This window comes from Hirsutella rhossiliensis (assembly GCF_020360975.1).
Source record: "Hirsutella rhossiliensis strain HR02 chromosome Unknown scaffold00004, whole genome shotgun sequence".
Taxonomy (NCBI): domain Eukaryota; kingdom Fungi; phylum Ascomycota; class Sordariomycetes; order Hypocreales; family Ophiocordycipitaceae; genus Hirsutella; species Hirsutella rhossiliensis.
Genome location: NW_025408670.1, coordinates 1,438,261 through 1,510,349, shown reverse-complemented (window position 1 = coordinate 1,510,349; position 72,089 = coordinate 1,438,261). Strand labels below are relative to the sequence as shown.

The following is a 72,089-nucleotide window of genomic DNA, read 5'->3' as shown; positions in this document are numbered from 1 at the left end:
CTACCTCTCTTCTTAACTAAATATATATAGTATAGTAAAAGTAATTTATATTTAAGATATAGCTAAGACGTTTATATAAAAAGGGAGATAATTATAAGAGCGCTACTAAGAGGTATAAGCTAATAAAGTACTTAGGTATATAGTACTAATATATTAATAGGGTATTAGTAGGGAATTATACTTACCTTACTTATATATTATAAATTACTTACTATTTTAATAAAAAAGAAAAAATCCCTTTTCTTATAAGCTTTAGTCTTATAATAAGGAGAATATAATATATATAGCGTAGTACCTCTAGCTATCTTTACTACCTAACTAATCGTACTATAATATATATTCCCTTATAATTAAAAGGGGCTAGGGGTAAGATAAGTAGTTTAATACCGCCTATAAAGGCGATAAGGGGGGTAGCGATATTAATAACTAAGGTAAGAATAGTAAGGAAGAATATCTATAAGAAGCTTCTCTTAAGCCTAGGAAAATTATAAGGGAATACGTATTATAGTATAATTAGTTAGGTAGTAGAGATAGCTAGAGGTACTATACTATATATATTATATTCTCCTTATCGTAAGACTAAAGCTTATAAGAAGAAGGATTTCTCCTCTTTAATCGGAGTAGCGAGTAGTCTATAATATATAAGCGGGGTAGGTATAATTCCCTACTAATACCTTATTAATATATTAGTACTATATACCTAAGTGCTTTATTAGCCCGTACTTCTTAGTAGCGCTCTTATAATTATCTCCCCTCCTATATAGATATCTTAGCTATATCTTTAATATATATTACTTTTACTACGCTATATATATTTAGTTAAGAAAAGATATAGTTTCGGTTATATATCGTGCGTATACGCCTATATAAGTATATATTAGTCTACGCTTTATAACGTTAATAGTTATTATATTAGCGGTTACCGCTAAGTAACTATTACGGTATCGCTTATATATCGGCTATATAACTATAATATAAAGAGCGTACGTATATATCTCTTACTTCTTTTATTTTCTTTTCTTCTTTAACTCTTCCGCTTATAATTACTATAGAGTTTTATACCTTTTTTTATTAATCCCTTATACCTTTTTATATTACTTTTTATCGACGATTTATTAATAATAATACCTTTTACGCTAAAGAAGATAAAGAACTATAACGCCGATTTCCTACGCTATATATAAGAGTAGGTAGTAGCGGGTTTACCCTTAAAGTATAAGCGATCGGCCTAAAAGTCTTATAGTAACGCTAGTTCCCCCTTAATAAAGAAAGCTAAGAAAGGTATAGGGGAATCTTAGTCCTAGGAGACTTTTAGTCTAAGACCTAACGTTAACGAGGGTCGTGCCCTTATTACCCCGCTAAATACCCTAGCTCTAGCTATTAATAAGCTTACCTTTATAGGCTAGGAAACTTATAAGTCTATTACCCCTATTAGCGATGCTAATACTAGCGAGGAGATCGTGCTTAGGCGCTCCTAGGTAAGTGCTAATAACCTAGCTACTCTATCTTAATAGGGCGGCTCTAGCTAATAAGAGATTATCGCCTAGGCCGCTCCTTAGAATAAGTAGGCTAATATTAACGACGAGGCCTAGCTAAATAAGGGCTAAGACTATCCTAATATCTAGCTAAACGAGGGCTAAGATAACGATAATAGTAATAATAGAAATAGCCGCGATCTAACTCCTCTTACCGATAAACCTAAGAATAGCGGCGCTAGAGATAAGGGTACCTAAGTAGCGGTATAAGGCGGTCGCGCTCCTATAAAGATACGTACTTAATCTAAGGCTAAAGCCCGCTTAGTTAAGGCCTATAAGGTTATCCCTTATAAGCTCTAGTATATATATTATTTTAAGACGGTTATTAAAGAGTATAGTATAACTAAGCCTAAGCTTATTAAGGTGCTTTTAATTAGCTATATTTTCTTAGGGGTTTTCTTAACGCGCTATAAGTAGTACTATAGATATACCGCGACCTATAACTAAGTAAGTTTCCCCTTAACTTTAAATATTACGATTAATAAGCTAATCCTTCTTAAGGCCGCTACTCTTATATTTAATAACCGGGCCGATATAGTCGCTATCGTTAAGTACTTATACGAGCTTAATAAGCTAAAGACTAGTAATAAGGATACCGAGGACGATAGCTTAGACGCGGGCGTGCTTTTTTTCGAAGAGGCTAATTAGCGCTATCTCGCTATTATAGTATAGTATTTAGCCGAGGCTTTTAACGCCGCTAAGATAGCCTATTATAAGTCTTTTAGGACTATAGGTATATAGAAGTCTACTATTATAAGTTTTATCTAACCCTTTTATTAGCGACCGCCTAACGATATACTAGGTTAAGCGTACTAACTATTATACGCTAATTAATAAGCGCCGCGAGCTTATTATTTGCCTTAACCCTATGCCCCTATTTAATATTACCTATATAAGCCTAGAGTACTAGGCCTAGGAATCCTAGTTAAAACTCTACTTTATCGACGGCGATATAGGCTATACTTCTTAGTAGTACGCCTTACTATTTACTAAGGCCGAGGTAAGCGCCGTACTAATAAAAATAGGTCTTAATATAGAGGATAAGAAAGGAGCGGAGGATAAGGTAGTTTTAGTATTTCTAAAGGTATTTAGTATAATAGAGGGGGCGCCTTAGTTAGTTCTTACTACGCCGGTAAAGAAGAGGGGTAGTTAGAAGTAATAGATAGGTCTTATCTTTCTTTTATTTAGTTATAACTATCCTTCTCTCTTTTATCGTTAAGGTCTTAATAGAGTTATAGTTTAGTTTTATTTTCCTTAATAATATTTAATAAGTAGTATAAATAGTTTTCCTTTATTTTCCTATTTTACTATTTTATATATAGTTATAGGATATTTAAGCGTACTAATACGTTAATAAGTTAATAGCGATTTAATAGGGATTCGTTACCGATTTAGTAGCGTCTCCCTACGCTAGTAGGTTTCCCTACCTTACTTAGTCTTACGCCTCTTTTTCCTAGTTAAGTAAGTAGTATATTCTTTAATAAGGTCTTAGCTATTTACTATATCTTTAGTATTAACCTATTAGTTATACTTAGCTAGCTATCCTTTCTATTTAATAAGGAAAAAGGTATCGCCCTTAGATCTCTTTTAGTCTTTAATCTCTTAGACTTCCTATTTACCTTTATTATCCTTTAAGTTTAGTATTAGTAGGGTTTCGCTATCTTTATAAGTGCTTTTACGCTCCTTCTAAGGCTCTAAGAGACTAATATAAAAAACGTTATAGAAGTATAAGTACTTCTTAGGGAGTATAAGACGATATACTTACTTTTTAATAGCTTATAAGACCTAAAACGGTCTAATATACTTAGGTAAGAGTTTTCTTTTTTCGTCCTTAAGGCGTAAGTTCTATATCGATAATACTATAAGGTCTCCTACTTTTAGTATAAGCGGTTAGTGCCTTAAATCGTAGTATTTCGCTTATACTTTAATAGCCTTTCTTTAGTATTCCTTAAGCCTCTTTCGTAGCTCTTATAGCCTAGTAACTCTTACTCTTACTTTAGGTACCCCCCTTTAAATAATATCGTCCTTAGTATTAATATAGAAGTTTAGTTAGTAACCTATTAACGCTTTATTAAGTAATAACTTAGTTATCGCGTTCTTTATATTATTATATATAAATTAAGTAATATATAGGAGTAACGCTTAGTTAGTTTATTCTAAGTTAGTAAAGTATCTTAAGTAGTGCTATATAGCTTAGTTTATTTATTCTATTTACCTATTAGTTTATAGGTAAAATACCGTCGATAGCTTATATTTTACTTATAAGATAAAATAAAGATCTAACTAAAACTTACTTATAAATAAGGACTATCTATCTAAGACAATGCCTTTTAGAGGTCTATATACTAATTTAACTTAGTAATAGAATAATTCTACTAGCTCTAGGGCTATTATTATCTTAGAAATAGGAAAGAAAAGGCAATACTTAGTATATTAGTCTACGATTACTAAGATTATATTAACGTCTTATCTATTATACTATACTTTAAGCAGACCTATAGTAAAGTCTATTAATAATTCTTCCTACGGTCGTATAGGATATAGTAACGATTATATAGTGCTATAAAGGTAATACCTTCTAGATATTATACCTTAATATACTAAGTATAACTAAATATATTTATTTATATCTTTCGTTATTCTATCTTAGTAGAAGTTCCTCGCTAGTAGTTTACTAGTACGTTAGGAGCTAAAGTATCTTACTAATAGATCGTTATAAAAGAGCTATATTAGCTCTTACCGTAAGGCTACTTTTAGAGGTACTATAATATAACCCTTTTATAGTAGTAGTCTATCTAAGCGTACTAACTAAAAACCCTTCTCTTTTAAGAAGTCTTTAGTCTCCTTTAGCCTACTAATTGCTACGTTAACTAACTAAGTACGTTTTAGTAACTCTAGTAACGGTTCTAGAACTTCTACTATATAAACCTTTATATAGTAGGCCGCTTCTTTAGCGGTCTTCCTTAAGAGTAACTATTTATAACTAGCTCTCTCTTTAGCTTAATTAGCTAATCGTTTAGGTCTCGCGCCTAAATTATTATAGTTTCGCTATAAATAAGCTTATATATTTTCCTTATATAAAGGCACTTTACTACGCTTATATTAACTTAAGGTTAAGTATCTCTTTACCTATAAAAACGCCTTATTATTTCTTTATATAGATACGGTATTAATAGTAGCTAGCTTCGCTTATAGCTCTAGTAATAGTTCTATAAATAGGGGCTTCTCGCCCTTATATCTAGGCATTCTTAATAGCGCGTCCGCTAAGTTTAATTTACCTATACGATACTTAATCGTAAAGTTAAATAGTACTAAATATATATACTATCTTACTTACTTCCTATTTAAGCAGGTCTAGTATATAAACGTTTAAAGGTTATAGTAGTCCGATAATACCTTTACTTTATACGCTACCCCTTTAATATAATATCGCTAGTATTTAAATAACTTAACGATAGTAAATAGTTCTTAGTTTAGAATACTATAATTAAGTTTAGCTCTAGTAAACTTCCTTAACTAAAATATAATCGGATAGTAACGTCCTTTATTATTAAGTTAAGAGATAATCCCTACTATCGCGAATTACGATATATCTATTTCGATACGAATATATCTTTCTAGATCGTAATATTAGAGGAGTAAGGCTCTTTAAAAAGTATCCTTAAGAGCCTAAAACGCTACCCTTTTAGTAAGGTTTAGCTCTATACTCCCTAGCTTCTTCCTATTCTTACTCCCCTTTAGTAATATAGTTAAGGGCGCTATAACTCTTAAGTACTTATATATAAATTATTAGTAAAAATTATAAAACCTAAGGAAAACCTAAATATTATAGTAGGTTATAGGTTTAGGCTATTAGGCTACTACCTTTACCCGTCGAGGGTCTATTAATACCTTATTAATAGATAATATAAACTTAAGGAACTTAACTAACTATTAATAAAAGATATACTTCGATAGTTTTATATAGAGCTCTATAGCCCTTAGCCTTTTTATTACTTATCTTAAGTATTTAGTATATTCTTCTCTTATTTTAGAGTATATAAGGATATCGTCGAGCTAGACTATATAGATTATATCTATAAGCCCCTTAAGCGCTTAATAGATATAGCTCTAAAACGTAGCTAGTACGTTAGTAAGTCTAAAGGGTATTACTAGGTATTTAAAATATCTATAACGCGTTTAAAAAGCGGTCTTCTATTTATCTCCTTCTTAAATTCGAATACGTTAATACGTATTCTATATATTAATCTTAGAAAAATACTTAGCTCCTTAATAGCGGTTAATAATCTCTAAAATAAGGGGTAAAGGGTACCGATTTTTTTATATAACTTAGTTAAGTCCTTAGTAGTCTATATATAGCTATAAGGTGCTATCCTTTTTTAAAACGAAAAAGATAGGCGCCCTAGCTAGGCTCTTTAACTCCTAGATTATTTTCCTTTTTATTGCGTCTTAGATCTAGTCGCGTAATACTTAGAGTTCCCTTTATAATAAAGGGTAAATCGGTTTATAAGGAGGTTTTATATTAAGGATTAAATTAATTAAGCAATCTATTCCCTTTCTTTGCCTTATTCCTATATTCCTAAAGGAATCTATAAGGATTTTATAGGGTTTCGCTACTTAGTTAATACTTAAACTACTACTATTATTTCTATAGGATAATATAAATACGTTTATCCTCTAAGGTAGTAACTAATAAAAGGATTAGTACCTAATTATTTAGCGTTAACTTATTAGTACTAATATAGAAATAAGTAATTATCTTTTTAGTACCTCTTATATTTATTATTTAGAGTAGCACTAACTATACTCTATACTCCCTTACCCTATTATTATTAAGCCCTAATAACTTAGGGTATAATAGCGCTACTTATAGTAATCCCTACTATTAAGTAAAGTATATATTTATAAGGTTAATAGTACTATAAGTATCTAAGTATATAGGGACTTTAGTAGGGTTTCGCCTTAATATCGTTATAGGAGTTTTAAGTAACTATCTATAGGTATTAAGTTTACTAAGGAGACGTTTACCTTAATATCTTACCTTTTCCCTATTTTATAGTATTAAGTCTAAGAGTCTTTACTAAGGTTTCTACCTTTAGAGAATTAGTATATTCTATAGATAAGTATCCTAGCTTATTATATTAGAAATATATAATTCCTAAGTAAGTAAAAGATCCTCTTCCTTAATAACGTCCCTTAGTTCGGCCCTTAGTAAGTATATTACTAGCTTACTAGTTATTAGTTAAATCGGTAGTATTTCCTTAACGATTTAGCTTAGCTTATCGGCCTCTTTAATTCCTCCCCCTATATATACTACCTTAGGGTATAGTACTATTTCTATTCCCGGTTCCTTTAAGGGTAGAAGTAGTATTAATATATTACCTCTTATTAGTAGTAGTATCCTAATATCGTTAGGCGACTTATATAAGCTCTTCTTATTAGTAGGTATAAATAGGTATCGAATAGAGGTTAATTTAGTCTCGAAGTTATAGCTCTAGCTTAGCAAAAAACGTAAGAGTACGCGCCTTTTTTAATAGGCGTTTAAAATACCTCTCTAAGGAGTTAAGGTATAAGCTAAACTCTAAGGAGGACTAGCCTTCTTATTAGCGAGCCTCTTTTAATTACGTCGCTAATAGTATCTCCTTATTTATAGTATCCTTAATTAAGACGAGTATCTATTCTTTAAAGTATACCTAATCTATACTATATTTAGTCCGGTCGATTAGCGTCTATTCTTTAAGGTATCGGCGCTATCTCGCTTTATAGTCGCTATATATATAATCTACTATATAAAGGATCTTTGTTTTATTACGACGAAAACGTTTAGGCGCTGCCCTAAAGGCGTCCTCTAGATCGTAAGTCTAGTTTAAAAGTTTCTATATATTAGTAGGTTAAGATAATTAAGCGATATTTTTAATCTTAACCTCGCTACCGCGATTGCCGTCTAATTTAAAGGAGTAGGACTATCGACGCTTCCATAAATAGATAGCGATAGCACTAGCGCGTTTAGTAATTTCCTCCTCTAATTATATAACGCGATCTTATAGGCGTTTCGTCTTCTCTAGCTCCTTAACGCGCGCTTATAAGGCTATAAGCTTTTCCTTATAAGATAGTTATCTTACGCCTATAGGTAGCGATATCTTTAATATAGTTATAACGCCGTCCGTAGTAGGGGTCTAATCTAAGTATATATCTTCTTATTCTTTATCTCCTAAGTAGATACTCGATATATATAACGAAGAGGCCTCGACTAGTTAACTACTACGTCGCGCTATAGGAGCGTTACGTAGTCTTCTCTAAGTAGCTATCTCTACTAGGTAACTAAAAAGGGAAGCTTTAGAAATTATAAGGGAATATATATTATAGTATAATTAGTTAGGTAGTAGAGATAGCTAGAGGTACTACGCTATATATATTATATTCTCCTTATCGTAAGACTAAAGCTTATAAGAAGAGGGATTTCTCCTCTTTAGTCGGAGTAGCGAGTAGTCTATAATATACGAGCGGGGTAGGCACGATTCCCTACTAATACCCTACCGATATATTAGTACTATATACCTAAGTGCTTTATTAGCCTATACCTCTTAGTAGCGCTCTTATAAAAATTTAATAGGTAATAAAGGTACTATACCTTATAGGTATAATATATATAGGAAAAGTATAAGATTAATAAAGAATTCTTTTTAAGCTTAAGGGAAATCTTTTACTTTATTTATAACTACTTAAATATTAAGCTATAATAAACGGTCGCTATATACTATAGAATAAAGGTAAAGAAGGGCTATAATTAAAAGGAATTCTTAAAGTGCCTTAACTTAATATACCTTAATATAGTTATTTAGTTATATATAGTAGCGGCGATTTAAATAATAAAATAAAGAAAGAGTTAAACGTTTATAGCGTTCCTTTTAAAGTTTAAGTAAAGACTCTTTAAGGCTAAAAGGGGGTCTTAGCTATATAATATTTAAATCGTCTTCCTAAAAAAGGCTCTAGGAATCTAGCTCTATAAGGTATTAGCTATAGTTAACCTTCCTATATTAAGCTTTACTACTTATATTAATCGGGTAGTATAATAATAGCTAATTTAAAGAGGGTCTAGTAAATAAGATAACCCCTTTTAAACTAAAGGAGACTAGTAGATATATACCCTTAAGAAAAGAAAGATAAGGATAAAGATACCTTAATAACTAGTATTAACGCCTTAGATAAATAAAAGGAAGGGTAGAGCTAGCTAGAGAGTTAAACGTACTTTAACTATAGAGTTAAAGGATATATCGCGCTCTATTATAAAAAGAGGAGGTAAGAACCTTAGAGGGCGAGCGTAATAAAGAAAGAGAGGGGCGCTAAGGATAATAACGACTTAGAAAAAAGGGAACCTTAGTATAAAGTTAAGCGCTAAAAGTAAAAGAGAAATAGTAAGAAGCTTAAAAGTTAATAAGGGACTACCTTATATTAAGCTTAGTAATACTAAGGGTAAGTATTAATAAGAAGAAGAGACTTAATATACTTATAAATACTAGCTATAAATACTATACTATAATAAGTAAGAGGGTAATAATAAAGTTATAGATACCTCTTACTAATAAAAAGAAAAGATAACTAAGGCTATTCTTAAATAATACTCTAGCCTTATAAATAAAAGGAATTATAGTATTTAAGATAGATATTAATAGCTATATAAAGTAGACTTTTATATATATAGTCCTTAAACTAAGCTACGATATATTCTTAGGGAGGCTATAAATAAAGAAAAACTAAGTAATATATAACGTAGTAAGGGATTAGATTTAGTATAGTAAGGCTAAGATCTAGATAAGCTTATAGGGATCGGAAGTAATAAGAAAGGTAAAATAGATTTAAGGGGTAAAGATCGTTAGCGTAGTAGTATTTATAGTAGAATATTAAAGGGAGAGGGCGGTAAGGGATAATAAAGGGAAATAAAAGATAGTCGATATCTAAGTAATTATAATAAAGGATATAGAGAGAGCGCTCTAGCCTAAGATAGTAGTAGACTTAGTAAACTATATCTTAAAGTAAGCGCTAGATATATACCTAGACCTCTTTATACCTAAGAAGGCTTTAGAGATACCCTTATATAAGCTAAGGGTAAACTATAAGATTAACCTAATATTAAATAAGGATAAGGTAGAGCTCTTATTACTATAGGGACCCCTTTATAATATATTAAGGGAGGAACTTATAGTACTAAAAAAGACTTTAAGCGAGCTAATAAAAGTAAACCTAATCCGCTTAAGTAGCTTTTTAGCCGCGGCCTTAGTACTCTTTACTTAAAAGTTAAATAGTTACCTATAATTTTACTATAACTACTAAGCCTTAAACGTAATTATAAAGAGAGATAGGTATACGCTACCCTTAATTATAGAGATATTATAAATACTTATAAAGGTAAAGTAGTTTATAAAGCTTAATATTATAGCGGCGTTTTATTATCGCGAAGCGTAGCTTAATTTCGTAGTTCTCGGAGATATCCTTTAATAAGAGGGACTAAGGAAGCTAAAAACACCCGGTATAGAAGAAGGAAGAAGGAGCTAAAAAGAGGTATAGAAAGGAGGGTAGGGGTATAAGGGGAAGTAGAAGTAGCGATAGCTTCCTATAAAGGTAGCGAGAGATAAGACGGATATGCCGGTAATAGCTAGAAAGGAGGGGAAAAACCGGTAAAAAGCTCGGTAGTTAAAAGGATATTAGTAGCTTCTTTAAGTAGGATCTTCTTTATTAATTAAGATGCTAAACGGGTATAAAGGGGAGCGTTATATAGAGGAAAGAAGGATAATTAAGGCAATATAATAATCACTCCTTTATCTTTATTACTGCCCCTATAAGAATTAAATCTCTCTGCCCTGCCTATCCGACCCCTTACTTCTAATTTCACCTTTATATATTTTTATGCACTTCTTATATCTCTCTTCGCGAGATTTATAAGATCTAGATAGTAAAGGGCTATAAGTTTAAGATAGCCTTTTAAATAAGGTTTAGATTATTTAAGTAGTAGGTATACTTATTTAGCTTAATAGGGACGCCGGCTACCTTTTAATAATATATTAATAAGGTACTAAGGGAATACCTATATAAGTTCGTTATAGCGTATATAAATAATATTTTAATCTACTTAATAAGGTCTCTTTAAGACTACTAAGAGAAGGTAGTAAGGGTACTTTAGAAGCTATAAGAAGCGGGCCTAATACTAAACTTAAGGAAGTATAACTTTGCGATAAAAAAGGTAAAGTACCTAGGCTTTATTATATAAGTAAGAGGTAAGGTTTAGTATAACTTAAAGAAGATCTAGGTAGTATAGATATAGTAAGTACCTTAGAATATAAAAGGAGTTTAAAGCTTCCTTAGCTTCGCGAACTACTACTAAGCCTTTATACTACTTTATATAAAGGTATTAATATACTTAGATAGCCTTTATAAAAAGAGCGCGATCTTTAAGTAAATAGATAAGTACTAAGTAGCGTTTAAGTTTATTTAGAACGCCTTTTATAACGCCCTAGTACTATAACTCTATAACCTAAAAAGAGAGATATACTTAAAAGTAGACTATTTTAGATATATAATAAGGGGGGCGCTTATATAGGTAAGGCTAAACGGTATATAATACTTAGTAGGATTCTTTTTAAAGAGACTAAACCTAGTAAAGTATAACTACTTAATCTATAATAAGGATATACTTATAATTATATAGTACTTAGACTTTTAAGGAATAGAACTCTAAAATATACCCGCCTTTATAGCACTAACCGACTATAATAACTTAAAGTACTTTATAATAAAGAAAAAGTTAAACGAGAGATAGAGCTAATAAGTAATAAAGCTTATATCCTATAACTTTATACTAAAGTTCTAGCTAAGGAGGCTAGCGGTAGTACCTAACGCGCTATCTTACTATAAGTAGGATCGGCCGGCGGGCGAAATAAATAAAAAGGAGATAGGGCGGGTAGTCTAAATAATTCTAGAGACTATATACCCGCGGGGCCGCTTAGTCCCTACTAAGGGCTAATACGCTAACTTACTAAGACGCTTAACTTAAGATAGGGCGGTAGTAGCGGCGCTATAAGTAGGTAAAGGAGGGGTAAGCGCGGTAGTATACGTCGAGGTATTACTAGGGTATTAATAAGGAATTATACCTACCTTACTTATAAGTTATAAACTACTTACTACTTTAACTAAAAAGGAAAAATCCCTTTTCTTATAAGCTTTAGTCTTATAATAAGGAGAATATAATATATATAGTATAGGAATTTTAGCTATCTTTACTACCTAACTAATCGTACTATAATATATATTTCCTTATAATTTCTAAAGCTTTTATTTTAGTTACTTAATAGAGATAGCTACTTAAAGAAGACTATATAACGCTTCTATAGCGTAATATAGTAGTTAACTAGTTAAGGCCTCTTTATTATATATATTAAGTATATACTTAAGAGATAAAGAATAAAAGGATATATCCTTAAAATAGACCCTTATTATAAATAGTATTATAACTATATTAAAGATATCGCTACCTATAAGTATAAGATAACCGTCTTATAAGGAAAATCTTATAGCTTTATAAGTATATATTAAGGAGCTAAAGGATATAAAATACCTATAAGATTACGTTATATAATTAAAGGAGAAAATTACTAAACGCGCTAGTACTATCGCTATTTATTTAGGAAAGCGTTAATAGTCCTACTTTCTTAAATTAGATAGTAGTTATAGTAGTAAGGTTAAGATTAAAAATATCGCTTAATTATCTTAACCTACTAATATATAAAAACGTTTAGACTAAACTTATAATTTAAAGGACGCTTTTAAGGCAGCGCTTAAACGTTTTTATTATAACGAAATAAAGATCCTTTACGCGGTAGATTATATATATAGCGATTATAAAAGGAGATAGTACTAATACCTTTAAGAATAAACGCCGATTAACTAAACTAAATATAGTATAGATTAAGTATACTTTAAAGAATAAATACTTATCTTAATTAAAGATACTATAAATAAGGAGATATTATTAGTAATATAATTAAAGGAGGCTTATTAATAAGAAAGCTAGTCCCCCTTAGAGTTTAGCTTATACCTTAACTCCTTAAAGAGGTATTTTAAACGCTTATTAAAAAAGGTATATACTCTTACGTTTTTCGCTAAGCTAGAGCTATAACTTTAAGACTAAATTAACCTTTATTTAATACTTATTTATACCTATTAACGAGAAGAGCTTATATAAGTCGCCTAATAATATTAGGATACTACTATTAATAAAAGGCAACGTACTAATACTACTTTTACCCTTAAAGGAACTAGGAATAGAAATAGTACTATACCTTAAGGTAGTATATATAGGGGGAGGAATTAAAGAAGCTAATAAGCTAGGCCGAATTATTAAGGAAATAATATTAATTTAACTAATAACTAATAAGCTAGCGATATACCTATTAAGGGCTAAACTAAGGGATATTATTAAAGAAAAGGATCTTTTACTTAATTAGGAATTATATATTTCTAATATAATAAGCTAGGATACCTATCTATAGAATATACTAATATTTTAAAGGTAAAGACCTTAGTAAAGACTCTTAGATTTAATACTATAAACTAAGGAAAAGGTAAGATATTAAGGTAAACGCCTCTCCTTTAGTAAACTTAATACTTATAAGATAGTTACTTAAAACTCTTATAACGATATTAAAGTAAAACCCTATTAAAGTCCCTATATACTTAGATACTTATAGTACTATTAACCTTATAGATATATACTTTACTTAATAGTAGGGATTACTATAAGTAGCGCTATTATTATCGTAAAGTATAGCTTAATTTTATAGTTCTTAAAGATATCCTTTAGTAAGAGGGACTAAGGAAGCTAAAAACACCCGGTATAAAAGAAGGAAGGAGGAGCTAAAAAGAGGTATAAAAAGGAGGGTAGGGGTATAAGGGGAAGTAAAAGTAGCGATAGCTTCTTATAGAGGTAGCGAGAGATAAGATAGATATACTAGTAACGGCTAAAAAGGAGGGGAAAACCTAGTAAAAAGCTCGGTAGTTAAAAGGATATTAGTAGCTTCTTTAAGTAGGATCTTCTTTATTAATTAAGATACTAGATAAGTATAAAGAGGGGCGTTAGATAGAGGAAAGAAGGATAATTAAGGAAATATAATAATTACTCCCTTACTATAATTACTGCCCCTATAAGAATTAAATATCTCTACCCTACCTATCTAACCCCTTACTTTTACTTTTACCTTTATATATTTTATATATACTTCTTATATCTCTCTTTATAAGAGTTATAAGTCCGGAAGGAATAGTATTCCTATACCTTCCGGCTGCTATAAAAGGCACCTTTCTTATATCCGTTATAGCTCCCTTTTACCTCTCTTACTAGAAAAGCCGATTTTTAACCGACTTTTCTGCCCCCTCTTCCGTAATAATATCGAAAAACGACTCCTTTGCCGCCCCTACGGTCCGTAGGACGATTCTTATAAAGCCCTAAGATTAGGATAAGTAGGTAAAGGAGCTACGGGCTCGTATAGATAGAACTATCTATAATTTAGTCTTCTCTAATAAGTAGGACCCTCTCGAGCCCCCTCTTCGTCCTAGGGCAACGGAATTTATAGAGGGAGCTTCCCTCTTCTCTAAGCTAACCTCTATATAGCAGAGAGCTTTTTCTACTGCCTTAGGTAACTACGAGAGTTATTAGACTCCTAGGCAGTAGCTTTTAAAGCTCGAGACCTCGATAGCTCCCTCGAGGGGCTATATAACTAACCGTATTAAGAAGACCTATACGGCACACCTAGGAGCCTTTTCTGCTAGAAACCTGCTAGCTTCTTCGTAGCTAGCTAAGTAGGAAGAAATCCTCGAGGAAGCTAACTAATACTTCCTAATAGAAGCTCTTTCCGGCTAGTAGCTACGGGATATATCTCTGCTAATAAAGCCTATTAGTGACGGTTACTCGACTATCTTTCGAGAAGCTAGCCGGGAACTAGACGAAGAGGCTGCCAGAGTACAACAGCAAGCAGTCTTATTCCTTCGTGGCCAGCACTCGACCTAGACGGTTCGACCTGCTGCCCCTGCAGCTGCTGCAGCCCCTGTTGCTGCGGCCCCCGCTGCTGCTGCTGCGGCTGTTGCTCCTCCGGCTCCTCCTCCCTCGAGAGCCTTAACCCCGTCTTCAACGGCTGCCCCAGTCCCGGCCCCGGCTCCGCCTCTTGCTCCGGGCCCGGCCCCGGTCCCGTCAGTCAGACCGGCCCGACTAGTCCCCCAATGGACCTTTCAGTCCGTTAGTCGAAAAATCAGGGAACTAGTCGAAATCGAACCTCGTTAAAATCAGCAATAAGGGGTAAAAAGGGGGGGTTTTCAAGCAGACCTTCCGGATCGGGACGAGGATTCCTCGAAGAAACAGAAGACCAGACGACGAAACGGCTGCCTAGCCTGCAAATCCCTAGGCCATCGGTTATCACAATGCTAGCAGGTCTTCGAGGAAAACCGACCCAAAGGAGTCAACCCTTTAAAGAGGCTATAAGAAACAGTACAATTCCATCAAACAAACAAGTATGCCCCCGGATTTGAATTGCTCGATTTGAGGGCAGCGCTGCTATTACTAAGATATTAAAACAACTCAATAAGCAGACTCCTTGCCTCATCTGCTCCCATCTGAGTTAACTTAGACAGCTCAAATCTCTTCATCTCCAAGTAATGTCTGATAACTTGACTCTCCATCGACCTCTCAATGGCCTTGAACTGGCCCTCACTTTCGTAGACCCGCTCAAGCTGATCCAGAGCAGCCTCAAACGTTCCAGGAATATATACATCTCCGCTCCTAATAATCTCCTCCTCGCTCAAAGACGAAGTATCCTGAAACTGCAGCACTTCGCGGTTCATGCAGCCCAACAATCCCGCGCTCAGCGTCGCAGCCAGCACAAGGCACATATTAGCCGTCGCGTCAACACAACGCAGCTCCCAATGGCATGATTTCACTTTCCTGACGGGGACCCGACGGTCTTGCGTGCCCCAGGCGACGATGTGGCTGCCACCTTGCCCGGGCCTGAGCCTTGCATATGACATATCGTATGGTAAACATAAGGCGATCAAGCTAGGGAGATGACGTAGAATTCCAGCGAGGAAAGAAACTTCCAATTCCGGGCGATTACCGATGGAGATGTGAACGTGTTGTCCAATAGATTGAGTTCGATCTGCCGCCGGACGCGGAAACATGGTGACTATCAACCCATGGCGAGTAAACACTCTCTTAAGCGTATCGTGAACAAACACCAGCTCATCCACAGCCTCCATAGGTCGTTTCGGCGCCAGGCAGAACTCATACTGCCCTTTTTGCCCTTCAGTATGCATCGCCTCCAGTCCAACCCCAGCTTCCAGGAGTATCATCATGGTTTCCTCAACGTACTCGTAGCATCCATGGCGGAGGCCAGAACACGCCGCGCCTCCCAAGCCGGTGCTGTGCAAGACCAGCTTGTCGTCCTCGTTGCGCCTCCATACCTCAAACTCGACTTCAAAACCTATCATAAATTCCAGCTGGAACCGCTGAGATGCTTTTGACAGTACGGTCTTGAGGGCGCGACGCGGACAAAAATTGTCCTGCTTTGGCTGCGGTCCGTGATCTCTCGCAATGGTGCACATAACGGAGGCGTAGAGCGGATCTAGCAACGCCCTTGTCCGCAGTGTAGTCCAGTCTGGATAGCCCGTATCACTGCCTAAATAATTCGTAGGCGCGGTCAAGACGCTATTTTCCACGGCCAAGTTGAGCGCACATGGTGCTAGCTGCATTGTCTTCTTGCCTCCCGCTATTAGTCTCGCCTGTTCTAAGGGAACTACGCGCGCGCGTAGGAGTCCGGATACGTCTTGCCACTGTAGTCGGACAAAGCGGACGGACGGATGATTCTCCAGAAATGTGTTGAGGATAGACGCCATTATTTTGTTTGGTGCAGGTACGGCAGCAAAGGCGGGGTCAATAAAGCAAACTGTTGGATCCCAGGAGTAAAGGATTTTCCGGTAATCTGCCGGATCTCGTGATTGCCTCGCCAATAGAGAAGCGTGAAAATTATCCCGCTAAAGAAGCCGGACAAAGGAGACTATACGGTGGCGAAGGCGTGGCGACCGATATCGCATCTATCGACACTTAGCAAAATACTAGAAGCGGTCGTTGCAGAGCGCATATCCTACGCAGTAGAGGCTCACGGGCTCCTGCTCGCGAACCACTTCGGGGCGAGGAAGCGATGGTCGGCCGAGCAAGCGCTCCTGCTCCTATAGGAATAAATTTATAAGGCCTAGCGGGCTCGTAAAGTGCTTAGCCTAATTAGTTTCGATATTAAAGGCGCCTACTATAGAGTTTACAAAGAGCGACTACTCGAGAGGATAAAGGCGAAGGGGATACTAGAGAGACTAGTAAGATGGATAGGTGCCTTCTATTCTAGGCGAATAGCCTCGGCTATGGTGAATGGGTATACGTCCGAATAGCGGGAGTTGCCCTAGGCTGGTCTCCCCTAAGTATCGCCGCTATCACCGGTTGCCTTCCTCTTCTTTAACGTAGACTTAGTGAGAGATAGATTAAGGTAGAGGGAGGCTTAGTTGTATTCGTGGACGATTACTCGACCTAGGTGACCGGCTTAACCGCGGAGGCGAACCGGGAAGGTATTTAGTCGATTATTGATGATGCGCTCGAGTGGGAGGCGCGCAGCGGCGCGACGTTTGAAGCGGATAAGACAACAATTATCCACTTCACGCGAGTCACCAGGCGCAACAGCGACATGCCGTTTTTGATCAAAGGGAAAGAGATTGAACCTAGGAATAGTATAAAATTCCGGGAGTGGTCATGGATGTGGGCCTGCGGTACCAGAAACACATGGCACGAATCCGCGACGGAGGTTGGGCTTCTCGAGATGGAGAAGTACAAGACCGCAGCTGGCCACAAAAACTTGGCCGATGGGCAGTCGGTGTGGTCTAGTAAGGATAGGCGCGACTTCGATGAGCTTGCTCTAGGTGACGAAATCGTAAACACAACGCAAAAATCTAGCGGCAAATAGCAGGGATCTACCCGCAGACTGTTGTGTTAGGTTCTATTAGAAAGGCATTAATATTTTGACTTCGACAAGCTTAAAGGTTCTTAGAGCGACGAGTGCAAATGCTCAAATAGAGAACGTGTGCAAGAGGGATAGAATACCTCCACCATGGCAAGCCGGGTTTGAGAGCTCTTACGTGGACCCTGTAAAGGTCGAGAAGGACGCCATACGATGGAGGGCTCTCCGAGACGCTCACGCAAGAGAATCATTGGCTTCAGAGCGACCACCGCGTAGGCAGCGTAGCCTCAGTGCAAGCTCGAACGGATCGCCTAGCCATTTGGGTGCGACCGAGCAGCGGCTGCGACGGTTTGAAGCCTTGATGGTCGACATGGGTGAGGCGCAGCAGGCCCTAAACAAGATAATGGCCTCCATGGCGGGAGATGTTCGAACGATTCATGCGGTCGAGCATGTCCTCTCGAAGCATTGAGCAAGTAGTGTCTTCACACCATTATCGACGAGCTCTTTTATTCGTCATTGCCAATCTGCTGGTCGGGTTTTGTCTGTGCTTTATGCTGCTTTTCCGTGCCGGCCGCTGGTCGGTTGCCTATTTGTTTTCTTTGGCGCGAGATGTCGGCGATGCTCTACTTTAGCATAGTCTGTTTCTAGCTCCATGTCAACGCTTATTTTTGGTCGTAATCAGCAATCAGTTGGTCCACGTGTATGCGCGGTCATGAGGCTGTAGAGATGGTACGGGACGTCTGACGGCACACTGAGATGCTTCGACTCAACGTACGTTGTGATCGTTCAGGAGGGCTGTGGTCGTGAACAACGAAAGGGGCTAAGAAGCTTCCAGAACTCTGGGTCCTTGCGTTGGGGTGAATACTTCGCATAGGTGTATCCCGAGGTCTTTGCAATTAAGCAGTCCATATAGCCTTAAATCTAAGCTAATCGCAGAACGCTCTATCTTTTAACGCGCTTAAACTCAATACACGTGAGCCTGCATATTCCTCAACCTATAAGGCCGAGGCATCACGTGAGAATACCGCGTCACCTTATGACAAGCAAGAACAGTACATAGTAGTTACTAATACTATATATCGTGCAAGAACGCTAGGACCAGCCCGGTCGAAAATCCGCGGGGGGTGGCCGACTACCTATCTTTTCAGCCGGCCCAGGCTCCAACGGCCGCAAATCGCCTATATTACTAACGACCACATTCAGCCATCTATGGCTTCTAACATGCCAGCGCACCCAGCGACGGATATATAAGGCTTTCCGCGAAATATAGTAAATTTTAAATAAAGCGACTTCCGGAATAACTATAACTAGGGATAATAACGAAGCCGCTTTTAGATATATTATAAAGATTACTATCGGACACGGATGCGATTATGCCTTAAGGAACGGGTAAGGCAATCCCTTATAGGTTGCGTAAAGAGCCTTAAGGAACGAAGACTAAAGGGTTCCGTCCCTTTAAGCGCGGTATTTAGTATTATTTAGAGTCGCGCCTCTTTAAAAGCTAGGTAGGGGTATAATATAAGGGCTTTTACCTTATATAGGCCTAGACTAGGGTCTAAGCTAAGCCTATATATAAGCGGCCTCCGCGCCTATATAAGCTAAGCTTATACTTTTATTATAAAGTAAGTAGAGGCGTAAGCTTATATACGGTCTATCAAAAGAAGGTAAATTATTTATAAAAAGGAAAAGAAAGAAAAGTATAAGCTTAGCCTATATAGGCGCGGAGGCCGCTTATATATAGACTTAGCCTAGACCCTAGTCTAGGCCTATATAAGGTAAAAGCCCTTTTATTATACCCCTACCTAGCTTTTAAAGAGGCGCGACTTTAAATAATACTTAATACTACGCTTAGGGGAACGGAACCCTTACGCGGACTATATATACTTAGTCGCGGAAAAAACGTTAGTAAATAACGTATAATACCCTCTTAAGTAAGCTTCTTAAATAAACTATATTATTAATAGGGGCCGCGCCTTAAGAGTTAGACTTTAGTATTTATAATTAAGGAGTAAAGGTATATAAAATAGCGTATAGCTAGCTTTAGTAAGCTTATAGTATCCCGCCCCCCCTATATTAGCGTATAGTAGTAGCTCTTAGTACTATAATATAAGGGATAGTACTTTAATATATAAGGCTTTACTCCCTTTTATATAGGGCTATATAAGCACTCCCTTTCGCTATAGTTATATTATATTAGCGGCCTTCTTATATCTTAGCAGCCCTTTTAGTCGCTATAAGTATATATTCCGTTTATATAATAGCTACTACTATATATAAGAGAATGCTAATAAAGCCTATAAAGGTATTACTAAGATTACTCGCTACTAAAGTCGCTATTATTAAACTTAACTTTCTTTTTATCTTAGCGTATATACCCCTTTATTACTTAGAGTACGTTTACCTATACCTTTAAGTATAAGTACTTTATAAACTAATAGGATTTACTACTATAGCTTATATAGCGACCTTTTTATCGCTACCTCTTTTTATCCTTAGTCCTTATAGTAAAGATAAAGATATCTATAATATTACTAGCGTTATCTTTTTCTAATATTATAAAAGAAGATAAAAAAAGAAACTTATTATTACTAAGCTTCTAAAAAAGGTAAATAAGATTAGTATATATATTTAGTAATATAAACCTTTTACCTAAATAGGTATACTAATTTATATTTAAGCTTATAATAAGGTAATTATACTTTACTATATTAAGCTAGCTATATATATCTACTTAATATAGTACTTCTTTAAACTATATAAAGTAAGCTAGAATTACTTTACTTTACTTTTAATAGAGTATTATAAGCTCCTAGCCTACTAACTTAGCTATAATAAGTTCGCTATAATTAGTATAAAGCTTTATAAAGAGGTTAGCTAGTCTATTTATACTAGTATATATAAATAGTAAGAGATACCTTTATAGGTATAAGGATAAGCTTATATAAAGATAGTTAAATTAAGTATAGATATCCCTTATTATAGCGCTATTAGTATAAAGCTTTACTTTTATATAAAATAGCTATAGCTTAAGCTCTATAAAAAAGCTATTAAACTTACTAAGGTATAGTAATACCGCTCTTAATTATATAAAGCCCTACTATTATAAAAGGCTTTTAATTACTTAATCGAACTAAGTATTATATTTATTTTAATTTTATAACTATAAGAATATAAATATTTTACGTATATATATACTAGCGTAAGTAGTTTAACTAAACTAAGTAATTAAATATTAGATTTAAAGGTAGCTAAAAATAGCTATTCTATATATAGGGATAAAGAGAGAGTAAAATAAAAGGTAGATTATATTATTATAAAGTAAGTAAAGGTATAAGCTTAGGTATAGTATATTAAAAGAAGGTTAATAATTTATAAGAGGAAAAAAAAAGAGAAGTCTAAGCTTAGCCTATATAAGTATAGAGGCCGCTTATATATAAACTTAGCCTAGACCTTAGTTTAGGCCTATATAAAGTAAAAGCCCTTATAACTTTTCTTTCTTTTTTATTTTATAAATTATTAACCTTCTTTTAATAGACCGTACTATAACGACCGGTATTATTCTTAAGGGATAAACCTATCGAGGGGTTTATATTAGTAGATATAATAGGGCGTGGTCTAAGTAATAATATATATATTACGTTAGTAATAAGTTAGAGGTCGTAGACTATAGACTATAACTAGGTAATTAAAATTAAAGATAGAATCGTAATAAAGATCTATATTAAAAGCTAGAGAGCTATCTATCTAAAGGAATAAAAGTAGGTAGCTATATATACCTATAGAGACTATCCTTAGATTATAGTCTTAGCCGTAATCCCCTTTATAGCTTACTATTATCGCGAAGCGTGGCCTAATTTCGTAGTTCTCGGAGATATCCCTTAGCATAAGGGACTAAGGAAGCTAAAAACACCTGGTATAGAAGAAGGAAGAAGGAGCTAAAAAGAGGTATAGAAAGGAGGGTAGGGGGCATAAGGGGAAGCAGAAGTAGCGATAGCTTCCTATAGAGGTAGCGAAAGATAAGACGGATATACCGGCAACGGCTAAAAAAGAGGGGAAAAACCGGTAAAAAGCTCGGTAGTCGAAAGGATATTAGTAGCTTCTTTAAGTAGGATCTTCTTTATTAATTAAGATGCTAGATAGGTATAAAGAGGGGCGTTAGATAAAGGAAAGAAGGATAATTAAGGCAATATAATAATTACTCCCCTACCTTTATTACTGCCCCTATAAGAATTAAATCTCTCTGCCCTGCCTATCCGACCCCTCACTTCTAATTTTATCTTCGTATATTTTATATATACTTCTCGTATTTCTTTTTGCGAGAGTTATAAGCCCGGGAGGAATAGAATTCCTATACCTTCCGGCTGCTATAAAAGGCACCTTTCTTACATCCCTCGTAGCTTCCTTTTACCCCTCTTACTAGAAAAGCCGATTTTTACCCGACTTTTCTACCCTTCCCCGTAATAATATCGAAAAACGACTCCTCTGCCGTCCTAACGGTCTATAGGACGATTCTTATAGAGCCCTAAGATTAGGATAAGTAGGTAAAGGAGCTACGGGCTCGTATAGATAGAACTATCTATAATTTAGTCTTCTCTAATAAGTAGGACCCTCTCGAGCCCCCTCTTCGTCCTAGGGTAACGGACTTTATAGAGGGAGCTACCCTCTTCTCCGAGCTAACCTCTATATAGCAGAGAGCTTTTTCTACTACCCTAGGCGACTACGAAAGTCACCGAAAGGAATACCTTTACGAGACGAAGCTGCTAACTACTGCTTATATAGCAATAACGGAATCCGTTAGTGCCGTAAAGCTAATTACTCTTTAAGAGGAAGAGACTCCTAGGCAGTGGCTTTTAAAGCTCGAGACCTCGATAGCTCCCTCGAGAGGTTATATAACTAACCGTATTAAGAAGACCTATACGGCCTACCTAGGAGCCTTTTCTGCTAGGAACCTACTAGCTTCTTCGTGGCTAGCTAAGTAGGAAGAGATCCTCGAGGAAGCTAACTAATACTTCCTTATAGAAGCTCTTTCCGGCTAGTAGCTACGGGATATATCTCTGCTAATAAAGCCTATTAGTAACGGATACTTGACTATCTTTCGAGAGGCTAGCCGGGAACTAAACGAAGAAGCTGCTCGAGTATAATAATAAGCAGTCTTATTCCTTCGTGGCTAGCACTCGACCTAGACGGCTCGACATGCTGCCCCTGCAGCTGCTGCAGCCCCTATTGCTGCGGCCCCCGCTGCTGCTGCTATAGCTATTGCTCCTTCGGCTCCTCCTCCCTCGAGAGCCTCAACGCCGTCGTTAACTGCAGCTGCGGCCCCAGGCCCGTTCCCGGCTCCGCATCTTACTCCGGGCCCGACCCCGGTCCCGTTAGTCAGGCCGGCCCGACTAGTCCCCTAATAGACCTTTCAGTCCGTTAGTCGAAAAATCAGGGAACTAGTCGAAATCGAACCTCTTCGTTAAAATTAGTAATAAGGGGTAAAAAGGGGGGGTTTCTAAGTAGACCTTCCGGACCGGGACGAAGATTCCTCGAAGAAACGAACGAGAAGGAATCGACCTACCTACTAAGCATGCAAAAAGCCCTATCGGCTAGAAGACTGCTAGCAGGTCTTCGAGGAAAACCAACCTAAAGGAATCAACCCTTTAAAGAGGCTACGAGAAATAGTATAATAGTCTCTTAAGGAGGACCCCTCGTTATAGAAGAAGATAGACGAGATTCGGGTTGCTAAGAAATAGTAACTAACGCCGCTACCGTAAATTCGAGGAAAAATCGTTAGTATAGTAAATCCGGCCTTCGTCTTCCCTACGGGTCAATAAGGCTAAGACCAACCGTTAGAGCCCTCCGACTATCCCCTACGAAAATCAGCTATCCTTAACTCTAGTACGTCCCTCGATATTTATAATATACTCTTACGATTCCGGTCCTTTAAGAAGGCACGGAGGGAATACCTTATTGCCGGGGAATTAACCGTATAGATAGAGGGATACGGAAGGGTGAATTTTACGATAAAGTTACCTAATGGGTCTATATGAATTCTTCGACGAAAAAGGATAGCTTTTTACCCTCGATTTTCAACGAGCCTAATTTCCTTCCGCCTTCTTTAAGAAGAAGGAATCTTCTAGGATACGACGTCTAAACCTACGAGGCTAGTCTAGAAGAATTAGACTATTAGGCTTATCGAGGAGAAATTCGGTTAATTTATTCTCGAATTCCGACCTATCTTTAGGAAGGAATCTCTCGAGAAGTTAGCTTTCCCTACTAGGAGGAATAGGTCTACTATAAAAGACCCTCTTCCGGCAGCCTAAGGAGACGGTCTTCTTTAGCACGCACGACTTAGTTACCCGGGCCCCCTAGCTTTATATAAACTAGGTTAATAATAAGGCGTACGAATAAGGGGCCTAAAGACCGTCGAATGCGAATACTACGGCTAAGGGAAGACTAGGAGACGAATTTCTAGACAAACGCCTTTACGGCCGGACTAGCCGTGTAAGGAAATTTAGGTCGACTAGACCGACGTCTCTAGGGATTAAGAAAGCTTCGTTAGGGTAATGTTTTTTATAGACGCTTTTTTAGGGATAGTTTTCCCCTATTTCTTACGGACCTACCTAAGTAAGCATAACTAGTTTGCCCTCCGGGACTTCGTTAACTAGATAAAATCCTACTTTAGCTACGAGGTAAAGAAGATACGGTTAGACGGAGAGCTATTTACGAAGGATATTATAAATTAGCTTCGAAAAAGGGGCATTTTACCCCTCCCGTTAGCACCGAATACCTAGGCCTAGAACGGAGGGGCAGAAAGATTAGGGGGTGCTATAATAGAAAGGGCCCGTACGATAAGACTTACTATAAAGCTTCTATACGACCTTTAAAGGGAAGTCGTTAAGACCGCCTATTACCTTCGGAACCGGACCCTAAGGGACCCTAGGGGACTAAGGGACTATAGGGACCTAGAGACCCTTTTTAAGACCTAAGGAATAGACTAGAAATTCCCCCTCGAGCTCTTTACGAAGAAGAGGGCCTCGCTAGCCTACCTTCGTGCCTATAGCTATAAGGCATACGCAATAACTACCGATATATAGCTAAAAAGGAAGAAGAAAAGAAAGCTTAATCCGAGAGCCTTTATTAGTTACCTCGTTAGTTATAATTCTATAAATATCTTCCGGATCTAGATTCCTCTTCTATAGAAGGTTATTTCGACTAAGGATATAATTTTCGATAAATCTAGCTTCTTCGACGGAAAGAGGGATTAATAGCCCCTCTTACTCTCTTAACGTTAGCTAATTTAGAAGATTTAAATCCCCCTTTCCTAATAGTCTTAAGAAGAGGTCCTAGATAAAGAAACGGAAGAAGAAACTAACGTTAAAGCAGTCGAGGATAACGCCGACTTCGAAGAAGAAAAAGAGGAAGCTACTAGATTAGATAATCTAAACGAAGAAGGAGACTATAGGAAAGCGGTAGAGCTAGAATACGCCTACCTACCTACGCCTCCTCCTATATAAGAAGAAGATCTAGAAGCAGCTTTTTTAGTTAGTCTTCCCGTCTCGACCCCTAAGGGGGTAGGAAAGGCACCTTTCTCGAAGGATTATCCGGCTGCCTTTTTATCCCTGCTTCGAGAAGTAAAGGAAGGTATAAGGCCCGATACGAAAGAAGACTAACCTTTCCCCTATTTCGATCGTTTTTCCGACTTCTATCTAACGCTAATAGAAGACGGTTTCTACGGAGCATTTATAGTAGGCCGGCTCTTTAAGCCATAGCTATTAGCAAGGAAGGTATATAAAAGAGACCTCTTAGACCTACTAGCAAACTAGAAGCAGCTAGAAAAACACCCCTTTAGAGACTAGTTTTTCTAGGCCTAGAAAGACTACCTAGCCTTATATAAAGAGATAGGGTCTTTCGAAGAGGTCCTTAAGGAAAAAGTAAGAGGAAAATAGGTCCTTAGCTATAAGTAGGTCTTTATTTATAAGACTAATAAACACGGCTTCCTTTAAAAGTGCAAAGCCCGGCTAGTTGTCTATAGGAATTAATAGGAAAAAGGGGATCTACCTACTAGGGCAACCACCCTAGTAGGGATGTCTTTTCGGACCCTTATAGCTATAGCAGCAGAATTCGACCTCGAACTTAAATAGATAGATATAGTTAACGCCTTTATTAACTGCCTACTTAAGGAAGAAGAAGAAGTTATCTATATACGCCTTCTACTAGGCTTTTAATAGCTAGGAAAGGCTCTATAGCTTAGGAAAGCTCTATACGGACTAAGAAGATTACCCCTTCTTTAGCAATAGCATTTAATAGGTTCCCTCGAAGCCCTAGGCTTTACGAAAGTCCCTTAGGAACCGTATATAATATAGAAGGGTAAAATCACAGTCTTTTTCTACGTTAACGATATTATCTAAGCGTACCTAAAAGAGGAAGAAGCTACTATAAGGGAGGCTATACGAGGCCTATAATAAAGGTATAAGATAACTAGGCTAGGGGAGCTAAAGTAGTTCCTAGGGATACGAATCCTTAAGAATAGGTCCTAATAGATAATCTAGCTTACCTAAGACGCCTATATCGATAAGGTCGCTTATAAATTCCTCCTTAATTCCCTCGATAAGAAGCTTCCCTCTACGCTTATATTAGACGAAGAGCTTTTACCTAATCCGTCCTTTTAAGCTAGGGAGTAAGAGAAACACTAATATTAATAGAAGGTAGGCTCCCTGCTTTTTTCAGCTATTTCTACTAGACCGGATATCTCTTTTATAGTCTCCCGGCTAGCTAGGCATAACTAGAATCCTAGCCCTAGGTACTAAGAAGTAGTAGACTAAGTAATCCTTTATCTCTATTTAACGAGGTTATATAGTCTACGCCTAGGAGGGTAGGGAAGGAAATTAGCTACCGAAATCTTCCTTTATTCGAGCGATTCGTCCTTTACGGATAATTCCTTAGATAGAAAGAGCTTATAAGGGTATATTATATCCCTTTTTAGAGGAACTATTACTTAGAGAGCTTCGAAATAAGCTACCGTTATAACTTCTAGTATAAAGGCAGAGCTACTAGCTCTTTTAGAAGCGTTAAAAGAAGCGATTTTCCTTAGCCGGCTACTAATATCGTTACGACTATAAATTCCGTCCCTATTAGCTATAGAATGCGATAACACGCAGACTATATAAATTCTTATAGAGGAAAATAGTAAGCTATCGACCCGGCTACGGTATATCGATATCTACTAGTATTAGTTACGCTAAGAGGTCTAAAGGGGACTTATTTCCGTCCGTTAGGTTCTAACGGTATCGATAAAAGCCAACGGTCTTACGAAGCCCCTACTAAAGTAGAAGCTAGCTGTCTTTTTATAGTAAATAGGGCTAGAAGACGTTTAAGAGAAGCTGTCCTTAGAGGCCCGCCTTAAGAGTCTACGAGAGGAGCTAATAGCACGTACGAGAAGGTAACGACTATAGCTAAAGAAAAGGAAGAGGTTTTTCCCTTTAAAGGGCCCCCTATTTAATTAGGTTTTTCCCTTCTAAGAAGGCCCCCTTTCTTATAGGACTTTCCCTTCTTTAGGCCCTTTCCTTAAGTAGGTCTAAAAGAGCCTAGGGACCTAAAGGGCCCTTGCTTTCCTCAGTAAAGGGAGAAGTATAGGGCAAAGAACCGCCTCTATACGCTTACTAGCCTAAAGCCGTATTAGCTATGCCTTGGGGCAGGCTATAGCTAAGGGGTATGTCGTGTAGCATTTCGTAGTTCTCGGAGATATCCCTTAGTACGAGGGACTAAGGAAGCTAAAAACACCCGGTATAGAAGAAGGAAGAAGGAGCTAAAAAGAGGTATAGAAAGGAGGGTAGGGGGTATAAGGGGAAGTAGAAGTAGCGATAGCTTCCTATAAAGGTAGCGAAAGATAAGACGGATATACCGGCAACGGCTAGAAAAGAGGGGAAAAACCGGTAAAAAGCTCGGTAGTTAAAAGGATATTAGTAGCTTCTTTAAGTAAGATCTTCTTTATTAATTAAGATACTAGATAGGTATAAAGAGGGGCGTTAAATAGAGGAAAGAAGGATAATTAAGGCAATATAATAATTACTCCCTTACCTTTATTACTGCCCCTATAAGAATTAAATCTCTCTACCTTACCTATCCGACCCCTTACTTCTAATTTTACCTTTATATATTTTATATATACTTCTTATATTTCTTTTCGTAAGAACTATAGCTTACTTATAAGCTATGCTCCTAAGTAGTAATCTATCTATATAAGGCTTACTTAGCTTATATACGCTCTAGGTAAGCTAAGTCTAAGTAACTTCTTATCCTAACTATTATTCCGAGCCGCCTTATTACGTATATATAGCTAGCTCTCCTACGGCCCGCTAACCGTAGTTATAATACGATATCTCCCCTCCTTTTAGTCTTATCCGTAAGACCTACTACTGCCTTAGCCGCCGTATATAAATATACCCTTATCGCGTATATATATATTCCCCGTTTTATCCTTTCTATCCCTTAGGATATACTACTAATAATATATTTAGTCGCGTATTAAAGGATCGTTCTCGTAAGACCCTTAAGCGTATTCGTTTAGCTAAGTCTATTAATTATCTTAGTTTTAACGTTATACTATATTCTTTTTATTTATTACGCGGCTTCCGCTATAAAATACTAGAGAAATCTTCTAAGTATACTAAATATATATAGCGGGGTCGTTCCTACGATACGTTAGGCGTAGCGATTAGCTCCTATAAGTAACTTCGTTATCCTACCTATTATTTATAGCTAATATATTTCCTAGTATCCTAAATAAATCTAAAGTCCGATCGATTAGATAAAAAAGAAGGAATTACTAAGGAGCGAATATTAAAAGCTTAAGCCGACCTAAACGAAGCCTTAGCTCGTTTAGCGTAGCTTCGCCGTTAAAAGCGCTAGCTAAAGATAAAGGGTACTAAGATAGTCTATTAGGGCCTTCGTTCCTTAGATAACCTTAACGAGGCTAAGCGCTAAGAATCTAAAGCGGTAGTCGATATTTAGTTTCTAGGTAGATTTAATATAATTAATTAAAATACTATTAGTTCGTTAGGCGATTTTATAATACCTAGGGTAGATTTTACTAGTAAAACTATCGAAGTAAAGAACTATAGTAGGTTAAGTACTTAAGTAGTTCCTAGGTATTTTCTTTTAGTCTATATCCCTTCTACTTAATAAGGTATTCTTATTATTAACCTTATTTTCTTATATTTAGTATTTATTTAGCTTTATATTCTTAATTATTATTAACTTCGATTTTATCCTATAGTTTAACGTTTCGTAGTACTAGTTCTAATAATAAGATATAAAATATTAGGTATATCCGTATTATCGTTAGTAGTAAAAGTTTATAGTTAGCTTTTAAAATAGTTTTCTTAACCTTAAATAGTCTAAGTTTCTTAAAATCTAATTTATTACTTAGTCGTTTTATTTTAATATTTCGTTATATAAGGTAGACTATATCTCCCTCTTAAAAGATTAGTCCTTATAATCTTTTCCGATTATAGTAAGTAGATATTCGTTCTTTAATAAATTAAAGTTCTTATTATATTTCTTTATATAATTTTTATAGCTAATCTACTTATAGTATCGCTCGTTCTACTTATAGTCCTTATTAAGTAACCTTAAATACTTCTAGGTTATATCTATAATTAGCATATACTAGTAAGAGCTTAGTTATTTCTATAACTAAGCTATTATAAGCTAGTTATACTATTAGTAGCTATTTAACTTAATTGTTTTATTTATAGCTAATATAGTATTATAAATATTATTTAAGCGTTTAGTTAAGTCGTTTTATTTATCTATCTATTTATAGGTAATAAGCTATACTAAGCTTATATTTCGTTCTTAATTATACTATAAGAGCTTACTAAAACTTAGCTATAAACGTACTTCCTTTATTAAAGATAATCTTATTTAATAGTCTATAATTACTAATAATTATTTATAGGAATATATATACTAGCTCTTCTATATTACTTACTTCTTTATATAGTAAGAAGTACTTATACTTCGTTAGTTTATTAGTAATAACGAATATACTATTATACTTAATATTAGTTATAGGTTCTTTTAATAGTAATAGCTTTATAATATAATTAAAAACTATTAAATCCTATAGTTTCTCTAGTACTAGTAGCGGTTATAATTCTCTATATAGTTTATATCGTTTAGCTTTACTTTATACGTAAGGTTTATATTCTTTAATAACTTATTATACTACTTCCTTAAGCTATAGGAAGTTATATTATCGTTTAATCTATTCTATTATTCTTTAGATTCCTTAGTATCTATCTATTAGATATTTATATATATCTTATATAACTTTATCTTATAATTCTAGTAGTATCTAGATTTTATTTTTATATATTAGAACTTCTAAATATTCTATATTATATTCGTTTAGTACTTTATATTCTTTTATTTATTTTAGGATCTTTTAGTATATTAAGTTATTAGGTTATACTTTAAATATTATATTTAGCTATTATTACTAGTAGTTCCCGTTTTCGTTAATTTCTAGAAGCTATCCTTCCGCTATAGGTGCTCCTATATTATAGTTACTTCGTCGACTAAAGGTATTAGCTCGACCGTTTTCTATTCCTTTTCTATAGATTATTTCGTAGTTAAATTCTAATAAATATTTAGCCTATTAGATTTATCGTCCGTTTAACTATTATATTATTATAAAGTATAAGATATTCTTATAATCTATATAAACCTTAACTTTATACTTACTTTTAAGAAGGTAGTATCGAAATTCCTTAAAAGCTTAAATAATTATAAGGATTTCTTTATTATAGATAAGGTAATTAAGTTCTACGCTATATAGCTTTTTCGAGCAAAATATAATTAGTTATAGTCTTCCTTTATTATCTTTTTATCCGATTTATACTCTTAGAGTAAAGTTTAATATATTAGTTTTAAGTTCGATTTATTATTTTAAATTAAAGGTAGTTAAAACTAGTTCTTATATAATCGTAGTCTTAATATAATCGAAAGCTTTATTAGCTTTATCGTCCTATATAAATTCTTTTTCCTTCTTTATTAAGTTATATAGTAGTACTATAATCTTTTTAAAATCTTTAATAAATTATTAGTAGTAATTTATAAATCCTAGGAAACTTTATACGTCCTTAACGTTCTTTAGCGTTAGCTATTCTTTAACTAAGTTAATCTTATCTTATTATATTTATATCTCTTTTAGTAAGATTATATATTTAAAGATATCTACTTCCTATATATAGAACTTACTTTTCTTTAGTTTAACTAATAACTTTATATTCTAAAGTATATAAAGTACCTTATAGATATATTCCTTATATTCTTCTAAGGTATCTAAGAAGATTAGGATATTATCTAGGTATACTACTATAAAGATATCTAAGTATTTATATAGGATATTATTAATTATCCGTTAAAAGGTAGCTAGTATATTTATAAGTCTAAATAGTATTACTAGATATTTAAATAGTCTAAATTTCGTTTTAAAGGCTATTATCTATTTATATCCCTTTTTTATACGTATTAAGTTATAGGCGCCTTTAAGGTTAAGGGCTATAAACTATTTTTTACTATATAGTCGATCTTATAGTTCCGATATAAGTAGTAATAGTATTTAGTCCTTTATTATAATATCGTTTAAGCGTCTATAGTCGATAACTAATTATAGCTTACTATTTTTCTTTAGAATAAATATAACTAGGTAGCCTACTTTAGATATTAACGTTTATATATATCCCTTTTATAGATTCTCGTTAAGGTAGTTATATAGCGTTTATAGTTACTTTTTATTTAAGTTATAGATCTTATAAAACGTTAGCGTTATTCTATCTTTAAGATAAATTTCGTAGTCCTATTAGCTATATTTAGGTAACCCTATCTTAAGTTCTTCCTTAAAGAGTTTATTATATTTTTAGTATTCCTAGGGGATATTCTTTATTTTATCTTATAGGCTTTATTCTTTCTCTTAAGAGCTAGTTTCTTTTAACTTAAGCTCTTTATTAATTTATTTAAGGTCTTTCCTTAAAATAGTAATAACTCTTTAAATCTTTATCTTATATCCTTTATTCTACTTATATTAGATACTAGGTTATATAGCTATATTAGTTAGTATATAGGTCTTATTAGTTAATTTTATTATATCTACTAGTTCGGTTACTATTTTTATTTATATTGCTAAAGCCTATAATAATTTACTTAAACGGTTATCCCTTTTATCTTATTTAGTAGCTAAATTATTATAAAATTTTACTTTCTTTTAAATCTACTAGTCTTAGAAACTTATATCCTCGTTTTAATATAGCTAGCTAGTTTTCTAGTTAATTAGTAAGTTACTCCCTTATAGCTATAGAAGCCTTAATATAAGGTTATATTCTTTAATATCTATAATATTAAAGTTAACTTATTTATTATAGCCCTAGATATTAATATTAAGGTAATTAATCTTTATATTAATAATTCCGTTATTATAGTTAAAGGCCTCTCCTTTAATATTCGTAAGTTTATATAGATCTTTCTTATATCTTTATATAAGTTAGTAATAGTTAACGACTTTAAGTAAAACGTAATTACTTATTACGCCGTAGTCTAAAAGTATATACGCGTAATATCCTATAATTTAGATATCTAATACTATTTAGTTACTATAGCTTACCGTTACTATATATAAGGTCCTTAGATCTTATTATATTATACTAGTTTATAGCCCTTTTATAGATAGCGTACCTTATTTTTTACTTAGTCCTTATTTATTTTATTTAGGTATTCTTCTTCGATTTATTATTAATATTATTTCTTTATATTTTTATATATATTTATTATAATCTTCTTTATTATATTTAATTTATTATATAAGTCTTTAAAAGATTAATAGTTTAAATACCTTAAAGTAAGTAGCGTTATACTATTTCTTTATTTTAGTATATTTATAGATTTTATATATCTCTAAAAGATATCTCGTTAATAAACTATAATTATCGCGGTATCTAAGTAGCGTGCTATAATTAGGTTCTAATAATATAACTTCGTTATTTAGGTAACGTTAATCGATTTTCTAGTAGTTTAGTTTTATACTTAAGTAAGGTTTTAAAAGTACTTATCCTTTAAACCTAACTAGGAAAGCGTTATATTATACCTTTATCTAAAATTATATTATATAATCTAGGTAAACGTATAATATCTATAAAATATACTTATAGTACTTATAAGTAAGTAGTATTTATAGATTATCTTTAAATTCTCCTTATAGTTACTATTCTTATTATAGAGCTATAAAGGTATTACTTATAGCGATAGCTATAGTATAGTCTCCTTTATATAGTGCTAGTTAATATTAAATTAGTATAGCTTATTAGTTTTCTATAAGAATTTAAGGTATTTATTAAGTTCTAATTTTAAGTATTTCTTTAAATTCTTTAAAGTACAGAGCGTGTTTTCTAATCGTAGTATTTTCCCTTAGTAGTAAGGGTAGTAGTATAAGTTCGTTCTTATCTTTTATTTCTCTAAGTATTTCTTATTCTTTAAAGCTTATATTATTAATACTTTATTATTCCTCGTTAGGTTATTATCTAAGTCTTATAAGTATAAGGGCTACGTTTATATCTTCTTTATTATATTATTTATAGACTACCTATTATTATTATCGATTTTTATTTTATATATTTTCTTAGAATCGTTTACCGTTCTTCTTAATCTAGTCTTAAAAGACTCCTTTAAGATAAGGGTATTCCGGTTCTATAAATTTAACTTATTTCTATATTTTAGGATCCCTTTATTATATTATTATAAAGGTTTTCCTTAGTAGCTTTAAGAACTATTTAATACTATTCTTATCGCTTAAGTATACTATATATTCGTTATTATAGTATATAGTCTAACTAAGGAGTTTATACTTTAGTTCCTATCTATTAATAGCGTTTAGGTATTTCCTACCTTTTAAGGCTAGTACCTAGTAGGTTTTCTTCTCCTTACGAGGTTATTTATATTCTTTAGAGTAATATTTAAGTTTCCTATAGTTAAAATACTTTCCTTTACCTTTTTATATTATACTTAAATCTATTAGTCTAGGATTTATTATATATACCTAGGCTATTTATATTTTATGCTTTTACTTATAGTTAGCGCGTTAGCTAAAGTTATTTTTATAAGAAGGGTTTTAGTTTCCTCTTTCTTATTTCTTTTCTTAGCGTTATATATACTATCTATTATCGATTTATACTACTATAGTAATATAGTCTAAAAGGTTATTAGGTCGATTTTCCTTATAGAGCTCGTCTTTAACTTCTTCTTTAAGCCTATTATAGAATCGTAATATAAGAAGTTCGTTATCTTAATTAAGCTTTAAGGTAACTTAACGGAACTTTATAGTATAATCTAATACTAAGATCCTTTATTAAAGTTCTTAAAGATTCTATTTAGCTTCTTATTCTTTATTAGTTATTCTAAATACCTTTATAATAGCTTCTTTAAATCCTTAGAAACTAGTAAAGACTTTATCTATCTTATTATCTTATCGCGCTAGTTAGTTATTAAGAAAATCCCTTATAATAGGTCTAAACTAAGTAAGTACCGTTCTAGATAAATAATTTCCTATATAAAGTACTTTTTCGACTAGGTCTAAGAGTTTAGTAAGGTAAAACCGGTAGTAGGCCTTAAGTTAGGTAAGAAAGTCTCGAAGTATACTATAAGTACTATCGAATAGTCTTAGCTATTTTAGTTTAATTACTTCTCTAAGGTCCCTAACTTATCTATTACCTCCTTTATTCCTAAGTAACTATACCTTATATTAAAGGGCGATAATTTCGCGTATTATATCCTAAGGCAATATAGTAGTTCTAAAGTTAGTTAATCTAGCTTACTATATAAGTATATTAATAGTTATAATATTACTTAAAGTAACGCGGTATTATATTAAATAAGAGCTTTTAACGTATAACGACTAGTATTATTCCTAAGAGATAAACCTATCGAGGGGTTTATATTAGTAGATATAATAGGGCGTGGTCTAAGTAATAATATATATATTACGTTAGTAATAAGTTAGAGGTCGTAGACTATAGACTATAACTAGGTAATTAGAATTAAAGATAGAATCGTAATAAAGATCTATATTAAAAGCTAGAGAGCTATCTATTTAAAGGAATAAAAGTAGGTAGCTATATATACCTATAGAGACTATCTTTAGATTACGGTCCTAGCTATAATCCCCTTTATAGCTTACTATAGCTTACTCGTAAGCTATACTTCTAAGTAGTAATCTATCTATATAAGGCTTACTTAGCTTATATATACTCTAGGTAAGCTAAGTCTAAGTAACTTCTTATCCTAACTATTATTCTAAGCTGCTTTATTATATATATATAGCCGGCTCTCCTATAGCCTACTAACTATAGTCGTAATATATACCTAAGCTTATACCTTTACTTACTTTATAATATAAGCTAGGACTATAAAGTAAGTAAAGTAAAGTAAGTAGTTATAGTAATATAAGTATAATAATATAAATAAAAATAAAAATAGCGTTTATTTTAAGGTAAAGCCCTTAAACTACCTAAGCTTATTTTTTATTATTATTACCTTTATCTTTACTTTTATTATTATTATCGTTATCCTTATTAGCCTTATCCCCTTTCTTAGTAGTAGCGGAGGCGCTTTTTAAGGCGCTAAGTTAGCCCTTTAAGCCCGCGAGCTAGTTAATAGCGGCGGCGGCGGGGGGTAGTAGTAGTAGCGGCGGTAAGCACGGCTAAAAGGACCGCCGATAAAGTAATAAAGGCAATATCCTTACTACTAAAAGAGTTAGTAATAAAAGTAAGAGAGTAAAAGAAAAAGAACTTACTTAAGGATAAGCCCTTAGCGCTTTAAGGCATAAAGGTTATAGTAAGCGGCTATAGTAGTAGTAAGGCGCTTCTTAGTAGCCCTTTGTACTTACCTATACGCGCTAGCTTTTTAAGCTTACGCTATAGTAAGTAAGATAAGAAGCGCTACTTTATAAGCGCGGCTAGTATATATATACTAATAATAGCTATTACTATAGCGGCGCTTAACTTAGTTAGTATAAAGGAGCTCTTATAACGTATACTATATATAAAGGGCCGCGCGAGTAGCTCTAGCTTATACTTAGCGCTTATACTTTAAAATCTTAGTAGAAAATATTTATTACGCTTACTTAACTATAGACTTATAAAGGTAGAGGAGGCGGAAGTAAGGGCTAAGAGGCTAAGCGTTATAGGTAGTAGTAGAGATAGTATTATTACTTTAAAAAGTAATATAAAAGTAGCTAGCGTAGTAAAAGTAATAGTAGTAGTAGTAAGCTTAATAGTAAAGGTATAAGTAAGAGTAATAGTAGTAATAAAGTTATTATAAGCTATAGCTAATATAGCGTTAATAAATCACTTTATATACTTTAAGAAAGAGGAGGTAAGAGAAAAGGATATAGATATATTTATTATAAAAGTTAGTATAATAAAACGCGGCCTTTTATTTTATAAGGTAAGGAACTTATTAGTTAAAGTTATTATTACTATTATAGCTATTATTACTACTCTAGCTATAGTTAAAAAAGAAAGAAAAAGAAGGAAAGAAGGAAAAGAAAGATACTACCTTATATACCTTTTATTAAAGGAGGCTACCTAAGGCTAAGGGGATAGGTAACCTAAGGCTTATATATATCTAAGCTAGCTACTAGCCGCTTAAGGGCGTATATAATAAAGTACGCCTTTATTTAGATAGCTAGCTAGCTAATAAGTATAAAGCTAAGTACTAGCTACCTTAGTTAATAAGTATAGGGATAATAGGGCTAGTAGGGCTAGTATAATTAATAAAAAATAATAAGGTAAAGCTAGTAGTATAAAAGGCTTAAGGCTTAATTATATAAATACTATTAATAAAGTAGCGCCGCGCTATACTAAATAAAGGGTATTATATAAAAGTCTTTAACTATTATAAGTTATAAGCTTAAGCTATAGCTTAAGCTATATAGTTATATATAGAGGGCTAGATCCTATATATATATATATAGGCTAGCTATATATAAAAGAGCTTTATAAAGCTTATTAATATTATCTTATAAATAGTACTTATATATATACCTTTACTTACTTTATAATACTTTTAAGCTTATTTAGTATTTAAAAGAGCTTATAATAGTTTCTTTTATTATAAGTAGCTATAAAAAGTTATTAAGTTATATTTTAAGGGATATTAAGGTATATAAATCTATTATTAGCTTAGTAATATAAGAGGTTATCTTATATAAAAATAAGATATATCTTACTTTAAACTAAGCTTTAACTTTAAAAGCTATAATAGCTTTACTTATTATTAGTATATTATTAATTATACTATAGTTAAGCTATTAATACGCTATTAGCTTATTTATCTTAAAGGCTAGTAGTTTACTTAAAGTATTAAAAATAAAGTTCTTTTTTCTTAGTAAGTAATATACTTATAAGTTATATTATAAAAGGTAAATTAAATAGCTAATTAGCCTCTTATTAGCTTTATTAGTACTAGTAGTATTTATAGTCTTTTTCCTTACTATTTACTTAGTTACTAAATAATCTATAAGTATAATTAATAGTAGCGTAAATAACTATACTATAGTATATATCTTTTTAATAGCTTAAATAAAGTAAGAGACCTTAAGCTTTAAAGAGCTATAGTTAGCTTTAGCCTTTATAAGTATATAAGAGAGAAAGGCTATAAAGAGTATAGACTTAACTAAGATTAGCTCTTTAAGGGTCTAGTATACTATATCTTTTAAGTAAAAGAAGTAAGCTATATAGCCTCTTTAAAAGGATCTATCTAGCTAGTAAAATAAATACTTATAGGGGTCTATATAATAAATTATTTAGCCTATAGTAATCTCTTATTATAAGAGTTAAAAGGCTATACGTTCTTATATTATTAGTTTATACTAAGCGTTTTTAATAAAGGCTTTATACTTATTAAGGTTTCTTAGGACGACCTTATTATCTTCTCTTTCTTAAGTAAGTACTACTATCTTTTAAGCTTATAATAGACCTATAATAAGGCTATAGTATAAGATTAGGTTCTTAATAAAATCTATAGCTTTAATATATATTTCTAGTAATTAAAGAGTATTAAGGAAGTTAAGGGCTAATGTAACGGTCTCAACTGAGTGTGTTGACAACTAGCTGAGCGACTGCGACGAGTATCCTAAAGCTAAGGAGAAAAGAAGAAGAAAAGAAAAGAAAGGAAAGCTCTCGAAGATGGCACGAGCTTATAAGCGGAGCTCCCGACCCATTTCACCAACACTTTCCACTCTCTCCCGACTTTCTTCCTGTCCAGAATCTCTTCCACTTCCCACAGCTCGCCATCGTCCGTCAAAATGGCCGGTGGGCGGTAGTCATCCGACGTCTGTGACGGTAGCGGATCGTCCGCTGCTAAGCGTAAGAGCGACACGTGGAACACGTTGTGTATTCCCAGGCGTGTCCAGCCTGCACGCGTGTGACCCAATGGTCTCCAGGACGGTGTACTTGGCCGACAGCCAATCGAGCTTCTTGGATGGCCGATTGGATCGGATGTTGCGAAGTCGCAGCCATACCTTGTCTCCAGGCTTGAACTGGTCTGACGGCTGTCTTCGCGAATTGGCGTTCTTCTCTTGCTGCTCTTGCGCTGACGCAATTGCCGCCTGGGCCCATTCCGTTGCCTCTCGAAATCGTTGCACAATGCTTTCAGCCCTGGTCACTGGGGACCTTCCGTCCGTCCGTAACTTCTCCTTGACTTGTATCGGGTCAACATGATACCCATGCGTGATAAAGAACGGGCTCAGGCCTGTCGACGTCGAGTTGTGATTGTTGATGGCCATCATGGCCGCTGGCAACAGCTCTTCCCAGTTATCCTGAGCATAAGCAGCAAAGATCCTCAGATATCTCTCGACTTCCTGATTCGCCCTTTCTGTTGCACCGTCAGTCTCGGATGCCACGCCGTAGACAATCTTTGCTTCACGCGTAGCAGCTCGCAGAGCCTCTGCCATAGTCTACTGGTGAATTGCGTGCCACGGTCAGTGACGATCGCGCGCGGCACGCCATGGTGTTGCACCACGTTCCGTAGCAATGCTCTGGCCGTCGTCTCGGCCGTGATGTCCTTCAATGACTCAAGAACGACACTTTTGGACAGTCTGTCCGTCACGACCATAAGGTTGGTCGAACCGTTCGACTTGGTTGGTGGCAGGTCTGTCACAAAGTCAATTGACAGCTCCGACCAGATCCTGTCTGGAATAGGTAGCGGCTTCAATAAACCGCGACGCTTCTCTCGCCAAATGTTGCTTCGGCCACACACATTTCTCACAAATTGACGCACGTCTGAATCGAGGCCTGGCCAATAAAACTTGCGGCTCAACAAGGACTTCAGCATGTCCCGTCCGGGTGTCCTGCAAGCGTTGAGTCATGCGTCTCCTGCATAAGCCGCGCGCAGGGTTCTTGGTTCGGCACCCAAATTCGCTCTCGCCAGCAGAGCCGCTGTCCATCGTCAATCGAGCATTCCGAGAGCATCACGGGCAGTCCCCAATGCGACGGCAGACGCCTCTCGCCTTGCTGTACGGCCTTTCGGATGAGCCAATAACGATTGTGCTTCTTGACACCTTCGTCCCATAACTTCTGCAGTTCCGGGTCCGAGAAAGGGTTTTCGATTGAGTCGTCTTGGTCAGTTGTTGCGTCATCGGGTTGATCCGTGTCGCCCTTGGTGACATAACCGCTCTTGACTTTTGTCACCAGGCCACCCTTGTTACGTTGCAGCAGCTGAACACGTCGTCCTTGCAACCGATCATCTTCGGCGCTGTGCGGCATGTCCTGTTCTCGTCGAGACAGCGTGTCCGGTACGACGGCTTCTTTGCCCGGTCGATGCTTGATGGTGAAGCTGTACCGCGATAGCGTCTCAGCCCATCGCGCCTGACGTTCACTCAGTTGCTGCTTCTTGGTGAAGTAACGGAGGTTGAGATGATCCGTCAAAACGGTAAAGGACTTCACACTCCTCAATTCGGCGTCCCAATGCTCAAGGCAGCGAATGATCGCCAGCAGCTCTTTATCGTGGATTGGGTAGTTGCACTCCGCCGGTGCGTTTTCTTTGAGAAGAAGGCCACAGGCCGCATGATGCCGTCATCGCCCTTTTGCGAGAGCGCAACTCCTGTGACATAACCGGATGAATCCGTCTCCACAATCGTCTCTCTATCCGGATCCCATTGCGCAAGGACCGGCGCACTGGTCAGAAGAGCCTTCAACTCCTCGAAGGCCTTGTCGCACTCCTTCGACCACGCAAACACCGCATCCTTCTTTGTTAACGCCGTTAGAGGCGCGGCGATGTTGGAGAATCTGGGAATGAATTGCCGGTAATAGTTGGCAAACCCCAGAAAGCTTCTGACGCCTTTGACAGAACGGGGTCGCTGCCACTGCTGAATTGCCTGCACCTTCTCCGGGTCCACGCGGATACCTTTCCGGCTTCGACGATGAAGCCCAGGTACTTGACACTCTTTGCCTCAAAGTCACACTTGTCGATATCAATCTGCAGGCCTGCATCTCGCAGTCGAGCAAGGACCTGCCTGACTTTGTTGCGATGATCTGCGAGCGAACCGCTCGAGTAGATCAAGATGTCGTCAATGTAAGCGGAACAGAACTCGTCGAGGAAATCTCGCAACGTGTGGTTTATGTAACGCTGAAACGTTGCGGAGCACCGTCAACCCGAATGGCGTGACAAGCCATTCGTAGAGTCCGTAACGTGTTCTGAATGCTGTCTTCCACTCGTCTCCCTCCTCGACGCGAATCTTGTGAAATGCTGCGATAACGTCAAGTTTGGTGAGCCACTTGGCCTTGGACAGCGACCGCAAAGTTTCCTCGATCAACGGCAAGGGATATCGGTCTTTCTTGGTGATCGCATTCAATCCTCGATAGTCCACGCAAAGCGCAGACCACCACCGGGCTTCCTCACGAACAAAACTGGTGCTGACGCTGGAGAACTACTTGCTCGAATGAAACCCTTGTCGAGTAGCTCAGTGAGAGTCTTTCGCAGAACAATGAGCTCTTCTCGTGACATGCCGTACAATGGTCCCCACGGCGGTTCTTTCTCCTTGTCATCAGGACCTCTCTCTAACTGAATCTTGTGATCACACCCCCGACGACGCGGGGGGGTTGGTCCGCTTGGTCGCGGTCGAAGACGGAGGTACTCGTGGTAGTGACGGGCAGCTTCTCTCTCGGGTCTGACTTCTTCCTCAGGTCAATGCCTTCTCAATGTCTTTCAGGCTTGCGGCGAAGATCCGCACTCCATCGTCTCGATGCTTGAACTTTCTTGCTCGGCGAACCATTCCGGCGAACACGAACGCCGCCTGTCCTCGTATGTTGCACCGTTCCTCCTCCTTCGGGTCTCGGCCTTTCACCCAATGGTCGTGCGTCCCGATATGCAAGAGGTTCTGCGATAATCGCAAGGTGACATCCTCCTGGTTCAACCACTTCTTGCCCAGAATCACAGGATCGGTCTGGTCTCGCACAACGTAGAAAAAGCTCTTTCTTCTGGTACCCGTCGATATCGAAGTCGAAGTAGGTCACGGCACAGATGGCCTCGGGTGAGAATGTGTTGACCTGCTCCAACGCTCGAGGTTTAATCGGAATACGCGGCAGGTGAAGCTTGCGGGCAAGGCGCTCACTGATGGTCCCATAACACAGGCAACCACAGTCAACGAAGGCCGTGGTGAAATACTCTCGATTGATACCGAAATTTACGTAGAGGCCTTCACAGTCCATCTCGTCCTTCTGAGTTGCCCATTCCGCCTCAGCCTTTGCGCGCTCCTGACGGCGATTTTCGTCAGGAGCTACTCGTTTCGAATGGTCATCGGAGGTATCCCCGCTAGAACTCTCCGCGGGCTCTTGGTGCTTTGCTCGAGCTTCTTGTCTTCTCTTCGACACGGACCTTGACTCTCTGCTGCCGCCGCTCCTTCCCGGACACTTGGCCGCAAGATGGCCAAGCTTCCCGCACTCGTAACATTTGCGCTCCTCCAACGGAACAAATTGCTTTTCCTCCGGGGCCCTCCTGCCGTTTATCAACCGATTTGCTTTCACGGGTTCCCAATCCATCTGATCATCGGACGGGGACGACGTGGTTGGCGATCCGGGTGACGGGGCTTTTTTCGGGACTCGAGCGGGTCGGATAAACGACCATACTCCTTTCTTGACCTCTGCTCGCGGCCTTGTTGTCGTTGGTGGAAATTGAGGCTATCTAGGCGCGAGCCAATCGTCAGAGTAGCTCGGCGTAGCTGTTGAAATCCTTCGGGAGACTGACGGCACTGACGAGACTCGACTTGAGCCTATTATTAATTGCTCCTTCCAAGTAATTGATTTGCACCACGTCGGCCCACTCGCCACCGCCACTATCGGCAAGCTCTTTCTCGAACTTTGGGAAGAAACTGGCGAAACTCTCATCAGGCTTCTGCTTCAACGATCGAAGTCGATCCAGTGCTCGTGCCTTTGCGTTCGGGTCCCCGTACCGACGGTTCAAGTAGTCGAGAAACAGATCTGGGAGCGAGCACCATCGATACCGCCCTGTTCGTAATAAGCAGCGGCCATGTTCTGGGCTGTTCCCGCCAACCGGGAGTACACATAGGCGAAGAGTGCTTCTTTATTGTCGAATGCCTGTCGGTCCACAGCCAATTTCGCTTTCATCTCTAAGAACCAGGGACGGAAGTTTTCCTGGTTCCATCGAATTTCGGCGGATCAGGCAAGGTTGGTTTTACCCTCTTTGATGGGATTCTTTCGGATGTCTCGATCGATTGAGGCGTGTTGTCGGACATCGGTTCGATAGGAGCGACTGGTTCATTTGCCGGAGTCGGGTTGAGACGGCTGTTTGGAGGATTCGGATCTGCGATCGCATCTCTTCGCGTTCGGCCTCTTGGCTTGCACACACACTTTCTAGTTTGTCCATCACTGCAGCCAGGGCTTGCATCATCGATTGAGGCTCAAAGAACCTTGCTGGGAATCGATTGCCTCCATGACTGAAGATTTTCTCCTCGTCTCTCAGGACTGAGGGCGACTTGATCACACAGCAAGTCTGATACGGAAGGGATATCTCGACAACGGTCGAACGCTATCAACGCCTCGAAGGCTCCTTCCTACACGGCTGGACGTTCTGCACAGGGCTTCTAGTCCAGCTGCTGCCGTCCACACTGGGAGCCAAGCAGCAATCACGTACTTCTCGCTCAACCGCACGCCGTACGGAGAGCAGATTGACGCTCCACGTCCTTTGCTCGGGAGATGAGAGCTACGCGACGCGAGCCAAGCTGGCTTTGGCGCCGTACACACACGCACTTTCGTCGCGGGCGTTCCACACAGGATTGCCCAAGCTACTGCCACTCCGCGTACCCACAAAGGGAACTGAACAGCGCTGCCAATTGATTGTGATCAAAGGCTTTAACGATGAAAGCGGAGCTTTAGGATAATGTAACGGTCTCAACTGAGTGTGTTGACAACTAGCTGAGCGACTGCGACGAGTATCCTAAAGCTAAGGAGAAAAGAAGAAGAAAAGAAAAGAAAGGAAAGCTCTCGAAGATGGCACGAGCTTATAAGCGGAGCTCCGGTGGGTCTTGTCGAGAGCGGAGCCGAGACCCTCACGGGCTCAGCCCGTTACAGCTAAAGAGCTATTATCTTATACTAAGTAGTACTTATATTAAAGATATTAATATTATATCTTAGTAAGTAAGCTAAGGGATATTTAATTTAGTACTTAAAAGGTAAGATACTTAAGCGGAGTTTAGTAAATAGCTAAAAGGTTTACTTAAGGTACTTAAAGTATTCCTTTTTATTTTTAAGAAAATAATAATATTATTAATAAAAGCTTATATAAAGGACTTAAAAGGGTATAGCTACCTATTAATATACTATTATATATATACTAATCTATTATAAAAGCTTATAAAAGTAATAGTAAAGTTCTTTAGCTTTTAATAGCTTATTATAGTAAATTAGTCTTAGTACTTTAGCTATACTAAGAACTAATAAAAGAATAATAAGCTATTAATAGTAGTAATATACTTAGCTCTTTTAAGCGACTAAATAATATCTTTTTATTTAAGTAGTAAGTAGCTATTAAGTATAGTTACGCTATTAATATTATATAGGTTTATTATTACTTTTTCTTTTAAGACTTTATTTACTATTTTCTAAACTATAAAGACTAGTACTATAAAAGGTACTAAACTATTAACTTATCTTATATATTCTTAGTTATAAAGTTTATTAAATATCTTATTAATAATAGCTTAATTCTTAAGCTTTTATAAGTAAAGCCTTTATATAATTTTCTTCTTATATTAATTATCTATTAAGGGTACTATAAGTTCTTCTCTTAAGCTAATAATAATAGCTATTATATTAGTTTAAATAGTCTTAAATTAAGTATAGAGCCTTTTAACCTTTAAAATAAAAGCTAGGTTATTAGTATATATAAAGACTTTATTATTTAGTTTCTCTTTTATAAGCTCTAAAGCTTATTATATATAGACCTAATAGGACGCTTTAGGGCGGGCTCGGCGCTAGGAGAACTACCGGGCTACGGCTCGGCGTTAGAGGGAGACGCGGTTAGCTCCTAAGCCGGCTCTACGACGGCCGCGGGCATAGACACCTTAGCCTTAGCCTTAGATAAGGCCTTAGACGCGGCTACCGCCTTACCCTTACCTTTGCCCTTCCCCTTATCGACGGGGACTAGGGCTAGAATAGGCCTAGTAAGACTAGTAAGATTAAAACCGCTATCCTCTATATTAGGGCCGTCGCTAGTAATAGGATAGAAATAGTCGGCGAGATCGTTAACCGCTATAAGAGTCTTCCGGGTAACTAAGAGCGACTTAAGCCTAACCTAGGCTAAGGTCTTAATAGCGTCGCTAAACTTACCTAGGTGCTTCTCTAGGGACTTATATATATAGTAGGTATTATCTATAAAATAGGTAAAAGCTAACGCGAGCGTCTTTATATTCTTAGCGACTATAGCTAGACTAAGGGCGGACTCGCTTAACGCGCCCTTACCCTTAGCGGCGGGGGCCTTCTAACTAGCGTAAATATAAGTTTCTAAAGTAGTATAATAAAGGCGCTCCTATACCGAACCCTTAATAAGGGAAGGGCTATCGACCTCGGACTATACTTAGTAGATATTACGACTATAGCTACTAGGCCGCTAACGGTCGACCGCGTTAAGTAAAAATACGGTTTAACGGATAAATAGTCGGCACGACTATTTAATAAATATAAGATTAAGGGGATCGTAGAGATCTAAGTAATCTAGGATTAACGAGATTACTATACTTTATATAATCTAACGTTAGGGATTATAGCTAGGCCTATAATCTAAGGATAGTCTCTATAGGTATATATAGCTACCTACTTTTACTCCTTTAGATAAATAGCTCTCTAGCTTTTAATATAGATCTTTATTATAATTCTATCTCTAATTTTAATTACTTAGTTATAGTCTATAGTCTATAACCTCTAACTTATTACTAACGTAATATACTTATTATTACTTAGACTACGCCCTATTATATCTATTAATATAAACCCCTCGATAGGTTTATCCCTTAGGAATAATACCGGTCGTTATATATTAAAAGCTCTTATTTAATATAATACCGCGTTACTTTAAGTAATATTATAACTATTAATATACCTATATAGTAAGCTAGATTAACTAACTCTAAAGCTACTATATTGCCTTAGGATATAATACGCGAGATTATTACCCTTCGATATAAGGTATAGTTACTTAAGAATAAAGGAGGTAATAGATAAGTTAGGGACCTTAGAGAAGTAGTTAAACTAAAATAGCTAGGACTATTTAATAGTACTTATAGTACGCTTTAAGACTTTCTTACCTAACTTAAGGCCTACTACTAGTTTTACCCTACTAAACTCTTAGACCTAGTTAAAAAGGTACTTTATATAGGAAATTATTTATTTAGAATAGTACTTACTTAGTTTAGACCTATTATAAGGGACTTTCTTAATAACTAACTAGCGCGATAAGATAACGAGATAGATAAAGTCTTTATTAGTTTCTAAGGATTTAAAGAAGCTATTATAAAGGTATTTAGAATAACTAATAAAGAATAAGAAGCTAAATAAAAACTTTAAGAACTTTAATAAAGGATCTTAGTATTAAATTATACTATAAAGTTCTATTAAGTTACCTTAAAGCTTAATTAAGATAATAAACCTCTTATATTACGATTCTATAATAAGCTTAAAGAAGAAGTTAAGGACGAGCTTTATAAGGAAAATCGACCTAATAACCTCTTAGACTATATTACTATAGTAGTATAAATCGACGATAGATAGTACGCGCGACGCTAAGAAAAGAAATAAGAAAAAGGAAACTAAAACCCTTCTTATAAGAATAACTTTAACTAATGCGCTAACTATAAAAAGAAGCGCGAAACTCCTATTACTTATACTTATATAACTAACCTAGGTAAGATAGATCTAGATATAATATAGAAAAGTAAAGGAAAGTATTTTAACTATAGGAAACTTAGATATTACTTTAAAGAATATAGATAACCTTATAAAGAGAAGAAAACCTACTAGGTACTAGCCTTAGAAGGTAAGAAATACCTAAACGCTACTAATAGATAGGAACTAAAGTATAAACTCCTTAGTTAAACTATATACTACGACGATAAATATATAGTATACTTCAGCGATAAGAATAGTACTAGATAGTTCTTAAAGCTACTAAAGAAGACCTTTATAATAATATAACGAAGGGATCTTAAAATATAAAAATAAGTTAAATTTATAGAACTAAAATACCCTTATCCTAAAGGAGTCTCTTAAGACTAGATTAAGAAGAATAGTAAACGATTCTAGGAAGATATATAAAATAAAAATCGATAATAATAATAGGTAGTCTATAAATAATATAATAAAAAAGATATAGATATAGCCCTTATACTTATAAAACTTAGATAATAACCTAAGGAAGAATAATAAAGTATCGACGATATAAGCTCTAAAAAATAAGAAATACCTAGAGAAATAAAAGATAAGAACGAACTTATACTACTACCCTTACTATTAAGGGAGAATACTATAATTAAAAAACACGCTTTATACTTTAAAGAATTTAAAGAAATACTTAAAATTAAAACCTAATAAATACCTTAAACTCTTATAGAAAACTAATAAGCTATATTAATTCGATATTAACTAGTACTACGTAGAGGAGACTACGCTATAGCTATCGCTATAGTCGATACCTTTATAGCTTTATAACGAGAATAGTAACTATAAGGAGAATTTAAAGACGATCTATAAATACTACTTACTTATAAGTACTATAAGTATATTTTATAGATATTATACGTTTACCTAGATTATATAATATACTTCTAGATAAAGGTATAATACGATGCCTTCTTAGTTAGGTTTAAGGGATAAGTACTTTCGAAACCCTACTTAAGTATAAAACTAGACTACTAGAAAATCGATTAACGCTACCTAAATAACTAAGTTATATTATTAGAACCCGATTATAGTACGCTACTTAAATACCGCGATAATTACGGTTTATTAACGAGATATCTTTTAGAGATATATAAAATCTATAAATACGCTAAAATAGAGGAATAGTATAACGCTACTCGCTCTAAGGTATTTAAACCCTTAATCTTCTAAAGACTTACGTAATAAGTTAAATACGATAAAGAAGATTATAATAAATATATATACCTAAACTATAGAGTTTATAAATATAAAAAAGTATAAGTATAGTATAAACGATATAACGGTATACTAAAAGATTATTAGCAATATATATAAAGGCTATAGGCTATATTTAACTAAGGAAAAATCGATATAGAAATACTACGCGAAAAATAAAAAGATATAAAACGAAAACTCGACCTTTAGTATAAAAACGAATAAAATTATAAAGTATAGTATATAATTAACTACGAAGTAGTATAATATAAACGATATAGCGTTAAGAAAAAAGAAATCTTTAATTAGCTATAAGAAATTAGTCTCTTAAGCCTTAATATAATACTATACGACGAAAATATAAAGAAACGATATCGATAATAAATCGAAGAAGAATACCTAAATAAAACGAATAAGGACTAGGTAAAAAATAAGGTATACTATTTATAAAAGGGCTATAGACTAGTATAATATAATAAGATCTAAGGACCCTATATATAGTAATAGTAAGCTATAGTAACTAAATAGTATTAGATATCTAAATTATAGGATATTACGCGTATATACTTTTAGACTATAGCGCGATAGGTAATTATATTTTACTTGAAGTTATTAATCGTTACTAACTTATATAGAGATATAAGAAAGATCTATATAAACTTATAAATATTAAAGGAGAGGCCTTTAGCTATAATAACGGAATTATTAATATAGAGATTAATTACCTTAATATTAATATCTAGGGTTATAACGAATAAGTTAACTTTAATATTATAGATATTAAAGAAAATAACCTTATATTAAGACTTCTATAGCTATAGGAGAGTAACCTACTAATTAACTAGAGAACTAGCTAGCTATATTAGAATAAAGATATAAGTTTCTAGGACTTGTAGATTTAAGAGAAAGTAAAATTTTACGATAATTTAGCTACTAAATAAGATAAAAGGGATAACTATATAAGTAAATTATTATAGGCTTTAGCGATATAAACGAAAATAGTAACCGAACTAGCGGATATAATAAAATCGACTAATAAGACCTACGTACCAACTAATATAGCTATATAACCTAGTATCCGATATAAATAAAATAAAAGATATAATATAAAGATCTAAAGAGTTATTACTACTTTAAGGAAAGACCTTAAATAAATTAATAAAGAGCTTAAGTTAAGAGAAACTAGCTTTTAAAAGAAAGAATAAAGCCTATAAGATAAAATAAAGAATATCCCCTAAGAATACTAGAAATATAATAAACTCTTTAAGGAAGAACTTAAGATAAGGTTACTTAAATATAGCTAATAGGACCACGAAATTTATCTTAAGGATAGAATAACGCCGACGTTCTATAAAATCTATAACCTAAATAAAAAGTAACTATAAACGCTATACGACTACCTCGACGAGAATCTATAAAAGGGATATATACGAACGTTAGTATCTAAAGTAGGCTATTTAGTTATATTTATTCTAAAGAAAAATAGTAAGCTATAACTAGTTATTAACTATAAACGCTTAAATAATATTATAATAAAGGACCGAATACTATTACTACTTATATCGGAACTATAAGACCGACTATATAGTAAAAAATAGTTTATAGCCCTTAATCTTAAAGGTACCTATAACTTAATATATATAAAAAAGGGATATAAATAGATAATAGCCTTTAAAACGAAATTTAGACTATTTAAATATCTAGTAATATAATTTAGACTTATAAATATACTAGCTACCTTTTAATAGATAATTAATAATATCCTATATAAATACTTAGATATCTTTATAGTAGTATACCTAGATAATATCCTAATCTTCTTAGATACCCTAGAAGAATATAAGGAATATATCTATAAGGTACTTTATATACTTTAGAATATAAAGTTACTAGTTAAACTAAAGAAAAGTAAGTTCTATATATAAGAAGTAAACTTCCTTAGATATATAATCTTACTAAGAGAGATATAAATATAATAAGATAAGATTAACTTAGTTAAAGAATAGCTAACGCTAAAGAACGTTAAGGACGTATAAAGTTTCCTAGGATTTATAAATTACTACCGATGATTTATTAAAGATTTCGGAAAGATTATAGTACTACTATTATCGCGAAGCGTAGCCTAATTTCGTAGTTCTTAGAGATATCCCTTAGCACGAGGGACTAAGAAAGCTAAAAACACCTAGTATAAAAAAAGGAAGAAGGAGCTAAAAAGAGGTATAGAAAGGAAGGTAGGGGTATAAGGGGAAGTAAAAGTAGCGATAGCTTCCTATAAAAGTAGCGAAAGATAAGACGGATATACCGGTAACGGCTAGAAAAAAGGGGAAAAAACTAGTAAAAAGCTCGGTAGTAGAAAGGATATTAGTAGCTTCTTTAAGTAGGATCTTCTTTATTAATTAAGATACTAGATAGGTATAAAGAGGGGCGTTAGATAAAAGAAAGAAAGATAATTAAGAAAATATAATAATTACTCCCCTACCTTTATTACTGCTCCTATAAGAATTAAATCTCTCTGCCCTACCTATCCGACCCCTTACTTTTAATTTTACCTTCGTACGTTTTATATATATTTCTTATATCTCTCTTTACGAGAACTATATAACTTAATAAAGAAGGAAAAAGGATTTATATAGGACGATAAAGCTAATAAAGCTTTCGAATATATTAAGACTACGATTATATAAGAACTAGTCTTAACTACCTTCGATCTAAAACGATAAATCGAACTTAAAACCGATATATTAGACTTTACTCTAGGAGTATAAATCGGATAAAAGGACGATAAAGGAAGACTACGACTAATTATATTCTACTCGAAAAAGCTATATAGCATAGAACTTAATTACCCTATATATAATAAAGAATTCCTTATAATTATTTACGCTTTTAAGGAATTTCGATACTACCTTCTTAGAAGTAAATATAAAGTTAAGGTCTATATAGACTATAAGAATATCTTATATTTTATAACGACGTAATAGTTAAACGGACGATAGATCTAATAGGCCGAATACTTATTAGAATTCGACTATAAAATAATCTATAGAAAAGGAATAGAAAATAGTCGAGCTAATACCCTTAGTTAATAAAGCGACTATAATATAGGGGCACCTATAATAAAAGGATAGCTCCTAGAAATTAATAAAAATAGGAACTACTAGTAACGATAGCTAAATATAATATTTAAAGTATAACTTAACGACTTAATATACTAAAAGATCCTAAAATAGATAAAAGAATATAAAGCACTAAAGGGATATAATATAGAATATTTAGAAGTTCTAATATATAAGAATAAAATCTAGATACTACTAGAATTACGAGATAAAGTTATATAAGATATATATAAATATTTAATATATAGATACTAAGGAATCTAAAGAATAATAGAACGGATTAAACGATAATATAACTTCTTATAGCTTAAGGAAGTAGTATAATAAGTTATTAAAAAATATAAACTTTACGTATAAAGTAAAACTAAATAATATAGGCTATATAAAGAATTATAACCGCTATTAGTACTAAAGAAACTATAGGATTTAATAGGTTTTAATTATATTATAAAGCTACTACCGTTAAAAGAACCTATAACTAACGTTAAATATAATAGTATATTTATTATTACTAATAGACTAACGAAGTATAGGTACTTCTTACTATATAAAGAAGTAAGTAATATAAAAGAGCTAGTATATATATTCCTATAAACTATTATTAGTAATTATAGACTACTAAATAAGATTATCTTTAATAAAGGAAGTATATTTATAGCTAAGTTTTAGTAAGCTCTTATAGTATAATTAAGGACGAAATATAAGCTTAGTATAGCTTATTACTTATAAATAGATAGATAAATAGAATAACTTAACTAAACTCTTAAATAATATTTACGATACTATATTAGTTACGAATAAAACGATTAAGTTAAATAGCTACTAATAGTGTAACTAGCTTATAATAGCTTAGTTATAGAAATAACTAAGCTCTTACTAGTATACGCTAATTATAGATATAACCTAGAAGTATTTAAGGTTACTTAATAAGGACTATAAGCGGAACAAGCGATACTATAAGTAAATTAGCTACGAAAATTATATAAAGAAATATAATAAGAACTTTAATTTATTAGAAAATAAATATTTACTTATTATAATTAGAAAAGATTATAGGGACTAATCTTTTAAGAGGGAGATATAGTCTACCTTGTATAATAAAATATTAAAATAAAACGACTAAGTAATAAATTAGATTTTAAGAAACTTAGACCGTTTAAAGTTAAGAAAACTATTTTAAAAGTTAACTACGAACTTTCGCTACTAATAATAATACGGATATACCTAATATTTTATATCTTATTATTAGAACTAGCGCTATAAAACGCTAAACTATAGGAAAAAATCTAAGTTAACGACGATTAAGAATATAAAGTAAAATAAATACTAAATATAAGAAAATAAGGTTAGTAATAAGAATACCTTATTAAGTAGAAGGGATATAGACTAGAGGAAAATACCTAGGAACTACTTAAGCACTTAACCTACTATAGCTCTTTACTTCGATAATTTTACTATAAGGTTTAAGAGGGATTAAAGGACTAAGATCTATAAACTCCTTACTAATATTAAATAAGAACTAATTCGCCTTATTAGGAACGCCTAATAATTATAAGTTATTTACTACCTAATACTTATATATATCGAGCGTAGGTAAAACGCTATCCTTAGTATCTATTTCCTAGATACTATAACGAAATAACTTAGAACTCTTTTCCTTTATATAATTCTAAATCTTTTAAATATAAGCTAAACGATTAACGGCGATAGATATTTACGACTAAAGATTTATAAGCTATGCCTAAAGCTCTAATAAGGCTTCCCTAGCTTCCTCCTTTTTAGAATATAGCCTATGCTACTCCGCTAATAATTTAATTACTAAAAGAAATACGTTAGCTACTATACGTAGAAAGAATTAAAAGACGCCTATAAGAAGAGGCTACTAAAATACTATTATAATAATAACGACTACTAGCAATATAATTATTATAGCGTAAAGAATTTTCGGCTATCCGATAATTTATCTTCTTTACCTTAAAGTATTAAGTATACGGTATATCGGTAGGATCTCTACTTAAGTCGATATATTCGGTAAGAGTAGCGCGCTTAAAGGCTTTTTAGGAACGATTTTTTAGTATACGACTAGATATACTATTAGTAGTATATCCTAAAAGGATAAAGAGATAAGGAACGATATACTTATATATAACGCGATAAGGGTATATTTATATATAGCAGCTAAGGCAGCTATAGTAGGTCTTATAGATAAGACTAAAAGGAGGGGAGATATCGTATTATAACTATAGCTACTAGGCCGCTAATAGTCGACCGCGTTAAGCACGTAATATAGTCTAACGGATAAATAGTTAGTACGACTATCTAATAAATATAGGATCGAGGGGATCGTAGAGATCTAAGTAATCTAGGATTAATAAGATTACTATGCTTTATATAATCTAACGTTAGGGATTATAGCTAGGCCTATAATCTAAGGATAGTCTCTATAAGTATATATAGCTACCTACTTTTACTCCTTTAAATAAATAGCTCTCTAGCTTTTAATATAGATCTTTATTACGATTCTATCTTTAATTCTAATTACTTAGTTATAGTCTATAGTCTACGACCTCCGACTTATTACTAACGTAATATACTTATTATTACTTAGACTACGCCCTATTATATCTACTAATATAAACCCCTCGATAGTTTATCCCTTAGGAATAATACCGGTCGTTATAGTAAAGGGTACTAGCGGCCTCCTTACCTTTAAAGGTAATCTAGAACTTAGATTAGCACCGAACTTAGATAGTACTATAGTAGGAAGGGGTTACTTACTTAGTAATAAGACTAGTTAAAGTTAGCGTAAGCGATATACGCTTTAGCCTTTATAGCTATTAAAGTTAGTAAAAATACTAAAAGTAAGACCGACCTAGGATAAAGCTAGGATTAATATATATAAGACTAGTTTTAATAGCCGGCGAAGGACTTATAGGTAAGCTTATTAGTAAGACGCTTAATATATATAAAATATAGGATAGAGCGCTCCGATCCCGCTACTATAGCGACTTTCTTATAAGGAGGGGGTTTTAAAGGAAGCGAGCCGCTACTACCTAAGTCGGCTTCTTAGTTAGATATTACAACGCGATAACGAGCGAACTAAATATAGTACTAAGGAGACCTAGAGTTATAGAAATAAGGTAGGCGAGGTAATAGTTAGGCCTATAAAAGAGATAGATAATAAAGGGATAAGAGGAGGTATATATAGACCCGGGGGGGGAGGGTAGGTATATATAGGCGCGAGCTAGGCGCGCGTAATTAGTAACTACGAGATAGAGGGTAAATATAGGCCGCCGCGCCCCCGATTAGGAAGTCGCGTAGCCGGACGGGAACCGATTTACGATTAGCGGAGCCGGCCGACCGAATTTCGATTAGCCGGCCCTACCTAGGAGCGACCTATATTAGCGCCTAGCCCGGTAACCGGATATTACCTACCTTACTAACTAACGGACTAATAAGCTAACGCGACCGCGGCTATACGGCTACGATATAGGAGCTAGGGTAAATAGAGGCGCCCGCGAGTCGGGCCCTTAGAGAGAGACTACTGCCTATAACCCTAGGCCCGGGCTAGCGAGCCCGGGCCGCGGCCGCTTAGGATAGTAGCGGCTATAGCCCGAGAGGGCCCGCGCTAAGACGCAATTTCGCGGGAGGAGCCCGTAGTAGCCGGCGTAAATTTCCTATATACTACTACTATAACCTCGTTTTAGGCGGACCCGCACTAAAAGAGGGGAGGGTTTTCCCTTAAGTACTTTAGTTTTTCCCTCTTATTTAATATTAAAGTTCTAGATACCTTTAGCTAGGTCCTTAGCGTAATCTTAATAATAATAATATAGACCTAATATAGGATACTATTAAATATAAGCTCTTTAAGGGATTTATTAGTAATAGTATATATAATATTCTTAGTAGCCTTAAATAGTTCTTACTTAAAGGTTTTCTAAAGTATATTATCTTAAATATTAATATATATAAGGATAGTATTATTAAGTAAGAGTAAGTTCTTTAGCTACTTACGCTAATTTACTAAGAGTATAATTAGTATTATAGCGATTCTTAGTACCTTATAAGTAGCTATAAATACTTTATTAATAGTAGTAAGTATAAAGGTTTAAGTACTAAGAATATTAATAACTTATAAAGCGTTAGGTTTTATAAGGCTTTTAAAAAAAGGTATAAGTAATAAGTATAAGTCTTATAAAAAGAGATATTAAAAGTATATATAAAATATATAAAGGTAGAATTAAAAGTAAGAGGTTAAATAAGTAGGGTAAAGATATTTAATTCTTATAAGAGTAGTAATTATAGTAAGGGAGTAATTATTATATTACCTTAATTATCCTTTTTTCTTTTATTTAATGCCTCTCTTTATACCTATTTAATATCTTAATTAATAAAGAATATCTTACTTAAAGAAGCTATTAATATCCTCTTAACTACTAAGCTTTTTACTAGTTTTTCCCTTTTTTTCTAGCCGTTACTAGTATATCCGTTCTTATCTCTTACTACTTTTATAAGAAGCTATTACTACTTTTACTTCTCTTTATACCCTTAGCCTCTTCTTTATACTTCTTTTTAGCTCCTTCTTCTAAACTAGGTTTTTAGCTTCCTAGGTCCCTCTTACTAAAGGATATCTCTAAGAACTATAAGATTAAGCTATACTTTATAATATACCCCCTTAGCTATAGCTTACCCCTTAAGGGTAAAGCTAAATAATTAAGCTAGTAAGCGTATAAAGGAGGTCTTAAGTTTATACTTATCCCTTACTTAAGAAATCTAGGTTTTAGCCCTAGGCTCTTTTAAACCTACTTTAAGAAAAGGAGCCTAAGGAGGAATTAATTTTTATAAGAAAAGGGGTCTTATTTAAAGATAGGTTCTTAAAAAGAGGGCTTTTAAGAAGAATAAGTCTTAATTAAGCTAGGGGCCTTTCTTTATAATAAGTCCTAGTTCCTCTCTTTAGCTATAGACGTCTCCTTTTTTAGATATACTATAAGCTCTTCTTATAGACTTTTAAAGAGGGCTTCTAAGGATAGCTTTTCTTAAACGTTTTCTAGCCTAATTTACTATAAAAAGATAGCTAGCTTTTACTTTAGTAAGGGCTTTATAAGACTATTAGCTTTTATTATTAGTATTAAAACTTAATAAATAAAAATAAGTCCCTTTTAAACTTCTAAGTATAACTAATATTAATAGATATTAATATATTATAGCTAGGTCGATAGCTTACTATTTTCCTTTATAAGAATCTATATAGCTTATATATTATTATACTTTATAGCTAATAAGGATAGAGTTTATAGTTATAAAAATATAAGTAGCTAGCTAAGAAAAACCGCTTCTTTTAATACTTTTAAAAGAGCTAGTAGCTTTACCTTTATACTTAAAGTTATAATAGTAGCTTACCTTAAAGCTTTTTAAGTAATAGTTCTTTTAAAAAGGGATATAATATACCCTTATAAGCTCTTTCTATTTAATAAATTATCTATAAAAGATAAATTACTTAAATAAAAGAAGAATTTAGTAGCTAGTTTCCTTCCCTACCCTCCTAGGTATAGACTATATAATCTTATTAAATAAAGATAAAGGATAGCTTTATTTACTAGTTTTTAATACCTAGGGCTAGGATTTAAGTTATACTTAGCTAGCTAAGAGACCGTAAAAGAGATATCTAGTTTAGTAAAAATAGCTATAAAAAGTAAGGAGCTTACTTTTTATTAATATAAGTGTTTTTCTTACTCCTTAGCTTAAAAGGATAGATTAAGTAAAAGCTTTTTATTTAATATAAGTATAAAAGGAAGCTTTCTATTAAGGGAGTTAAGGAGGAATATATAAGCGACTTTATTAATATAGGCGTCTTAAGTAAGCTAGATAGTCTATTAAGACCTATTTTAAAAGATTTATATCCCTAAGAACTACTTTAGCTCTCTTAGCTTAGTTATCTTATACCTTTATTATAAGCCTTTTATAGCCTCTTTAATAGTTACTTTTTCCTCTTTTAAGTAAGCCTAGATAATATTATTAACGTAGAAAAAGACTATAAATTTACCCTTCTATATTATATATAGTTCTTAAGGGACTTTCTTAAAGCTTAGGGCTTTAAAGGAACCTATTAAATACTATTACTAAAGAAAGGGTAATATTTATAGTCTATATAAAGCTTTACTAAGCTATAAAACCTATCTTAGTTATTAAAAACTAAGGGGAAGATATATATAAATAACTTCTTCTTTCTTAAAAGGGTAGTTAATAAAGGTATTAATAGTATTTATTAAATTAAGTTTAAGGTTTAATCTTATTACTATAGCTATAAGGGTCTAAAAAGATATTTATATTAAAGTAGTTACTATAGTAAGTAGATACGTATTTTCTTATTAATTCCTATAAATAACTAGCTAGGCCTTATACTTTTAAAGGAAGCTATATTTATTAGTCTTATAAATAAAGACCTACTTATAGCTAAGGACCTATTTTCCTTTTACCTTTTTCTTAAGGACTTCTTTAAAAGACCTTATCTCTTTATATAAGGCTAGGTAGTCTTTCTAAGCCTAGAAAAACTAGTAGGGGTGTTTTTCTAGCTACTTTTAGGTTATTAATAGGTCTAAGAGGTCTCTTTTATATACCTTCCTTACTAATAAAAGCTTAAAAAGCTACCTTACTATAAATACTTTATAAGAACTATCTTTTATAAGCGTTAAATATTATAGAGTAAGTAGAGGTATAAGCTTAAGTACGATCTATTAAAAGAAGGTTAATAATTTATAAAGGGGAAAAGAAAGAAAAGTATAGGCCTAGCTTATATAAGCGCGGAGGCCGCTTATATATAGACTTAGCCTAGACCTTAGTCTAGGCCTATATAAGGTAAAAGCCCTTATATTATACCCTTACCTAGCTTTTAAAGAGGCATGCCTTTAAATAATACCTAATACCGCGCTTAAGGGGATAGAACCCTTACGCGGACTATATACGCTTAGTCGCGGAAAAAACGTTAGTAAATAATATATAATACCCTCCTAAACGAGCTTCTTAAATAAACTATATTATTAGTAGGGGTCGCGCCCTAGGAGTCGGGCTTTAGTACTTCTAGCTAAGAAATAAAAGTATATAGAACGGCGTATAGCTAGCTTTAGTAAGCTTATAGTATCCCGCCCCCCCTATAATAGCGCACGGTAGTAGCTCTTAGTACTATAATATAAGGGACGGTACTTTAGTATATAAAGCTCTACTCCTTCCTATATAGGGCTATATAGGCACTCCCTTTCGCTATAATTATATTATATTAGCGGCCTTTTTATATCTTAGCTGCCTTTTTAGTCGCTATAAGTATACGTCCTATCTATATAGTAGCTACTACTATATATAAAGAGACGCTAATAAAGCCTATAAAGGCGTTACTAAGATTACTTATTGCTAGAGTCGCTATCGTCGAACTTAACCTCCTTTCTATCTTAGCGCGTACGCCCTTCTACTACTTAGAGTACGTTTACCTACGCCTCTTAGCGCGGGTACTTTAAAAACTAATAGGATTTACTACTATAGCCTATATAGCGACCTTCTTATCGCTACCTCTTTTTATCCTTAGTCCTCGAGGTAGAGATAGAGATATTTATAGTATTATTAGCGTTATCCTCTTTTTATACTATAAAAGAAAACGAAAAAAGAAACTTATTACTACTAAGCTTATAAAGAAAGTAAATAAGATCGGTATATATATCTAATAGTATAAACCTTTTACTTAAATAGGTATACTAATCTATATTTAAGCTTATAATAAGGTAATTATACTTTACTATATTAAGCTAGCTATATACGTTTACTTAATAAAGCACCTCTTTAAACTATATAAGGTAGGCTAGAATAGCTTTACTTTACTTTTAATAGAGCGTTATAAGCTCCTAGCTTACTAACTTAGCTATACTAGGTTCGCCGTAATTAATATAGAGCTTTATAAGGAGGTTAGCTAGTCCGTTTATACTAATACGCGTAAATAGTAAGAGATACTTTTATAGGCGTAGGGATAGGCTCGCGTAAAGATAGTTAAATTAAGCGCGGATATCCCTTATTATAGCGTTATCGGTATAAAGCTTCGCTTCTATATAAAGTAGCTATAGCTTAAGCTCCGTAAAGGAGCTATTAAACTTACTAAGGTATAGTAATACTACTCTTAGTTATATAGAGCCTTACTATTATAAGAGGCTCTTAATTACCTAAGCGAACTAAGTATTACGTTTACTTTAATTTTACGACTATAAGAATATAGATATTTTATATATATATATACTAGCGCGGGCGGTTTAACTAAACTAGGTAATTAAACGTTAGCTTTAAAGGTAGCTAAAAATAGCTATTCTATATATAGGGATATAAAGAGGGTAAAATAAAGGGTAGATTATACTATTATAGAGTAAGTAAAGGTATAGGCTTAAGTACGATCTATTAAAAGAAGGTTAATAATCTATAAAGGGGAAAAAAAAGAGAAATATAAGCTTAGCTTATATAAGCGTAGAGGCCGCTTATATATAGACTTAGCCTAGACCCTAGTCTAGGCCTATATAGGGTAAAAGCCCTTATATTAAATAGAAGTTAGAAAAATAATTAAAATAAGGGAAAAATTACTTTTCTTTAATAACTATATTAAGCCCTATACCTTCCTTTACTTTTTAAAGTAAAGATAAAAAAGTAGCTAGGTAATTCTTTAAGAAAGGTGCCTTTCTTACCCTTTTAAAGGTCGAAATAAAAAGACTAATAGAAAAAGCTACTTTTAGATCTTCTTATTATATAAGAGGAGGTATAAGGAGGTAAGCGTATTTTAGCTTTACCGCTTTCTTATAGTCTCCTTTTATATCTAGATTATTTAATTTAATAGCTTTTTCTTTTTCTTTAAATTTAGTATTATCCTTAACTACTTTAACGTTAGTTTCTTCTTTTATTTCTTTATCTAAGACCTCTTTTTAAGACTATTAAGAAAGGGGGATTTGGATTTTTTAACTTAGCTAATAATATAAAAGTAATAAGGGCTATTAATCCCTCTTTTTATTAAAGAAGTTATATTATCGAAGATTATATCCTTAGTTAAAATAACCTTTTATAAAAGAGGAATCTAGATCTAGAAGATATTTATAAAATTATAACTAAGGTAACTAATAAAGGCTCTAAGATTAAGCTTTCTTTTCTTCTTCCTTTTTAGCTATATATTAGTAGTTATAGTATATACCTTATAGCTATATATATAAAGGTAAGCTAGCAAGGCCCTCTTTTTTATAAAGAGCTTAAAAGAGAATTTTTAGTTTCTTTCTTAGTTTAGTTTCTTAGGGTCCTTAAGGTCCTTAAAGGTTTAGTTTTAAAGGTAATAAGCGGTCTTAACGACTTCTCTTTAAAGGTTATAAGGAAGCCTTATAGTAAGTCTTACTATATAAGCATTATTTATTATAGCACCCCTTAATTTTTCTACTTTACCGTTTTAGGCCTAGGTATTTAGTATTAATAAGAGTAGTAAAATACCTCTTTTTTAAAGCTAATTTAAGATATCCTTTATAAATAGCTCTTTATTAAACTATATCTTCTTTACCTTATAGCTAAAGTAGGGTTTTATTTAGTTAATAAAGTCTTAAAGAGTAAACTAATTATACTTACTTATATAGGTCTATAAAAAATAAAGGAAAACTATCTTTAAAAAAGCGTTTATAAAAACTATTACCTTAATAAAGCTTTCTTAGCTTTTAGAGATATTAGTTTAGTTAACCTAAATTTCTTTATATAGCTAAACTAACTATAAAAGGGTTCGTTTAAAAATTCGTTTTTTAGTCTTACTTTACCTATAGTATTTATATTTAATAGTTTTAAGGCCCTTAATTTAAACCCCTTATTACTAGCCTAGCTTATATAAAGCTAAGGGACCTAGGTAACTAAGTTTTACTTATTAAAGAAGACTGTTTTTATAAGCTACTAAAAAAGGGTCCTTTATAATAAACCTATTCTTATTAATAGGGAAAGCTAACTTCTTAAGTAGTTCCTTCTTAAGGATAAGTTAGAATTTAAAAATAAATTAACTAAAACTTTCCTTAATAAGCCTAATCGTTTAATTCTTTTAAACTAGCCTTATAAGCTTAAACGTTATATCCTAAAAGATTCCTTCCTCTTAAAGAAAGTAAAAGGAAATTAAGCTTATTAAAAATTAAAGGTAAAATACTACCCCTTTTTACTAAAGAATTTATATAAACCTATTAAGTAATTTTATTATAAAGTTTACCTTTTTATATCCCTTTATTTATATAGTTAACTCCTTAGTAATAAGGTATTCCTTTTATATCTTCTTAAAGAACTAAAACTATAAGAGGGTATTATAGATATTAAGGGAAGTACTAAAGTTAAGGATAGCTAATTTTTATAAGGGATAATTAAAGGACTCTAATAGTTAGTCTTATTAATTTATAGGGAAGATAAAGGCTAGATTTACTATACTAATAATTTTTCCTTACATTTATAGCTTAAATAAAGGTAGTAGTATTAGTTATTATTTCTTAGTAACCTAAATCCTATCTATCTTCTTCTATAATAAAGGGTCCTTTTTAAGAGACTATTATATCGTTTCTTATAGCCTCTTTAAAGGGTTAAATCCTTTAAGTCGGTTTTCTTTAAAAACTTATTAATATTATAATAACCTATATCCTAGGGATTTATAAGCTACATAGCTATTTTATTTAGTCTTTTATTTCTTTAAAGAATCCTTATCTTAGTTTAAAAGGTTTACTTAAAAACCCCTTCTTTTTACCCCTTATTATTAATTTTAATAAAAAGTTTAATTTTAACTAGTCCTTTAATTCTTTAACTAATAGACTAAAAGGTTTATTAAGGGATTAGTTAGGCTATTTAGACTAATAGGACTAGGGCCAGGCCTAGAATAATAAGTATAGCTAAGGCTAAGGTAGTAGCTATAATTAAAGATAGTATTAAGGCTCTTAAAGGAGAAGGAGCTAAAAAGATAGTAGTAGTAGTAGCAGGGGCCATAGTAGGAGGAGATATAGTAGTTATATAGGTAGTAGGTCGAGCTATTTAAGTTAAATACTAGCTATAATCTTAAGGTATATAAGTAAAAGCGGAATTTTAGGAAATTAAGGAATTACGTAAGACTACGTAATAGAGGGGAAGAAGGAGTATAAGGTAGGATTTTCAATAGAATTTATTAGTAATATATTAGTATATAGAAGAGGTGTTAAAGTTAATGATTCTTAATCTATCTACCAGCGGACATACTGTCTTATATAGATAATTATAGCTGAACGGAAGAATCTTTTAGGACTAGATTTAGGCTGCCGTATAGCCCTGAGACTAGGGAATTCTATGATACCTCGAGTAAATCTAGAAGTGTCTTGGTTCTACTAATATTCGTGTTTAAAGGAGGTTGGTCGTGCCGGTGTTCTTAAGAGGTCTTAGCTAGTATTCTAAGCTAGCTCTATTCCTTCGATTCCCGATTATACGATGACCGGCAACCCGTTTAATGCATAATAACATGCAAAATAACGAGCGATTCTTGCTCTATAGGATGAAATTTTATCTATAATTAATATACTACTTATTAGCTTATATAATCGGGAGAGTATATTATAGCTGCTTTATTTATAGTAGGAACACCGTTCCTTATATATAAAGAAATAAGACTACTTACTATTATACTTTAATAGCCTTTTTATTTAGTTCTTAGCTAGCTTCTAAAAATATAGTTAAGTAACTATTATTAATAGGCTTTATTAATAGAGATATATCTTATAGCTACTAGCTAAAAAGAGGTTCTATTAAGAAGGATTAGTTAGCTTTCTTAAGGATTTCTTTTTACTTAGCTAGCTATAAAAAGGCTAGTAGGTTCCTAGTAAAAAAGGCTTTTATATATACTATATAAGTCTTTTTAATATAGTTAGTTATATTTATAAAGGATATATTAATATAGCTTAAAAAAGGTATTTTACCTCTCTTACTAGTACTAAATACCTAGGCCTAGAATAAAGGGGTAGAAAGATTAAGTAGTACTATAATAGAAATATAATAACTAGTATTATTTCTAAGAGATAAACCTATTAAAGGGTTTATATAAATATATATAATAAAGCGTAGTTTAAGTAATAATAAGTATATTATATTAGTAATATATTAAAGGTTATAAACTATAGACTATAACTAAGTAATTAAGTAATTAAAGTTAAAAATAAGATTATAATAAAGATTATAATAATTATATTAAAAGCTAGAGATCTATTTATTTAAAGGAGTAAAACTAGGTAGCTATATACTTATAGTCTTCTTTTTATAATAATATTATCTATTATATTTAGCCCGTTTAGTCCGCTTAGTACTAATCTAGCTAATTTAATTAATTAAATTAATCGGTGCTTAGTTTACTTAATATCGATCGTCCGATCTAACTAATCTTACTAATCCGTTATATAACCTTTATATTAATAGTTCTTTTATAGTCTATAGCGCTTAGTATCCTATACTTTAGCTATATAGCTTATATTTTAACCGTCTTCCCTCTATAGTTAGCTAGTTTATAATAAGAAAGGGCCTATATAATAAGACTTATTATAAGGCTTCCTTATAACCTTTAAAGGGAAGTCGTTAAGACTGCCTATTACCTTTAAAACTAGACCCTTAAGGACCTTAAGAACCTTAAGGAACTAAACTAAGGAATAAACTAAAAATCCCTTCTTAAGCTCTTTTTAAAGAGGAGGGCCTTACTAGCTTACCTTTATACTTATAGCTATAAGGTATATACTATAACTACTAATATATAGCTAAAAAGGAAGAAGAAAAGAAAGCTTAATCTTAGAGCTTTTATTAGTTACCTTATTAGTTATAATTCTATAAATATCTTTTAGATTTAGCTTCCTTTTTTATAGAAAACTATTTTAACTAAGGATATAAATTTCGATAAATATAGGTTCTTTAATAGAAAGAGGGATTAATAGCCCTTCTTACTTTTATAATATTAGCTAAGTTAAAAAATCTAAAACCCCCCTTCTTAATAGTCTTAAGAAGAGATCTTAAATAAAAAAAGAAAAAAAAAGAAATTAACGTTAAAGTAGTTAAGGATAACGCTAAGTTTAAAGAAAAAAAGGAAGCTATTAAATTAAATAATCTAGATATAAAAGGAGACTATAAGAAAGTAGTAGAGCTAAAATACGCTTACCTCCCTATACCTCCTTTTATATAATAAAAAGATTTAAAAGTAGCTTTTTTTATTAGTCTTTTTATTTTAACCTTTAAAAGGGTAAGAAAGGTACTTCTTTTAAAAGATTACTTAGCTACTTTTTTATCCTTACTTTAAGAAGTAAAGGAAGGTATAGGGCTTAATATAGTTATTAAAGAAAACTAACCTTTTTTTTATTTTAATTATTTTTCTAACTTTTAATTAACGCTTATAGAAAACGGTTTATATAAAGTAATTATAGTAAGCTAGCTTTTTTAGCCTCTATTAGTAAGGAAGGCATATAAAAGAGACCTCCTAGACTTACTAGTAAACTATAAGTAGCTAGAAAGATACCCCTTTAAAGACTAGTTTTTCTAAGCTTAGAAAGACTACTTAGACTTATATAAAGAGATAGGGTCTTTTAAAGAGGTCCTTAAGAAAATAGTAAAAGGAAAATAAGTCCTTAGCTATAAATAGGTCTTTATTTATAAGACTAATAAATATAGCTTCCTTTAAAATATAAAGCCTAGCTAGTTATTTATAAGAACTAGTAGGAAAATAAGGATCTTTTTATTAATATAACTACTTTAATAAAGATATCTTTTTAAACCCTTATAGCTATAGTAATAGAATTCGACCTTAAACTTAATTAAATAGATACTATTAATACCTTTATTAACTACCCTTTTAAGAAAAAAGAAGTTATCTATATATACCTTTTACTAAGCTTTTAATAGCTAGGAAAGGTTTTATAGATTAAGAAAGCTTTATATAGACTATAAAGATTACCCTTTCTTTAGTAATAGTATTTAATAGGTTCCTTTAAAGCCCTAGGCTTTAAGGAAATCCTTTAAGAACTATATATAATATAAAAGGGTAAAATTATAGTCTTCTTTTACGTTAATAATATTATTTAAGCTTACTTAAAAAAGAAAGAAGTAACTATTAAGGAGGTATAAGAGCGCTACTAAGAGGTATAAGCTAAAAAAGCACTTAGGTATATAGTACTAATAAATCGGTAGGGTATTAATAGGGAATTATACCTAACTTACTTATATATTATAGACTACTTACTATTTTATTAAAAAAGGAAAAATCCTTTTTTTATAAGCTTTAGTCTTATAATAAGGAGAATATAATATATATAGCGTAGTACCTCTAGCTATCTCTACTACCTAACTAATTATACTATAATATATATTCCCTTATAATTTTTAAAGCTTCCTTTTTTAGTTATATAGTAAAGATAGCTACTTAAAGAAGACTATATAACGCTCCTATAGTATAATATAATAGTTAACTAGTTAAGGCCTCTTTATTATATATATTAAGTATTTACTTAGGAGATAAAGAATAAGAAGATATATCCTTAGAATAAACCCTTACTATAAATAGTATTATAACTATATTAAAGATATTGCTACTTATAGGTATAAGATAACTATCTTATAAGGAAAAGCTTATAGCTTTATAAGCGTAGGTTAAGGAGCTAAAAGAAATAAAACGCTTATAAGATCGTATTATATAATTAAAAGAGGAAATTACTAAAAGCGCTAGTACTATCGCTATTTATTTAAGGAAGCGTCGATAGTCTTACTCCCTTAAATCGGACGGTTGTTATATAGGTAAGGTTAAGATTAAAAATATCGCTTAATTATCTTAACCTACTAATATATAGAAACGTTTAAACTAAACTTACGATTTAAAGGACGCTTTTAAGGTAGCGCTTAAACGTTTTCGTCGCGGTAAAATAAAGATCTTTTACGTAGTAGATTATATATATAGGGACTATAAAGCGAGATAGCGCCGATACCTTAAAGAATAGACGCCGATCGACTAAACTAAATATAGTATAGATTAAGTATACTTTAAAGAATAAATACTTATCTTAATTAAGGATACTATAAATAAGGAGATACTATTAGTAATATAATTAAAAGAGGCTTATTAATAAGAAGGCTAGTCCCCTTTAAAGTTTAGCTTATACTTTAACTTCTTAAAAAGGTATTTTAAACGCTTATTAAAAAAAGCGCGTACTCTTATATTTTTCGCTAAGCTAAAGCTATAACTTTAAGACTAAATTAACCTTTACTTAATACCTATTTATACCTACTAATAAGAAGAGCTTATAAAAGTCGCCTAATAATATTAAGATACTACTATTAATAAGAAGCGATATATCAATACTACTTTTACCCTTAAAGGAACTAGGAATAAAAATAATACTATACCCTAAGGTAGTATATATAAGAGAAGGAATTAAAGAGGCTAATAAGCTAAGCTAAATCGTTAAGGAAATACTATTAATTTAATTAATAACTAGTAAGCTAGCGATATACCTACTAAGGGCTAAACTAAGGGATATTATTAAGGAAGAGGATCTTTTACTTAATTAGGAATTATATATTTCTAATATAATAAGCTAGGATACCTATTTATAAAATATACTAATTCTTTAAAAGTAAAAACCTTAGTAAAGACTCTTAGACTTAATACTATAAAATAAGGAAAAGGTAAGATATTAAGGTAAACGCTTCTCCCTTAATAAACTTAATACTTATAAGATAGTTATTTAAAACTCTTATAACGATATTAAGGCGAAACCCTATTAAAGTCCTTATATACTTAGATACTTATAGTACTATTAACCTTATAAATATATACTTTACTTAATAATAAGGATTACTATAAGTAGCGCTATTATACCCTAAGTTATTAAGGCTTAATAATAGTAAGGTAAGGGAGTATAAAGTAGAGTTAGTACTACTTTAAATAATAAATATAAGAGGTACTAAAAAGATAATTACTTATTTTTATATCGGTATTAATAAGTTAACGCTAAACGATTAAGTACTAATCCTTTTATTAGTTACTACCTTAAAGGATAAATATATCTATATTATCTTATAGAAATAATAGTAGTAGTTTAAGTATTAACTAAGTAGCGAAACTTTATAGAACCCCTATAGATTCCTTTAAGAATATAGGAATAAAGTAAGGGTATATATAATAGCGCTTAATTATAAGCTAATCCTATTATTAGATAAAGATAAAGATAAAGGGATTTTATAGGAAGAATAGGCCGAAATCCTATTAACTTTCTATTAGTTTAAAGATACTTTCTTAGCTAATAAATCTAACTTACTACTAGCTAAAAAAGGAATAGATTACTTAATTAATTTAATCCTTAATATAAAACCCCCTTATAAACTAATTTACCTTTTATTATAAAAGGAACTCTAAGTATTACGCGACTAAATCTAAGATATAATAAGAAGGAAAATAATCTAAGAGTTAAAGAGCTTAGCTAGGGCGCCTATCCTTTTTATTTTAAAAAAGGATAGTACCTTATAGCTATATATAAACTACTAAGGACTTAACTAGGTTATATAAAAGAGTTAGTACCTTTTACCCCTTATTTTAAAGATTATTAACTACTATTAAGGAGCTAAGTATTTTTCTAAGATTAATATATAGAATATATATTAATATATTTAAATTTAAGAAGGAGATAAATAAAAGACCGCTTTTTAAACGTATTATAGATATTTCGAATACCTAGTAATACCCTTTAAACTTACTAATATACTAGCTATATTTTAAAGCTATATCTATTAAGCGCTTAAGAGGCTTATAGATATAATCTATATAGTCTACCTTAACGATATCTTTATATACTTTAAGATAAGAAAAGAATATACTAAATACTTAGGATAAGTAATAGAAAGGCTTAGGGCTATAAAGGTCTATATAAAACTATTAAAGTATACCTTCTATTAATAGTTAGTTAAGTTCCTTAGGTTTATTTTATTTATTAATAGGGTATTAATAAACTATTAATAGGTAAAGGTAATAGCTTAATAGCTTAAACCTATAACCTACTATAATATTTAGGTTTTCCTTAGGTTCTATAATTTTTACTAATAATTTATATATAAGTACTTTAGAGTTATAGCGCCCTTAACTATATTATTAAAGGGGAGTAAGAATAAAAAGAAGCTAAGGAGTATAAAGCTAAACCTTATTAAATAAGTAGCGTTTTAAGCTCTTAAAGATACTTTTTAAAGAGCCCTACTCCTTTAATATTATAATCTAAAAAGATATATTTATATCGAAATAGATATATTATAATTAATAATAGTAGGAATTATCTCTTAACTTAATAATAAAGGGCGTTACTATCTAATTATATTTTAGTTAAGGAAGTTTACTAAAGCTAAACTTAATTATAGTATTTTAGACAAAGAATTATTCGCTATTATTAAGTTATTTAAATACTAGCGATATTATATTAAAGGGGCAGCGTATAAAGTAAAGGTATTATTAAACTACTATAACCTTTAAACGTTTATACGCTAGACCTCCTTAAATAAGAAGTAAGTAAGATAGTATATATATTTAGTACTATTTAACTTTATAATTAAGTATTATATTAGTAAATTAAATCTAGTAAACGCGCTATTAAGAATACTTAGATATAAAAGTAAGAAGCCCTTATCTATAAAACTATTACTAAAGCTATAAGTAAAGCTAGCTACTATTAAAACTATATCTATATAAAGAAATAATAAGGCGTTTTTATAGGTAAAAAGATACTTAACCTTAAGTTAATATAAGTATAGTAAAGTGCCTTTATATAAGGAAAATATATAAGCTTATCTATAGTAAAACTATAATAATTTAGGTATAAGACCTAAACGATTAGCTAATTAAGCTAAAGAGAGAGCTAGTTATAAATAGTTACTTTTAAGGAAGACCGCTAAAAAAGCGGCCTACTATATAAAGGTTTATATAGTAAAAGTTCTAGAACCGTTACTAAAGTTACTAAAACGTACTTAGTTAGTTAATATAGCGATTAATAAGCTAAAGGAGACTAAAGACTTCTTAAAAGGGAAGGGTTTTTAATTAGTACGCTTAAATAAACTATTATTATAGAAAGGTTATATTATAGTACTTTTAAAGGTAGCCTTATAGTAAGAGCTAATATAGCTCTTTTATAATAATCTATTAATAAGATACTTTAGCTCTTAATATATTAGCGAACTACTAGTAAGGAACCTTTACTAAAATAAAATAATAAAAAACGTAAATAAATATATCTAGTTATACTTAGTATATTAAGGTATAGTATTTAAGAGGCATTACCTTTATAGCACTATATAATTATTACTATATTCTATATAACTATAAGAAGAATTATTAATAAACTTTATTATAGGTCTACTTAAAGTATAGTATAATAGATAAAACGTTAATACGATCTTAGTAATTATAGACTAATATACTAAGTATTACCTTTTCTTTCCTATCTTTAAGATAATAATAGCTTTAAAGCTAGTAAAATTATTTTATTACTAAGTTAAATTAGTATATAGACCTTTAAAAGGTATTATCTTAGATAAAAGGTCCTTATTTATAAGTAAGTTTTAGTTAGATCTTTATTTTAACTTATAAGTAAAACGTAAGCTATTAATAGTATTTTACTTATAAACTAATAAGTAAATAAAATAAATAAACTAAGCTATATAGTACTACTTAAGATACTTTACTAACTTAGAATAAACTAACTAAATATTACTCTTATATATTACTTAATTTATATATAATAATATAAAGAACGCGATAACTAAGTTATTACTTAATAAAGCGTTAATAAGTTACTAACTAAACTTTTATATTAATACTAAGGACGATATTATTTAAAGGGGGGTACCTAAAGTAAGAGTAAGAGTTACTAGGCTATAGGAGCTAGAAAAGAGGCTTAAGGAATACTAGGGAAAAGCTATTAAATTATAAGTAAAATACTACGATTTAAGGTACTAACTACTTATACTAAAAGTAGGAGACCTTATAGTACTATCGATAAAGAACTTATACTTTAAGGATAAAAAAAGAAAACTCTTACTTAAGTATATTAAACCGTTTTAGGTCTTATAAGCTATTAAAAAGTAAGTATATTATTTTATACTTCTTAAGAAGTACTTACGCCTTTATAAAGTTTTTTATATTAGTCTCTTAAAGCTATAGAAGGAGTAAAAAGGCACCTATAAAGATAGCGAAGCCCTACTAATATTAGACTTAGAGGATAATAAAGGTAAATAAGAAGTCTAAGAGATTAAAAACTATAAGAGATCTAAGGGCGATACCTTTCTCCTTATTAAATAAAAAGGATAGCTAGCTAAGTATAACTAATAGGTTAATACTAAAGATATAGCGAATAGCTAAGACTTTATTAAAGAATATACTACTCGCTTAACTAAGAAAAAGAGGTATAAAACTAAATAAGGTAAGGAAACCTATTAGTATAAGGAGACGCTAATAAATTAGTAATAAATCCCTATTAAATCGCTATTAACTCGTTAATATATTAGTACGCTTAAATATCTTATAACTATATATAAAATAGTAAAATAAGAGAATAAAAGAAAACTATTTATACTACCTATTAAATATTATTAAGGAAAATAAAACTAAACTATAACTTTATTAAGACCTTAATAATAAAAGAGAGAAAGATAGTTATAATTAAATAAAAGAAAGATAAGACCTATTTATTACTTCCGACTACCCTTTTTCTTTACTAGTATAGCGGGAACTAACTAAGGCGCCCCTTTTATTATATTAAATACCTTTAGAAATACTAGAACTACCCTATCCTTTACTCCTTCCTTATCCTCCGCGTTAAGACCTATCTTTATTAGTATAGTACTTACCTTAGCCTTAGTAAATAGTAAGGCGTATTACTATAAAGTATAGCTTATATCGCTATTAATAAAGCGGAGTTTTAACTATAATTCCTAGGCCTAGTACTTTAAGCTTATATAAGCAATATTAAATAAAGGTATAAGGTTAAAGCGAATAATAAGCTTATAGCACTTATTAATTAGCGTATAGTAGTTAGTACGCTTAACTTAATATATTATTAAGCGGTCGCTAATAAAAAGGTTAAATAAAACTTATAATAGTAGACTTCTATATACCTATAGTCTTAAAGGACTTACGATAGGCTATCTTAGCGGCGTTAAAAGCCTAAGCTAAATACTATACTATAATAGCGAGATAGCGCTAATTAGCCTCCTTAAAAATAAGTATGCCTACGTCTAAGCTATCGTCCTTAGTATCTTTATTATTAGTCTTTAACTTATTAAGCTTACGTAAGTACTTAATAATAGCGACTATATCGGCCTAATTACTAAATATAAAAGTAGCGGCCTTAAGAAAGATTAGCTTATTAATTATAATATTTAAAGTTAAAGGGAAACTTACTTAATTATAGGTTATAGTATATTTATAGTACTACTTATAACGCGTTAAGGAAACCCCTAAGAAAATATAGCTAATTAAGAGCACCTTAATAAGCTTAGGTTTAGTTATACTATACTTCTTAATAACTATCCTAAAATAATATATATACTAGAGCTTATAAGGGATAACCCCTTAAGCCTTAACTAAGCGGGCTTTAGCCTTAGATCGGGTATACTTCTTTATAAGAGCGTAACTACCTTATACCGCCGCTTAGGTAACTTTATTTCTAGCGCCGCTATTCTTAAGTTCGTTAGTAAGAGGAGTTAGATCGCGGCCGTTTTTATTATTACTATTATTATTATCTTAGCCCTTATTTAGCTAAGTATTAGGATAGTCTTAGCCCTTATTTAGCTAGGCCTTATTATTAATATCGGCCTACTTATTCTAAGGAGTAGCCTAGGCGATAATCTCTTATTAGCTAGAGCCGCTTTATTAAGATAAAGTAGCTAGGTTATTAGTACTTACCTAAGAGCGCTTAAGTATAATCTCCTTACTAGTATTAATATTATTAATAAGGGTAATAGACTTATAAGTTTCCTAGCTTATAAAGGTAGGCTTATCGATAGTCGGAGTTAAGGTATTTAATAGGGTAATAAGGGCACGACCCTCGCTAACGTTAAGTCTTAGACTAAAAGTCTCTTAGGACTAGGATTCCCTTATACCTTTCTTAGCTTTCTTTACTAAGAGGGAACTAATATCGCTATAAGACTTTTAGGCCGATCGCTTATACTTTAAAGGTAAACCTACTACTACTTACTCTTATATATAGTATAGGAAATTAGCGTAATAGTTCTTTATCTTCTTTAGTATAAAAGGTATTATTATTAATAAATTATTAATAAAAAGTAATATAAAAATATATAAAGGATTAATAAAAAAAGGTATAAAACTCTATAGTAATTATAAGTAAAAGAGTTAAAGAAGAAAATAAAATAAAAAAAGTAAGATATATATATATATACTCTTTATATTATAATTATAAGGCCGATATATAAGCGATACTATAATAGTTACTTAGTAGTAACCGCTAATATAATAACTATTAATATTATAAAGTATAGACTAATATATACTTATATAGGTATATATATATAATATATTACTAAAACTACCTTTCTTTTTAACTAAATATATATAGTATAGTAAAAGTAATATATATTAAAGATATAGCTAAGACGTTTATATAAAAAGGGAGATAATTATAAGAGCGCTACTAAAAGGTATAAGCTAATAAAGTA

The 72,089-nt window shown here is 32.8% G+C and overlaps 3 protein-coding genes across 3 annotated transcripts; all 3 read right to left on the bottom strand.

Annotated features, from left to right (window-relative positions):
- Positions 1–15,146: 15,146 nt before the first annotated feature.
- Positions 15,147–16,322, bottom strand: HRG_04323 (glutamine synthetase, catalytic domain-containing protein; the record flags this gene model as incomplete). Its single annotated transcript, XM_044862794.1, has 1 exon — positions 15,147–16,322. One exon carries the CDS (start codon positions 16,320–16,322, stop codon positions 15,147–15,149), a length of 1,176 nt encoding a protein of 391 aa, XP_044721408.1.
- Positions 16,323–37,934: 21,612 nt separating this feature from the next.
- On the bottom strand, positions 37,935–38,564 carry HRG_04322 (Pol; the record flags this gene model as incomplete). Its single annotated transcript, XM_044862793.1, has 1 exon — positions 37,935–38,564. One exon carries the CDS (start codon positions 38,562–38,564, stop codon positions 37,935–37,937), a length of 630 nt encoding a protein of 209 aa, XP_044721407.1.
- A 373-nt stretch (positions 38,565–38,937) lies between these two features.
- On the bottom strand, positions 38,938–40,615 carry HRG_04321 (reverse transcriptase (RNA-dependent DNA polymerase) domain-containing protein; the record flags this gene model as incomplete). The annotated part of the gene is made up of 7 exons (XM_044862792.1): positions 38,938–38,985; positions 39,085–39,445; positions 39,497–39,650; positions 39,725–39,857; positions 40,016–40,237; positions 40,368–40,445; positions 40,511–40,615. 7 exons carry the CDS (start codon positions 40,613–40,615, stop codon positions 38,938–38,940), a joined length of 1,101 nt encoding a protein of 366 aa, XP_044721406.1.
- Between the last annotated feature and the right edge of the window lie 31,474 nt (positions 40,616–72,089).